The 69,243-nt window shown below is 53.9% G+C and overlaps 2 protein-coding genes across 4 annotated transcripts; both read right to left on the bottom strand.

Moving 5' to 3' along the window:
• Nucleotides 1–31,326: 31,326 nt before the first annotated feature.
• OPTC (opticin) lies at nucleotides 31,327–39,530 on the bottom strand. 2 transcript variants are annotated; one of them, XM_006942880.3, is made up of 8 exons: nucleotides 39,320–39,428; nucleotides 37,436–37,667; nucleotides 36,567–36,705; nucleotides 34,899–35,066; nucleotides 33,818–34,020; nucleotides 32,552–32,647; nucleotides 31,912–32,109; nucleotides 31,327–31,449 (listed from the first exon to the last, which is right to left on the bottom strand). In XM_006942880.3, exons 2-7 carry the CDS (start codon nucleotides 37,658–37,660, stop codon nucleotides 31,939–31,941), a joined length of 1,002 nt encoding a protein of 333 aa, XP_006942942.3. In that variant the 5' UTR covers nucleotides 37,661–37,667; nucleotides 39,320–39,428; the 3' UTR covers nucleotides 31,327–31,449; nucleotides 31,912–31,938. The 2 variants fall into 2 exon arrangements, with proteins under 2 accessions (XP_006942942.3, XP_011289232.3); XM_011290930.4 differs by having other exon boundaries at nucleotides 31,327–32,109; nucleotides 39,320–39,530.
• A 2,918-nt stretch (nucleotides 39,531–42,448) lies between these two features.
• PRELP (proline and arginine rich end leucine rich repeat protein) lies at nucleotides 42,449–56,062 on the bottom strand. Of its 2 annotated transcripts, none has more exons than XM_003999385.6 (3): nucleotides 55,877–56,062; nucleotides 47,527–48,506; nucleotides 42,449–44,991 (listed from the first exon to the last, which is right to left on the bottom strand). In XM_003999385.6, exons 2-3 carry the CDS (start codon nucleotides 48,488–48,490, stop codon nucleotides 44,816–44,818), a joined length of 1,140 nt encoding a protein of 379 aa, XP_003999434.1. In that variant the 5' UTR covers nucleotides 48,491–48,506; nucleotides 55,877–56,062; the 3' UTR covers nucleotides 42,449–44,815. The 2 variants fall into 2 exon arrangements, with proteins under 2 accessions (XP_003999434.1, XP_006942941.1); XM_006942879.5 differs by having other exon boundaries at nucleotides 55,887–56,054.
• Between the last annotated feature and the right edge of the window lie 13,181 nt (nucleotides 56,063–69,243).

Raw genomic sequence — 69,243 nt, 5'->3', positions numbered from 1 at the left:
AACATAATGAGTGATGAGCATGGAACATAAAATGCTCAAGGCCGGCCACTGTCTACAATGCTCTACACTTCTGCTTTATCAATAGAGCTGTGCTTACCAAATTGCTTTTGTTACTGGTGCTCGTAATTTTCTTATCATTGTAATTATGTCATTTAGCCACATATTACATAAATCAGAGTTTCTCAGTCTTGGCATTGACAAAAAAATCAGAATATGGTTGCAAAGATAGAAGGAGTTGTTTCTGTGATAGTGGATATGGCAGAGGTTGCCCAGCCCTTACAAACCTGTCTCCTCTGATTCCTGGGTAAAAGCTGGACTGCATTTCCCAGATGCCTTTGCTTTGGATGGGGCCATATTTCTACTTCTCACCAATGGAACGTGAGCCAGTGATACTCATCTCTTCTAGGCAGAGGTAGTTAAGGAGTAGGTGTGCCTTCATCACCCTTTCCCTGCTTCTCACTTGAGTCATCCCCAAAACAAGCCATGTGCTGAAGATTGCAGAGCCAAAAATGAAGGAGCTTGCATTCCTGAATCATGCTTGGAGGAGAGTCATTCACCAATTAGGAACAACTGGTCTTTATGTGAATAAGAAATAAACTTCTATTGTTCTTGAACCATTATACATTTCTGGGTTTGATTGTTAGAGCCAATAGTGTTTCCTTAACTAATACAACTGGGTTGAAGACTTTGGAAATTCTTGTAAAAGTGAGTCCCTCAAAACTTGCCATTAAATTAGGTGTGAGGGAGACAATGGTAAAATCTTAGAAATAAAGTCATAAGCATCTCAAAGAATTTTATAGTCATATTTCTTTCCAGGAGTCTTTGAGTTCTTGCCCCATTTTGAAGTAAACACTGATTATGCATTGCTAGCATGGTTCATGCAAGAAAATTATCTTGGAATCCAATCAGCAAACCCCAAAGGCCTGGTCTTACATCAAAAGATTGGCCTATACAGAGAAAGAGGAGGGGGGGGTGTGGTGTATGGGTTGCTTAGTCAGTTAAGTGGCTGACTCTTGATTTCAGCTCAGGTCATGATTTCACCATCTATGAGATCGAGCCCCACACTGGGCTCTGTGCTGGTGATGTGGAGCCTGCTTGAGATTCTCTCTTTCCCTCTCTCTCTGCCCCTCCCTGACTCTCTCTGTCTCTCTCTGTCAAAATAAATAAACTTAAAAAAAAAAAAAAAAGATTGACCTATACCGGTCCTTAAACATTTAAAGTAACTATGTATCGTTTTTTATGATTTCTTGCTTATGCTGACCACTTAAGGTAACTTAATTACCACTCGTCTCAATGCCATCTAATGAGAGGACTTCTAGTGTTCTACCGTTTTACAAATGAGGCAAGTAGGGTTCAAGAGTCCCAGATCATATGGCTAGCAAGTGGCAGAGTAAGAATCCACTTCCGGACTCCCAACCGTCCACTGTTAGACATGTGGTGGCTTGCTTTCCTCCTGAGAGCTCTGAGATTGCTGAGCCAGACACAGGCAGTGGTGACCTCTCGGTACAATGGAGAAGCCAGAGGAGCAAATGTTCCCATGGAGTTTGGTCATTTGACAAAAGCTTCAGCTATAGGGTATTTAACAGCATGGAAAATGGAGCCCAGAAACACAGGCCCTGGTTCCATGTCAGAGCCCTCAGCCTCGGCTCCCCACAATGTGACTGGTACCCCTGTCCTTCCAGTGCTATGGCTGTCAGTCCTCAGAAGATACTGAGTCTTGGGCTCCCTCTCACTGACACAAAGCTTTCTTTACAGTTTACATGTTACCTTGGTTAAGACTCTCAGCCTGGAAGGTAGGTGGGGGGCATATTTAACTTCATTTTACCGAAGATTGAGCCTGAGGAGGGTTTAATAATTTCCTGAAATCCCATGGCTACTGAATGGCAGCGATATAGCAGAGATACAAAGCCAGGCCTGCCCTTGCCAGTCCCATGATCGTTCTGCCATCACAACCCAATCCCATTGACCCAAACCCTGCGTCTCTTCAGTGGAGGCCACTTGGTGACAGTACACCTTGGGAGGCGGCCACGCCTGGATTGAGGCAGGGTTCTCTGACTCTTATCAGCCTGAGCGGCAGTTTTTCATCTTCTGCATGGGAATGGAGAATCTTATCAGCTCATACATGGGGTGGGGAGGGACGTGTGTACATTTGGTGAAGGCCACAGTTTTAGCACCTGGCTCTCATTAGGTGTTCCATCACTGCTCGCCCCTCACCCACATGCTCTCTACAGTTGTCCCGTGTTTGCCCATAACGGAGTGTTGGGGTCTGCACTCTGCGCCTGCTCCCAGCATCCCACCCTCACTACCGGCTACCCGTGAGGCCTTCCATACCTGTCTGGAAGTTTCCAAAGAGCAGGGACCATGCACCCTCCACGACAAATGCTGTGAAGTGGCTCATGTCGTTGACCAGGAGCCAGGAGATTTCGCTTCCAGTCTTGGGTCACTTCCCCTGAGCTTCAATTTTCCCATTTGTAAAATGAAGGGGTTCGACTAGATGATCTCTCAGATCCTTTAGAATGAAGGTATTCTATGATCTCTCATACAGAATGGGAGCTCCTGAAGATAGAAGAACTGTGGCTCCCCACTCCCCCCATACTCTCTATACCCAGACAATTGATAAATATTTGGGTGAGCTGAGCGTGGCGCTATAATCTCGAAAGAGACTTAAGGAAGACAGAACAGCTACGGCTCAGGAGTCTTCTCTCCCTCAGGAGTCCCATGCACCAGACACATTGAAGAGACCAAACAAGTAGACATGCTAACACTGGGGACCCTTTGTTCAGGCCCTGGGCCTCTCTCCCTTGGGGGAATACAAAACAAACGATCTTCTTCTAACAGATCTCCTTGCTTCTAGCGTCGCCCCTTGCTAACTCATCCCCCACGTGGCTGCTAGGTATACAAAAGCCAAATCTGGTCAACTCACTCACCTGCTTTGAATCCTTCAGTGCTTCCTTTCTTTCTAGAGAATTCTGAATTCATTACATGGTACCACACCCTTTGCCATCTGATCCCTGCCTGCCTGGCAGGACTCCAGTTGTCATCGCTCCTCATTGGCACCCTTCACACTGGTCATTTGGAACCCCCTGCTCCCATCACCTTCCCTGGCCCCTCCCCCAGCATGCTGGAAAATCTCTCAGCCACGGTGACTTGCTTGACCAGCTTGGGTACAATCCGATCACATTTCTTTCACTTATCTCAACATTTCAGCCTAAGATGCTCTTATCAACAGGAATTCCAGAATGTTCCTCTTAGGGCTTCTCCTCCCCCACTCCTCTGCACACAATTACCTAACAACCTGGCAGAGAGTCCAAAGAGATTAGTGCGTGAGAAAAAGCAAAGTATAGGAAAGATCAGAGCCATGCAACATGAACCAAGACAGGTTTCCTGGAGAGAGAGAACTTTCATCAGGATTTAGAAATGGACCAGAACTTGGGCAGGTAGATTGTGTTGGCCATGGTGATGGGAGGGCCCTTGAAGTATAGCAGCAAGAGTGAAGAGGTGGAAAAAAAACAGCATCCCTGGATCAGAATTCAGCAACTTGATAAATTCCAGTCTGGTAAGGCTTTCAGGAAACGGGTGCACTCATTCAATGCTGATATTGTTCCAAATTGGTGCAGTCCTTAAGAGCCATAAACATGTTCATGTCTTTGACAAGTAATCCTGCTCACGAAAATTTAATGCTTAAGGAAATAACTCAACAGAACACCAGAAGCTCTTTGAACAGTAGTGTTCCTAGAGGCATTCTTTACAGTAGAGAACATTTGAAAGCAATCAAAAGTTCAACAATGGGATCTGGTTAAATAAAACATGAACCGTCCGTATAATGAAGTGTAAGGAAGACATTAAAAACGATATTTCAAATTTGTATTATTCGAAAACAATTCAGCGAGTGTTGATGGTGGGGGTACATATTGGTCCGCTAAGGCTGCCGTAACAAAGTACCACAGACTGGATGGTTTAAACAGCAGAGAGTTCTGGAGTCTAGAAGTCTGAGGTCAAGGTGTTTGCAGGCCTGGTTTCTTTGGAGACCTCTCTCCTTGGCTTACAGGTGGCCGTCTTCTCCCTGTGTCCTCACATGGTCTCCTTCCTGTGTGTGTTTGTGTCCTGATTTCTTCTTCTTAGAATAACACCAGTCTTTAAAAAAAAAAATGAAACAAACAAAACAAGAACACCAGTTTTATTGGATTAGAACCCTCACTAATGGCTTCATTTTAACTTAATTACCTATTTAAAGATCCTATCTCCAAATACGGTTGCATTCTGAAACATGATAGATTAGGATTTCAACCTATGAATTTGGGGAGTGCATAATTCAGCTCATAAGAGGCTTATTCTGGGTCTGGGACTGTGCTATGGGTTTGGGGGACTGATGGGAAAAAGTCCTAGCCACCGGTTGCCAAACATCTGTGGAAAAGACTGGCTTTAATGGAAGGATAGAACTCCATCAAGGTAAGGGGGTGAGCTGGGCAGTTTTCACAGGGGACAATTAAGGCAAAGGTCCAGAAGTAGAGCTCAGATCACATTTGGCCTCTATGAAGTGGGACCTGGATGTAGTATACACAAGACCCAAGGGCTATAATCACAAAGTGACTTTATTTTGTCTCCCCTTTCACATTCATTCAGCTGGGAAATTTCCTGCTTTGCTCCTGCACAAAAACTCTTATGGCTTTCTGATCACTTTGAGGTAATAAGTCCTTTGGGTCATGTTATGTTATCGAACTCTGTCCCAATTTAGAAATTGATATAATAGTCAAAGCTTCTCCCTTAAGTTGCAGCTCCCCCCTCCCTAGCTGGGCCTGCTATCGGTGGGCTATCTGGGGTGGGGTGGGGGTGGTAATGTTAACCTTTTCCCTCTACTCGTCCTCCCTCTCTGCCTCTGTTTCTGGCCCCTGCTAGCCTGGAGTTGAGGAAGAGAAAAAGGATAGACCACTCCTGTGCACACATCATCTCCATGGATAGAGGAAGATTGGCAGGCTCTCATTTGGGGAGTGGTAACACTTACTGGGCTGTGGAGGATAGAGTGTCCTACAAGAGGGTCTCACCAGGTATGGACCAGTCTGCCAAGAGCAGGAAGCGTAGGGGGTCATCACGCAAGGTCTCTTGGCTCCTAAAGAGGTGACACAGCCTGGTCTGTGGTTTCTTAAATGGCCACCTTAAGTTCAATCTGCTCCAATCACTAATTATCTTACGACTGTAGCTAGCTCTCTGAGAACCTTTCAGGGCAAGAAGCAAAGTCACTCCAACAGAAACAGCGATGGAAATTGGTTGGGCTTCTGGGACTATATATGGTTTTCCATTCTCCATGGAAGTGGTAGGAGAGGTCAGAGGTGGTGACACTCGTGGAAGAGAAACAGGTTCAGACTTTGTTTGAGGTCTCACAGGGGATAGGAACCAGACCTACAGACCTCTGACCCCTAGAGTTGCATTAGTTGCTCAGATGAGACAGCATGGTGTTAAGAGCGTAGGCTTTGGGGCCAGGCACCTAAATTCTTACCCCATCTCTATGTTAATTAGCTCTGTGGCCTTGAACGAGTCACTTGGCCTCTCAATCTTATTTTATCTAGTAGATAATAAGTTCTCACTGACAGAATTGTCATGAGGATTGCAACATATGAAATATACAAAAGCATCTACCCTGTACCTGGTCCATGAAAAAGCCAGAATTAACATTATTTTCTTCTCCTTCTCTGATTAAGGCTGACATGCAACCTTCTCCCTGGTCTAAATGAAAGACCACTGAGACGGGGCTGGGTTGATTCCCCAGGATGCCAGATCATATTTGGAGTTCCCAGGACCTCAAGTCACCCAGGTAATACCAGGGAGAAGGATGGATTAGGAGTTGTGTAGGTAGTGATGATGCTCAAGGAATCCCTATCGAGACGTTCCTGATGTCTCATCCCAGCCCTCTCTTACCCTGAGGAGCAAGGGTGTGACCCACCTGAAGAAGGGGCCGCGCATGAGTGCTGAGCCCCTCCTGGGTTCTGTCTCGAGATCCACACTCCGCGTCGCTGTCTCCTCTGTGGTGAATTTAGCAGCGCGTGTTCTGGCTCGTGCTGCTTGGGGGTGGAAGTGGGTCAAAGTACACTTTTCAGAAAAGTGAAGACCATTACTTGCATGCAAATATAGAACGAATATGTGTCAAAGATCTGTTTAGCTCATTAAGGAGGAGACATTAAAGCTGGTTCTTAAGATGAAAAGATTTACATAGCTTGGAAAGGAAGACTGAACGTTTATTAAATTAGATGCACAGCTGGCTAGCATCCTACGGAGGAAAAAACTGTGGCCCCTGCAGTTATCTTTCCCTCCAAAGGAAACCATTTGCATCTCTGTTAGACAAGGATCTGCACACTGACATGTACTGTTAGTGACTGTGAATGAATCTGGGCCCTAAAACGTAGTCAACAGAAGTCAAGCAAAGACTCGTTTCTCCTAGAGAATTCAATAAATCTTGGTGGGGCTGTTAGACAGCTGCGCAGTCTCACATTGGGAGGACAAAGCAGTCATGTTTTGCATTATTTTCAAGTTTTGTATGAGCCAGGGTAATTTTTGACAAGGGATAACTTCCGTACTGGGGGCGGGGATAGTGACAAGCATGTGTGAATATTTTGTTAAAATAGTGTTTTGCGCTCCCCATCTTTGGGAAGCCTGGGTCCATCTCTCCTCAGGGGTGTTAATTTTCGGCCTCCCTGGTGGCGCAGACCTTGCTGTCCCACCCTCCCAGGCTAGGAGGCAACAAGGCTCATTCAACTTTCAGACTAGGAAAGCACATGAGGAAACAGACTTACTCATTTTCGGCTATAAATTTGCGGAGATGCCAGTTTAATAAACAAAATAAATATCTCTTCCCAGCATGTTCTCCCCTTGTAAATATGCATGAGCTCTTAGGACTTAGGGAAGAGGCAGCCTTCTAGGGACAGCTCCTGGATTTAAACGTCCCTAGACAGAGAGTGGCAGAGGGCTTGGCTGCTTAACCTTCAACTCTTCGCTCTTCCATTCACTTACTAGGCCTCTGAAGATGCCGAGGAGGACACAAGAGGAGGTGAATGGCCATATGATATAATCAATCGCTAAACACCCAGTGAACGCCTACTGTATGACGGTCACAGAGATAGGACCAAGATGCATAGGCCAAAATGACCAAGACGTATAGTGTCAGTACTTTGCAAGTTCATGGTCTCCCAGGAGGGAAACCCAGAGACCAGCAAATTGCAAGTGCAATGTGACAAATACGGCCACAGAAGCCTGTGCGTGGCAGAGGGGTTTGTTTATAAGGTAACTCACCGTAGAGAGAAAACCTAGACTGTGTAAGCAGGCACACCTATTTTCAAATTTCAGCTTCATCACTTAGTTAAATGTTTTGGACAGCTCATTTATAAAAGGGGGTCGGTGCCTTCCTGTGTTTGTGATTATTGAAAGTAATGTATTTAAAGCACTAAATATAGTAAGCAGCACCTTGTTGGCACTCAGTAAATTATAGCTATTAATAAGAAGCATCGATCTTTTTTCCCCCCATAGTTACAACAAACAGCTCACCAGAGAATTGCCCTTTGCAATGTATGAAACGCTTATCCATCACCTCAACACTGGGAAGGAGGTATTTGGGGCCCCATTTCACCAAGGAAGGATCTGGGGCTCAGAGAGGTGAGGTGTCTTGGTCAAGGCCCCAAAGCTAATGCAGAAATGCTAAGAAAGAATAATGTTTAGTGACAACAGAAACTAAGGGACCAGGTGTCACGCAGAGGGATAGGAACCGTTCTGCCTGAGCCGTCTTTTCAGGCCCAAGTGCCAAGAGGAGAGACTTACAGGGGACAGGGATCAGGGTGGTTTGGGCTAACGTAGGGATGGTCGGCTGGTGGTGGAGGTCACATAGCCCACCTGGGGAAGTACAGAGGACAGAAGCAAGTGGGGCCCCTTTCTTTTCTTACTATCTTAGAAAAGAGCCTCAGACAGGAGAGGCCAGACTACCTGAATGCCCACAGGTTTTGGGAAGCGTTGTCGCTTTCCCTTGCTTGATAATTTCAGCCCCATCCTATTCCCATAAGAGATGAGCAGTAAAATCCTAATAAGAGAAATCACTCTCTGCATAATTTGGGGTCAGCAAGGAAACAAGAAATAAGGAGACAGCATCCTACCCCGTGGGAAAAGGGGAACCCCGAGGGATGCGTGGGTGGTGGCAGCTTTTCAGCGGAAAAGGAGGCAGCCTCTGTTCCAGAGGCTGGGAACGGGAGGTGAGCAAAACACCAGAGGTGGGGCCAAAAGGAGTCCTGGGGCAACACAGTGGAACAGCTGCCTGGACGTCCCCGAGGTCTTCAGATTCCAGACTTGTCATCGCACCATCTGCCCCCATACAAATGCTCCATCTCAGCCATCACCACAGGAGGGAGGGGCTCAGAAGCAGAAGACCTCTGGGAGTTTCCAGAAAAGTTCTGGGAAGGGCGGCGTAGGGGCTGAAGAATGTTCCCTTCCTCCCTTCTAGGTTCTTGGGCTGGTCTAATAGTTAAATTGATATAAGACAGATTAACAGGAGAAAAAGAAATTTGATTTCATTCGTACGGGACCCCCAAAGTTATGAGAGTCCAGGAGAGTTGAGGCTCATATGCCGGGCTAAGCCAGGGAATGGGACAGGAGACTGGGACTTCCAAGGGGAGGAGGGTCATTCAAAGGATGATAAGAAGTGCAGGTGCTTGGTAATGAGATATTTGCCTTTACAGACAGGTCCTTCAGATAAAGTTATATCTGCTAATAGCTCTCTTTCTGGGCCAGGCCCCCTATCTGGATTCTTTCAAGCAGTCAAGGGAGAGGTCAAAGCTCTTCCAGGGTCTTTGGGGCCTTGATCGGCTTTAGATCAAGGTAATCCACGGGCCCAAGTGGCACATTTCAAGATGGCATAGTTTGCTCCCGTTCAGTGGAAAAGTGGGGTGTTGGCTGGATCTTCTGCTGGCCAAGAGAAGAGATGATAGCCCAGAGAAGATGACCCAGAGGTTTGCAGCTCAGAGACGTGGTGCCCAGTGGCAGGTGCCTATCTGGCTGCGAGACCTTTGGAAGAACAGTGGCGTCGGGAGCCTCCTGGGTCCTGGTGCCTCCACTGCCACTGACTAATCTATGCTGCTCATTTACACAGCTTCTCCAGCCTCAGTGTCTCCCTCTGTAGATTGGGGACAAATATTTCCAGCCCTAACCATTCCATAGTACTGCTGAACAAGAACTGACGGAGGGGATGGATATAAAAGAACACCGAAAATGGTCACCCAAGTGCCGAAGTGCCAGGGGAGAATTTTGTGTATCCAAGATTTTAATTAATTAGGTTTTTTTTTTGCTCACTGTCTAACCCACCAATGGGGTGTCTGCCATTTACTGCTGATTTGGATCTCACTGATCCTCGGTGCTCCAGGCGTGCGTCTCCATCCAGAATGCGCATGGGCAGAGAAGACCAAGTGTCATACTTCTCCATTTTTCTCCCATCCCTGTCCCACCCCTGCCCCTGCCCCAGCAGCGCAGCAGGACAGCTGTGCCACAGTGGCTGCTGAGTGGCCGACTGATAGTTTGTCAGGAGGGACGCCGAGGCATCCAGTCCCTGCCTCCTTGTGTGTTTCCAGGCCTTGGTGGGGTGGGGGGTGGCCGGTGAGCGGTCAGTTTCCATGCCAGCCATCGTCAAAACAGAATGGCACCTGCTTCCTCTGCAAGGGTATGGATTTAGGCTAGACTTTACACAGATTAAGGTAGCTAGAAGGTGTGATGACCGAAAAGGGAGAGACCATGGGTAGTTTTGAGGATTCTCATTGAAGACTTTTTTGGTCTTTTTGATTTTTTTCCCTTAAGCATCCTGGAGTAGAAGACAGATATTACGATTTTTCATTTCTAGATGTTTCAGTTTGCACGTGTAAAAAATTAGGGCATTTTTGATGACGGTAACGTCGGTGGCGGTGGCGGTGGCGGAGTGTTTGTAAACGCAGGCAGCTCTTTGGGGGAGGATTTGGATACCGCTCTACTCAGAGGCAGGAGAATGGACCGCATACGTTCTCTTTGCATCCTTCCTGGCTTTCGGAGGCTGCCATCTCATGCCTGGCCAGGGTGTCCCCACGCCCTCAAGGAGGTGGTGAGGGGAGCAAATGGGGGAGCCGACTCAAGGGAAAGGCCCCTGGTTCTGGGCCTCCCGGCCCAGCCTCTCCCTGAGGCCCTTCGTACCCACTGCCACCAACACCACTTTGTCTCTCACTGAGAACCCTGAACCAAATCAAGTGCCAGAGTGTGGGACCCAAATTGCAAATCAATGAAGTCTGAATTAGATATTGATTTTCCCCCCTTTTCTTTCACGGAAGCTTCTTTAGAGTAATTGCCTTGCTGGTTTTGTTTCTGACTATTTAATTTTTCATCCTGATCTTTAAACACTGTAGTGCTGAGAGACTAATAATCCTGCAAGGCAGAGCTCAGTCCTCCCCACTCCCACCCCACCCTCCTCCCGACCCTCCTCCCTTCTCCTCTTGGTAACTTTCCTCTGCGAAGATGGAATGCCGGGAAGTAAGAGATACGGCTCATAAAGTATAAGTGTGTGCCATCAGCCCACGAGGCTGTGCTGGGCAAAGGGCAGCTGCCCCCACCCCCAGCGGCCCTCGGTGTGGATGTCTCTTCCCAGAAGGGAGGGCAAGGCTCCAGCCCAGGCCAGGGAAGAGATGCAGACTAAGCCTCGCAGGTGCTTGACTTCGCTGGGATCCACTAGGCTGCTCGCTTTATCCCCCGCATCCCCGTGTCACAGAAAATGAAATATAAGATTAATGAAGAGCAGGGAACTCCCGAAGAGTTCTGATTTTCCCATAATGACGACGAGGACGTCAAGCAGGGAGTCACTTGGGTATGATTTGGGAGCGCTTGCTCTGCTGGGATTCCTTAAGCCTCCAGAGCACTGGGTGTGGCAGCAGGACAGGCCCACATCTGAGGGGAGGCTGGAATCCAGGCGCCTGTTGCCTGGTGGCCTTTGGTCCTGGGGGCTCCTCTGACCTCCCTGGAGAAACTGTCAGTCCCGGGCTCCAGGGGACATGGAGAGCTTCCCCCAGCCCAGACCCCGCCATCTTGCCTGCTGTGTTCCAGCAGCTCCTGGGGCCTCCAGCGCTTCCAGTCAGCGGCTGGCTCCGTCAACCTAGCAAGAAAACAGCCAGGTCCCTATTCCCGGAGGACCCGTCTGGAGGGGAGGCTGTTCCAGGACGAGCTTGTTAGCAGAGAAATCTAATTACCCGCCTGCCGCCAGGCTGAAGGCTCTGTTTCTGTAGCACCTCCCTCCCGAGCACCCCAAAGTTCTTTATGAGCTGGTCTGTGAGCCTCAAGGTGAAGGAGTGGAGGATGGAAAGATGGTGACTGGCCCAGGAGATTTCAGAGTCACCCCAGGGGGGAGAATCCAGCCGTGTGCTCCTCTGGCCCTGCCTCGTTCATTTTGCTAGAAATCCCTCGGCCTCAGGAATGGGCCAAGTCACAGTCTGAAAGGCAGACAAAGCCTTCATCCACGAAACACTTGTTGAGACCTACTGTGTGCAGCAGCGTTAACTAAGATGAAGGGATACGGAGATAGAAAACACAGCCTGTGATCTTAAAGACCCTGGTCGGGGAGACAGACACCTAAGCAATCCAATAATGTGTGCGGAGTGCTATGGAGGGTCCATCACGAAGGCGCATAAGAGGGACACCTAAACCCAGTGTGGGGTCAGGGGGTGGGTGCTGGGGGCCAGGGCCGATTTTGAGCTGTTATAAATGGGTGAGCCAAGCCAGGAGAGGCTGGGGGGATAAGGAAGGGAGTTCCATGAAGAGGAAATAGCATAGAGCAAAAAAGGGGGGCAGGATGCTGTCTGGATTGGGGTACCTGGGGCCGTGAGAGATGATGGAGGTGTGCAGGTAGGCCTGGGAGTCAGACTGCCCGAATATGCACCCACGTCCCGTGATCTTGAAAAGTCCATAAATCAGGGCCAAACGGGACCGGCTTTAGGACATTTGGGGAGGTAGTGAGTAAATGAAATGATCTCTATGAAGTGCTTAACACAGTGCCTAGCATGTAGCTGGCAGTCTATGGTGCTAGTACCGGTGAATTGTATGACCTTGCAAGTTATTGAACGGCTCTTATCCTCAGTTTTCTCATCTGTAAAACGGATTTTTTAAAGGAGTCTATCCGGTCGCGAGCAGATCGAGGGCCTGTCTTACAGACTTTGACCCCCTGGCTCCTGGAGCGGTATACGAGTGCCGGTCTCTCTTCCTTCCCTTGCTCTTTCATTCTTCCAGCCCCACTTGAGGCTGAAATACTTGAAAAACAGTAGCGGCTACTTGTTTTCCTTTCAGTTCAGGGTACATTATGCTTTATACTCACCTTCCAAAAATAGATCTGACTCCAAGTTCAGCCCTGATTCCACTAAACCCAAGTTGCCACAACATATTTTTAGTCTAACAGTGACGTATGGATTTTTGCCCAACAAATTAGCAATGCGTTTAAAGAAAAATCCAGTGGTAGTAAGAATACAGAGCAATGGGCACATTTACGCCTTGCTGGTGTCACGTGCTAGATGTAATATACAAACTGCTAAGCTCCTTTAGGTTAGATAACTGACAATATGTATCAAAACGCTAACTACGTCTGAGTTATGTTTTCCCCAGTAATTCTTGATTTTGACAATCAAACCCAAGGTAATAATCCTAACTACACATTAAAAAAAAAAAAAGCTTGTTGCACAAATATATTTGTTGCTGCATTACGGATGCTAAGAAGAAAATTGGAAATAACCTATTTGATCAATCCCGAGAGAACAATTAAGTGAAGTATGGTAGAACCATCTACCCAAACTTATGCAACTATGGGCTACCTAGAGTCACCAAATTCAGAGAGACCGGAAGTGGAGCGGTGGCTGCAGGGGCTGTGGGGGAGGAGGGAATGGGAAGCCGCTGGCTAATGGGGACAGACTTTCAGTTTGGGAGGATGAGAAGTTCCGGAGACGGATGGCAATGATGGCCGCACCTCACGGTGAATGTGCTCCAGGCCACTGAACAGTACACTTAAAAACGGTTATAACAGTAAATTTTATGTTATTTCTCACAATGAAAAAATGCATTGGGGGCACCGGGATGGCTCAGTCAGTTGAGTGCCCAGCTTTGGCTCCGGTCAGGATCTCACGATTCGTGAGTTCAAGCCCCACATCGAGCTCTCTGTCGTCAGCACGGAGTCCGCTTCGGATCCTCTGTCCCCCTCTCTCTCTGCCCCCTCCAGCTCTCTCTCGCGCTCTCTCAAAGGGAAAAATAAACGTTGAAAAAAAAGCCCTAAAAAAATGCATTGAAGAACACTAAAAAGACATCAAAAATTCTCTTTTCTAAGACCCAAATAGAACTTGTCTGGAGTCTGGAATAGGAGCCAATGAATGAGACCAAGGAGAACATTCGTTCATTCATTTGTATCGTGGAATAAATACATATGCACCGGGCACTGTGCTGGGTACGGGGCGCACAGTGAGGCACGACAGAGCTGGACCTGACCCCATGTGCTCCTCAATATTGATCTGAACTGGCAGAGTTGCAGTCCGAGGGAACCTAGAATTTAGTTAAGCTGAGATAGAATATCAACTCTGTCTTGCGTGCTTTGATTTTGCAGGTTGGGGCTGGGTTTCTCTGCCAGCTAGGCAGCTAGGTCTCAGGTAGGTAAGGTGGGCCAGGCCATTTCCAGTGAACCTCTCTGTGATGTCCCAGCCCCAAGAAAACTCCTCTTGTTGAAGATGGCAGCTTCCAGCTCACTTAGGTTTAGGCTTTTGAGAGTAGGTGAGACACATGGGTTGGCTAGGCACGTAAATCCAAAGAGAAACACTCTGGGGGACTTCTGGGTTAGTGTCACGGACCCAAAGCCATGAGGAGGGCGTGGCCAGCATTCATGACCTAGCCAGAATGCGGGAGGAGGGATGGGAGGGTGCTCTCCCACAGGCCAGGGCCTCCGGCTCACTGATGCTTGCTAGAAAAACATTTTAGAACATCCCCAGACTCTGGAGTCGGGGGCAAGATACGATAAAAGAGGGGGTGGGTAGTGCTAAAGGTCATAGTTAGGAGGGACGGGGAGAGCACGTGGAAATAGGATCCCGGGGACCTTACTGCTCCAGATAGCCAATGACACGTGCGAGGCACAGGGGGCGGCAGAAGCCACACAGGAAAGGAGTTTAAGTGCAGAGAGTACCGTGGGGTCCAGTTCGAGTCCTTGATCTGCCACTTAGCATTTGGTCAGCTCGGGCCAATTCCTTAACCAGCTGTGACTCAGTTTCCGCATCTGCAAGAGGGGGCTAAGAATAACATCTACCTTGTGGCTTATTAGGAGGATGAACTGAATTTATATTTGCCAAATGCTCAAAGCAATGCTCGGCAGGTGGCAAGCACTACGTGTGTTTCTATGAAATGAGGTTCAGTAAGTTACTGGCTCCACAGAGCTCACAGAGAAAGAAATTCTTAAAGCCCAAACACCAAGCCCCAGACTCAGACCTGTCCGTTGCCCCGCCCTTCTCCCTGTATCCTTTGTCTTTCCCTCTCCTTCTTCCCAACCCTCCTCCCTGCCACCATCCACCGCCCCCCCCCCAGCCTCCCCAGAGATTCCCTTGGCCTCCTCCCAGCCAGGCAGGAAACTTTCATCCAGATCAGTGGAAGAAGGGGGTGTTGGGGGCTGCGGAGCCTGCAGAGGCCGGGAGCGGAGTGAAGCCAGGCTGCCCGTTTTGGCTGGCAGTCCCTGCCCCTCGTGGCGGGCTCCAGGGGAGGGCATGCCAAGAGCAGACGGATGCGGATCGAGATTAATATAATCACTATATTACCAGCCCCGCTCACTCCCCCACTCTTTCCCTTAATGGTGATGATTATACTTATTAGAGGCTCAGCTGCCAATGGTTACTGATTCCCGCCGCTGCAGCATTTTAATCGGAGATGTGCAGCTATTGCTGACAACACAAGTCTCCGAGGACCCCAGGACAGGTGTGGAACTAGGCACCGGGACCTTTTCAGCCAAGGCAGGTGAGGTCCCTAGGGTTCCAGAGTCATGCAGAGCACTTAACTCAGAAACATCCAGCTTCAGCCTGGTGGCAGCGAAACGGGGGCTTGGAAAGGGCAGCGGCCCCACCCTGGGCTTCTCTCCGCAGAAGCCGATCGGCAGTGTTTTCCAGCTGGGGCGTGGCTGGCGCTGCCTCTGCGGGATGGACAGTCTCCTCCCCTGACGCATGGGCCTTCTCTTCCCTGCATCCCTTCTTGACCATCCAACTTGCTCATTCGCATCCCTCCCAGCTGGTGCAGAGGGGTGGGCTGAATGGAGCTCGGGCGACTGCAGAGCCAGTAAGGAGCAGTGATCGTGGTGAGGTGGGAGTGGTCATGACACCCTGGCCCGGTGTCTGGGGTTAGGGGTGAAGGTGAGAGAACGCACATCGGTTAAAGTCCTACTATGCGTTAGGCACGGTATTTGGAGCTTTGCCCCTGTTATTTTCTTTAATCTTCACATCACCCTTCCCAATGGCACGTTACTAAACCCATTGTACAGAGGAAACTGAAGCTCAGAGTATCAAAGTGACTTGCCCAAGGTCACTCTGCTAGAAGGGGCAAAGCTGGACTTGGCCTCAGGTCTTCAACTTTGTAGGTGAAAAAAAAAAAACATTCTTTCACAGATTGGTGGTGGTAGAATCTTCTAGATCTTGGTGGATGTCAGTTCTGCTCATCCCCACCCTGATCTGGGCAGGCACCGAAGATCTTTGATGAGCTTCAGACTCACCACACACTTGAGCCCAGGTGAACGGAACCTGTCCTGTGTGCAGGCCGCTGGCCTGGGCTCTGGGGTTGGGCAACAGCCCTGGGTTGCCGAAAAGAGCTCGTGGGCCCCCCCCACCCTGGGCTTCAGCTCTTGCTCCTGGTGTGCCCTCCAAGCCCCCTTCTGCACTGGTGTCCTGTGGCTGAAGCCCTTGTCCCTTACCGCCTGGGGGCCTCTCACGGTCCCAGGGTCCTGCTGCTGGCTGGCACCTATCGCTCCCCCACCGCTCAGGATGCCATCCTGTCTTCCGGCTGCCTCTGTGCAAACCACGGCCACGTGAAGCTCTTGAAGCAAATGCAGAAGGGGAGAGGGGCCAATAAATGTCAAGTGACAATTCGATAAGTCAAAAATATTAAACAATATGAAAACGGATTTCATACACCGACAAACAAATGAATGTATAATGTGACCATTTTTCAGTTCAAGTGAAAATGTTAAGTGAATTAGGTGTGAACGGTTAAAAATGATTGCAGGCCTTTGCGGTTGGCGCTGGCGAATTCTGGGTCCTTCTGGGGGCCTGCCCAACCGCCGGCTTGTGCCTGAGGGGCCAGGACTAGGCCATGTCCCAGGCACAGTGTTGCTGAATGCTGGAACTGGAAATGTCACAGAAACCCCGTAGCGGGGATTTGTCCTGGCACACGGCTCTGCTTTGGTGCTCTTTTGACACGGGGGCCTCCCTACTTTCTGAGAAGGCGGGATGGAGGAGGGAACATAAATGTCTCCAAGCCGAGCCCCTCCACCCCACCAGAGGGGACCCTCTCTGAGCTCCTGCTTTCTTCCTCGTCTCCCTGCCCCCGCCCCCCTCGTCTCCTCTGAGAGTTGCCTCAGAGCCTGGTGCACTGGCAGGCCCACGCTGCTAGCTGCTATCTCTGACCTCCCGCTGCAGGCGACTTCTGCGCCTCGGACAGGATGGCCCACGTCCAGGGCCCCTGCTTCCACTGGGGGCGGCTGCGGCCTTGCAGCCGCCGAGGCTGGGTCTCTTCGGCGCTGGGGCCCGCCCTGTTATTCTTGTTATTACTATTTTGATTGGTCTGTGCCTCTTTCTCTGCCCACCCCCCGCCCCATCTCTCAGAACACTGCACACGCACCCTAGACCCAGCTCCCCACTCGAGGGGCCTGGGGTGCTGGTTGGCCCCGACACCCTCCTTTCCCCGCAGGGCGCGCGGCTCCAGGGCTCTGCCGTGCAGGCCCAAACGCCACCAGCTGGACCGGCCCACCGAGCTTCGCCCTGCTCTTGTCCGGCGACCGCCATCGTTCCCCTGCCCGAACCCCCTCTATGCTCATGGTGACGGTGCATTCTTCCCGAGGAGGACGCAGCTGGGCGAGCAGAGGGGCAGGGCTGGAATCCCGCGGATCAGCTGTGGGTCATGCGGCAAAGCACATCAGCCTTCTGAGCCTTAGATCTGGTCAAGGGTATGGATCAAATAAGCCCCTCCTCGCCTGGCATCTGGTACACGGTGCCTGAGTCCGTCCTACCTCTCCAGTCCCCTTTCCTTTTCCGAGTTAATTTATGTCCTTCTGGCATCCGGGCGGGACGGGGACGTGCCAGGCCTGGGAGTCACTCAGCAGCCGGGGCGAGGGGTGGGGGGCTGATAGTGGCCGGAGTGCCGTCACCTCGGCCTCACCTGCATTACCTGAGCAGGCCTCAGTTCCTGCTCCTAAGAAACGACGTTTCTGGAGCCACCCGGCCCCGGTGGCTCTGATGCGCCCTGAGACTTGGCGCGTGAGTCGGAGCAAGCTGATACCACAGAAATGAAAGGAGGCAGCCCTGTGATCTTGCTGTGATAACGAGCATTTTATGAGCTTCTCCCGTGGAACTTGGAAACGCATCAGAGAGGCAGGCTGCTCTCGGTCCCTGCGCTGGATGCTTGGGATTCCAGCACAAAGGGCCTTTGTGAATTTTCCCTCCCCTTCCACACACCTGCTGCTCCTAGGCTATTCTAGTGGCACCAGGGGGGAGGTTGGGGAGTCCTGCGAAAGCAGCCTTTCAGGGGAGGGCGATCTGCCCCCCTCACCCCGTTCGAGAACTGTCCTGTGGTCTCGCAGAGGCCCCAGAGCAGCCCCTTGGGCACCACGACTGCTGGCTGGGTTCTAGAGGGGGGGGTGGGGGTCCCAGAGGGAGAGGTTAGAGCACGTCATATTTCTCCTACGGCACAATTAACAATGGCTTCTGTTCGTCGAGTCCCGCACGCCAGATAACAGCAAGCACGGTGTGTGCGTATATTAACTTAATCCTCGTTAAGAACCCTGAGAGGGAGCGGTGTCCCCATCTTACAGACGAAAGAAAGGAAACACGAGAAGGGTAGCTTACCTGGGGGCAGAGCGACGATTCGAGCCCAGGTTCCCCTCCACGAGTTACCCAGACGGGGCCTTGTCCCGGGGACTGTATGTGGTCTAGGGGTAACTTTTCTCCCTCTTTCCTCCTGCTGGTGAGGAGAGCGGGGCCTACTGTGTATGAGTTGGGGTGTGGTGGGAAGGAGCTGGTGTCTATAACCAGGCAGGGCGAAGGGAAACTGGCGAGGGGGTGTGTGGGTCAAAATCCCCTGAAGGGACGCGGAGAAGAGCCACGATAATCCTCGGGCCTGGCGGGGAGTGTGGAAGGCGGAGGGATAAGGACCCTCAGCCTTGTCCCCCCCCACAGCAGGTGTCCAGCAGCTGACCCCGCAGGGGGGCTGGAGGTCCAGGGAGCCTGGCTGGTGGTGCCTCAGCAGCCAGTCTTCCGGGCACAGGGCACAGAGCAGGGGGATGCGGCGGAGGGAGCGATGGAGACTGTTGGGCACGGGGAGCTTCTGGAACTTTCTGAGAAATGCACGCTGCTTGATGTTCCAGGACGCCAAGAAAGGGGTGGGCCGGGAAAGCAGATGGTGTTGGTTGGCCAGCAGGTTTCACCTGATGTCCTGGGTAGGAGAGTCCTCGGGGAGGGTCCCGGAGGGGAAGAACAGAGGCCTGACTGAATAGAGAGGGGAGCCCGCGGAGAGGGGAGGGGTCGGAGAGAAGATGAGGGGAGGGAGAAGGAAGGGAGAGAGGGAACAGCCAAGGCAAGCCCACCCAGGAGGAGGACTTCCTGCTTTGCACAACTTCAGAAACACTGTCAACAGACACTCTTTCTACAAATGTGCCCCGCACTCTGACGGCAAGGCTGTTCCTGCCATCTTCCTGGGCTGCCCTGCCCAGGAGAGCTGGCTTCCTGCGTGAGCCAGGAGGAGGCGCTGCCTCTTCCAGGGAGTCTTCCGCTGGCTGACCACAGCCCGAGCCCTCCTGAGCGTCTGTGCTCACGCAGTTAGCATTGCTAACATTACTAACGTTACTAGTTAACGTTACTAACTAGCCTCTTCAGGCTGCAAACTCTCTAGAAGGGGGTACGTGTTTGATTCGTCAACATAACCCTCACGCCTGGGAGTAAGGGAGCCACAGGGGGTGGAGCGCTCGGTTGAGAGATGTTCTGTGACCCTCCCCTTCACCTTGAGAAAAGAGAGCTCCACTACCCAGCCAGTAAGGTAGGCCTCTTCCGTCTGCTGGCCAGGCGATCCCAATAGGGCCAGCTGCCTCCAGCCCCAGGCCCTCCTCCCCCAGGGCCCCGCATCTACCTGCTGCCGGCAAGGGTGGCCCCCATGACTGTTTCTTTGTTCCCCCTCCCCCCCAGCACAGCTGATGCCGAGTGGTGGGGTTGGGGGGGGCAGTGGTAACCCGATGGCATCCTTGCTGGCCTGTGCGTGCATGGATGGGATACCTTGCAGCCCAGAGGCCTGAACAAATGGCATGCGAGGCCTGGGGGAAGAGTTGGGGAAGCCTTACCCATCACCCCTATGGACCACCCAGCCTGCCTGGCTGCTCAGCTTCCAGAGAGATCACTGCAGCTCTACTCTACCTGGGACCATAGAATGGAGTTCTGATCGGATCGACTTCCAGGAGATGCGTCTCTCCCTCTGCTAGCTGCTGGCCCCGGTGTCTTTTACGCCTAAAGGAGTGACGTGGAACGGAGCCTGAATCCGTGCCAAGAGAGCTGGGGGTTGGGCCCGTTTCTGGGGCACTGGCACAGGGAACAGGGCTCAGCCGCTGGGTAAGCCACTCCTCACAGCACCCCAAGGCTTTCCAAATCGAAGTCCTGGAAAAGAGGGAAGAGATGATCTTTTGGACCCTTGATGGCTCACCTTGCCCTCTCAGCTGTCCCCAATCTGTGTCACCTGTGTCACAGAACTTAGGACCTGGTTGGAGAGACAGGCCAGGGGAGATGGCTGAGAGAGGGAGCCAGTTCCCCACTGCCCCCATCCAGTCCCTGGGGGAACCTCTCTTGTGTCTGAGTTGCTCTGCTGTCATATTTCTCTCTGCTCGGCCCCACTGCCCTGGCTGCCCTGAGCGGCCCTTGCCTGCTCATCCCTCATCCTGGCTGCAGGGCCCCGAGTGCATCTCGCAGAGAAACCTTCCTGCCCTAGGCCTCCAAGGAGATGGAATTAGCTGTCAGAGAAGAGAGGGGTTTCCGAGGGGTCAGCGCGCCGGGCCCTGCAGGATTGATCCATTATGAATTATGGATGGCACATCCTACTCAGTCCCAGGGCTCCACAGCCAGAGAGGGGGTCCCTGCCTTCCTTCCCCAAGTCAGCCCCTTCTCTCTGGCGTCCCTTTAGCGTGAACTAATTTGACAAGTAGGTGCATTCCTTGTTCATATTACTTGGTTGCTTTTTTTAACGAATGGGGATTTTGTGCCCACCTCTCCCGTTAGAGAGCTCTCTGAGCAGGAGGGTCGTGCATTTTCCATCCACTGGAGCCTGCCTAGAGGCCTGGACTGCCAAGTGATGCTCAGCGTGCAGGCGGCACTGTGACTGCTGATGGGTGGCGGAAGGAGGACCCAGGGGATGAGGGGAGAGGCGGTGCGAGCTCAGACTGCTTGCAGTGCACTTGGGCTGTGCGGTGCCCACACTGGCTCCACGGGAGGCCTGACCCCTCTCCCTCCCTTCTGGGTGGTTCGCCTCTGCTGTTGCTGCCTCTCTGGTGTCTCTTCTGCTTGAGCGCCCACCGGGCCGTCCCCGGGCCGGTCCCTGGCCAGGGGTGATCGGGAGTCTGTCCCATAGCCACTCCTGGATCCAGTTCGCCCCTCTGCCCAGAGCCCCACACCCGCAATGTATCGCAGGGCTCTGAATTCACACCCTCAGGCCGGCTCCCTGCCCTAGACCCCAGGCTCATCTCCTTCAAAACCACCTCGCACAGGACTTCCCAAATACCGACCCCAGCCTTCCAGATCCCCGACCCTGCTCAGCCCTGCACGCCCCACCCCTCCCCGCTCCGGCCTTGCCCAGGACCACATGCCCTGCCCACCGGTTGTGCCGAGCTAGAGCCAGCCATGGGTCTGCAGGACGTGTCGCCTGCCCGCCCTTCATCCCACCCCCACTCAGCCACAGGTCTCGCCTCCAGCACCTTCCGGACCACCCTGCCTTCAGAGCGCCTTCCTTGCTCTCTGTCGCCCCGGGGCACCGTGAGTGGCTCCTGCCTTGGCTCTGTGCATCACCTCTGCAGCCATTACCACTCTGTATTTTGATGATTTGTTTGGGTACCCACGCACCCCTGCACCAGGCCTTCTCTTCCCCGCGCCTGAGGTCCCCCGGCACCTGAAAGAAATGACTCTGAATTACTGAAGGAGTAGTATGAGGACTGATTGGGCAATGATTGGGTGTGGGCGGGCCCCGAGGGCAAAGGCTCACAAGTGAGGGGCAAGAAGATGGAGCAGGGGAGGGGGTGGGTGGGGAGAGGGGCGGTGCAGGCAGGGCAGAGGAGCAGCGATGGAGGGAAATGAGAAAATAGGGCCCGATTCAGCCACGGAGGTAATAATGCTTTGAATATACAATGCACCCTTTCCCTAGCTGTCCCGTCGGCAGGCACCTTCTCAACAGTGAGGAAAATAAACCTGTTTTCCTTAGGCCAAAGCCTGATTTGATGATAGACCTTCTCAGCTTCCCAGGAGGCGGCAGTGGCTGTGCTGGGTGGGGAGGAGGCAGGCAAAGTAAAGGGTAAGGGAGAGAAACAGAGAAGGGAGGAGAGAGACAGGAGCGGGGGAGGAGAGGAAGAGAAAGCTCTTGTTCTGTGCACTGATTACTAATGTGGTGGAAATCTCAGCAGGTTCTGTGGGGAAGCATTTATTGTGCATGAGAAAGCAGGCAGTGTATTAAAGGAGCTGTCCCCGCAGGCTCCTGCAGCCAGCTAGAGGGAAGGGCCCAGGGAGGACAGGGCTGGCCAGGCTTTGGAGGCTGGCCCCGAAGCACCAAGGTGGAGAGCACAGAGGGCCTGAAATCTTGGCTCTGCCCTGGTCCCTGGTCACCCGAGGCCCTCTCACAAGGGGACAAGGCTCTTCTGCTCCCCAGGGGGCATGTCTCCCACTCAAGTCACAGACTCCTTCCTTGGGTGGGTGGTGGCGTTGACATGGTCACTGGGGCCCTTTCTCTGCCTTGCCGTGGAGGGAGGGGGCGGGGCGGCTGCATCCCACCCAGTCTTGGCATCAAAAGATGCCAAGAAGCTTCCGGGAGTTCCTGTGCCCGAGGGAGGGGCCATTCCTGGACGGTGGTGGGTCTGGGCAGTGTGCAGATGTCACGAGCGAGTGGGCCTGCCCCCGGAACTGTGCCCCGTCTGCACCAAGGGGAGCAGAGCAGCCCCCCCCCCCAGTGGGGGGCAGCTGTTCCCAGAGTGTCATGGGGGAGGCCCTGAGACTCAGTAGCTGGCCTCATCTTTAAGCCCTATCTTCTCATGTCTTTGTCAAGAAAACAGAAGGACACGAGGCATCTCAGAGTCCCAGACTGTACCTTGGGGATCATCTAAACCAACCCTGTCATGGCCCAGAGAAGAGGAACAGAGAAGCGCCTTGCCTGAGGCCACACAGCAGGGGAAGCTTCCTGCGGGGACCCTTCTCACCGGTGCTCCAGTCTCCTTGGTGCTCCCAGCAGGAGCGCTTAGGTGACCTGACCTTACCGCTGCCCTCTGGGAGCTGCTCAGTCCCTGCTCCTTAAGCCCCGGCCCTGAGGGCTTTCCTGCTGTCACTCCTCCCCCAGCTCCTGTCTCCCTTCTTCCTCCCCTTCACTTCCCCATTTCCACTCATCACCCTCTCCAAGCTACCGGGTTCTTCCCCCTTAAAAGGTTACACTGGCTCTGATCACTGTCACCTTCCAGCTGGTGAATCACACTTTGTTTCTTTCCTTCCCTGTGCTTTTAGCATCTCGAACAGGGACACAAGGGGGGTAGGGGGGTTTGAGCTCCTTGCAGAAGGACCCATGGCACCCCAGATATAATCCCGCAGGACTTTCATACTCAGAACGGCGCTAACTCCCACCCCTCCCACCACCCGGCACTGGCTGCTCCCCTCGGGCCTCCCCTGTGGATTCACTTGCCCTACTTGCTTCTTTCCGTGCAGAGCCCGGTGGTTCCCTCCCTTCTTATGTTGCAGCTGCCTGCTGGTCATGAAGGCCGGGGCTCAACCGTCACCACCTCTGAGAGGCCCTCCTTGACTACATTTTCTTTCTTTTTTAAATTTATCATTTGAGAGAGAGAGAGAGAGAAAGAGAGAGAGAGAGAGAGAGAGAGAGCAAGTGAGGGAGGGGCAGAGAGAGAGTTGGGGGAGAGAGAGAATCCTAAGCAGGCTCCCCACCGTCAGCGCAGAGCCCAATGTGGGGCTCGAACCCATGAACTGTGAGATCATGACCTGGGCCAAAGTCTGGTGCTTAACTGAGCCACCCAGGCGCCCCTTGACTACCTTTTCTAATGTCCCTGGTCTCTACCATTAGTCTCTGCCACATCACCTTCATTCTGTTGCCTTCTAGCATCTGTCTTTGTCTGAATTATATTGTTTATCTGTTACTGTATGTTTATTCCATTACGGCCTGTCTCCCCCACTGAGAACAGGGACCTTGTCTGTCTTTATCATAATGTCCCTGGTGCTTGGCATTTAATAAAGGGTTGTTGTTCCAAGAGTCAACGGAGGGCACGGGAGACGGCCAACACCGAGGCAGGGCCTGGATCTATGTAAATATCGCTGGTGGGCCTCCGGGGTTCCTCCGCCACCCTGCCCAGAAGACTGAGTCTCGGGCTCCACGTGAGACCGGATGGAGAGCTAGGGGATCCGCATCAGCCTGGGTGATGGAGGAGTCGCGGCTGCTGGCTTCCCCAGTGGGGCGTGTCCCCTTTCTCCAGCGTGGCGTCTCTGCCGTATTTATTACTGCTTCTTCGCAGGCTGTCCTAGACGGTCCTAGACGGTACTCAGGAAGCAACAGACACCCACCCACCAGACCTCGCCCTGGGAATGGAGTGGTGGGAATTGGCTTGACAGTGGCTCAAAACAAACAAACAAACAAACAAACAAACGCTTTCCCTCTTCGGGGATTCCAGGCACACGATGAATGAATGGTTCCTGAGCTCCAGAAAGGGCAGAAGCAGTCGCCCTAGTCTTCCAAAGCTGCGGTGTGCAAGAATGTGTGTGTGTGTGGGGGGGGGGGGGGGGGTTGGGCAGAGAGGAAGAGAGGGGCAGGCCGCCTCTCCCGGAACCCCGGGTTCCTATCTGCACTGGGATGAGACCAAAGCTCACGGGGAGCTCAGCGCCCCTCCTGGACACACCCCCCCCCGGGGCTAGTCCGGATTCTGTTTACCAATAAGGGAAGGAGCCTATTGTACTCAGGGTGGAAGGAGTGGAAAGAAATCAGTGAATAGGAGCTCTGGAGCCAAGAAGCTGGGCTCTGAGACAATAGATAGGAAGGGAGGGGGTGTGAGAAGATCTGCATCGGAAAGGCTCGGAGGAGAAATCCAGGTGTGCCTGGGCCCCCATCTGGGGGGGGGGTGGGCTAGGAGAGGGAAGGGGCAGAAAATGAGCCATTTACAGTCTTATTTCTATAGCAGGTCTGCCTCCGCCGCACCCCCGGAGCGCGCCCAGCATGTGTTTATTACGTGTGTTGTATGTGCAAGGCTCCCGGAGGAAGTGTGAGGTGATGGTGTTTTAGCAGCTGTGCTAGACCCCCAGCACCGATCCAGGAGGGCCGAGGGCTTTGCAGTCATTTCCATTCTGCCCTACTTGTGTGACCTTGAACAAGGAACTTAACGCCTCTGAGCTCTTCTATGAAATGGGCAGGGCCCACCTCATGGCCGCACTATGGGGACTGGATGTGGTAATCCCTGCAAGGCAGAGGGCTCACACAGTTTCCTGCTGACGGGGGCGGGCTAGCTTGCTTTTCCCGGACCTCTGGCTGTTCCTTAAAACCAGAGGAGATGGCCTTCTGCACTAGGTAAAGTCCTGCCTGGACACAGGGGCTTGGACCAAAGGATGCTGGGCAATCTCGGGGCCTGTGGAATATTGGATTTTTCTCACTTTCTCCTCTTTCTCTACCTTCCAGAATCTCTGCAGGGATGATGCTTGATACACTGACTTTAAGAAAGACCTGATTTTCAGACCACCTTGCTCGAAAGGAGCAGCATCTACGTCGGCAAGCTGATTTTAACCAAGTACATGGATGCTCTGAAAGACTTGAATCCCAGAAGACTGTATTGTTTTTTTCTTCCTCTGCAGGGTGCCTTAGCTTGAAACATCTGAGTAACTGCTTAATACCTTCCTACTCTGCAGAATATTCCCAGCTTGGGGGCTGTTTGCGTCTTTCTGGCCTGGTATTTTTCAGGACTACCCAGAGCCACTGCCAGGAGTCCCACCTCTCCTCTGCCCACCCCACTCCTCACTGCCCCCACCCCACCCTATAGCACTCCTCCAAAGGCCAAAGAGTCACCTGCCATTGCTTGTTTCTAAGGTTCAAACGTACCTTCCCACCTGTCTCCCAGGACACAGTCTCCTGGGGACTCCTTAGATTCCCCCAAAGAGGTGCCGGGCCCCAGGAGCCTGTCCTGGGATGCAGGGGCCCTTCTGGGGGAGACAGTGCCCCTCCTGAGCAGGCATGTTGGCGATCCTTTGGTGGGGGTATGCTGATTACATACAACGTGTGGCTCAAGGCCTGTAGCATCTTGTGTCAAGATGGGTCAGGACAGGTGTCCCTGTCAAAGGTTCCTGGGCCCGAGCGGGAGAGTCTGGATTGTTCCCTCGTCTGCAGGGATCAGAGGAGGGGCTCAGGAGGGCTTGCAGCTAAGTCAGCTTTTAGGGTCAGAGTGCAATTGACTTCGGATCAGAACTTGGGAGACGGGACGTGTCCTGTGCCGCCTGTTTTCTGTCCTTGCTTCCCTTTCTTCTCATTCACCATTGGTATCTCCTCGTCGGTGCTGGTCGGTGCTGCAGCCAACAGCAGGGAAGGGTCTGGTCTTTGTTCTTGGACTAGGAATGGGATGGGGCTGCGGGTACATACGAAACCCCTCGGGCTTGGCTGTGCTTTGAGCAAGGGAGCTGGGGCCCAGGGAGTTCCCAGGGAGCACCCATGGACAGAGTGGGGTGCTGGTGTGACCCACCACACGTCACACAGCTAGTCAGGGCCTGGGGCTGTGGACTCTCATTCTAGTGCTCACTCCCTTGTACCACGGTCCCTTTGCAGGTGGCTGCAGCGGGAAACACTGCCCTTCCTCCTGTGTATGAACCGTGTGTTAGACATACAGCAAAGGCAAGGATTCTGGAAAGCAGGGCTGGGACCACCAGGCCGGGAGAGCACTAGAAGCTATTTGTTCTGGTGCCTGGGGCACAGAAGGGGACAAAGGGAAAGGAGACAGAGGGCTTGCAGGAGGAGGAGAGGAGGGGGAGAGTGTTCTGGGTGCATGCTTAGGGGGGTGTTTGCGGGGGGGGGGGCGGGAGGTGTTCATGGGTGACCAGGGCCGCAGGGTTGGCCAAGTCGGGGAGGGGTGCACAGGGTGGTCTAAAGACAAGGAGGCCTGAGTTTGGAGAGTTTATTTTAGTGCAGCAGGAAGAAGGTGGTCCCTTGGCGGCTGTGTCACCCCTGGAGGAGGAGGGAGACACGGGAGGGGTGGGGGGAAAAGCCACGTCCTCCCTCCATAGGGAGACCCTGGTTCAGGCTGGCAGCAACGGGGGGAGGGAGAGAGACGGTGGCTGCTGGAGAAGGTGCATCTGGGCCAGCTGGAGAGACAACCTTGAGAGGGAGGAGGGGCAAACCTGAGCTGGCGTGGAGCGTGGGGAGAGGGGAGGGGCGGAGGGAGGAAGGCGAGGATGAGAGAGCTCCAGACGGCAGAGGGGGCGGGGCACAGCCCGGTCCACCTCCCGTCTGTCTGCCTCCCTCCTTCTGGCCAGAAGCAACAAGGGCGCAGACACGCAGACACGGGCATGTGGGTGCTGGGCCGCCCACGCGCCTGCGGGGTGGGGGCAGAGATGGGGGGCAGTGTGTCCTTGAGCCTTAGGGCTTCCCTGAGCTCAGATCCTCAGAAGCCACCGCCACCCCCTTGCCTCGTGTGCTGCATCAGGGTTCCGGCCCGACTGCCTTGAGGCGGGCTCAGGACTCGGGCTCTGTGAGCGACTCCCATGTTTTCAGCCTGGGCGACGCTCTCCCGGTTCCTGCTTTTCAAGGAGCCCTTGGGGGCTGCTGAGCCAGGGGACCAATCCTTTGCCCCTGCAGCTCAGCAGGGATGAGATTTCGCGTTTCTCCTACCGGGATTCCCAAGAAATGGTGGCGATCCTTCCTCCTCACCCTCGGTCTTGCTTTTCCTTTTCCTTCTCTTTTTTCAAGTTTTATTTAGTTAAGTAATCTCTGCACCCTCCGTGGCGCTCGAACTCGCGACCCCGAGATTAACAGTCGCGTGCTCTTTGGTCTGAGCCAGCCAGGCGCCCCTGGTCTTGTTTTTTCTATATGTTGAGTCATCTTTCTCTTAAATCACTCAGCCTCCCATATTCTATCTGGAAACCAGGGATAATAATACCTTCCTCACAGAGTTGGTGGGACTGTAAATGAGATCCCATATATGAAAGAGCTCCGTAGAGTGCAAATTCACAGCGGAAGCATAAGAGATTATGATTCCCAGAGGGGACTAAAGGAAAAGGCAGGAGGAAGCAAGTCCAGGCGGGGTCAGGGGAGGAAGCCCTTCCTGGCGCCCTCTGGTCCCCACCAGTCCCCTCTGGCCCTGACCTTGCCGTGGATCTGAGGGCGGGCAAGTGGAGGGGCGGTCACTGCAAACTCCCACTGCTGGGGTTCCCTGCCTGCCCCCCCACCCCCGCCTCCTCACAGGACAGGGCAGGACAGAAGTCTGAAGACTGTGGGGTGGGGGGGCGGGGCTTCTTCCTACAGCGCTGGCTGGATGGCCACCGAGGAGCCACCCGAGAGCAAGGGCCCTCACCAAGGTGGCCAAGGTTGAGCACCGGTGCCGATGGCCACTAACGACCCGGATGAGTGAGGCTTGGAAAGTCCTGCTCTTGGAAGACGTGGATTGGAAGCCAACCTCGGACTGCTCATCAGCAGTCGGTCCGGCAGTCAACGTGCCTCCGTGTCACTCTGCATAAAGAGGTGCTCTCTGCTCCCCTGCCGGGAGCCTGACCCTAACGCCTGTGGGTCCCTGAGAAGCCAGAGCCCCAGCTCCTTCTTGTTAAGATGTAACAGCTGCTGGGAGCCGGCTTGGATTTCTCTCCCTGCCCATCCCCTCTCCGGATTCCAGAGAGGCCTGGGGACAGATGCACCGTTTAGAATTTCTTCAGGGGGGCGGCCAACAAGGGCATTCTTCCTATTCCTTGGGCTTCCCTTGCCCAAAATGGGAGATGAGCTGGGGGACAGCCGCATAGGCAGCAGGTCCCTGGGGAGATCCTTCCTGCCCAGGGTAGTAACACAGCCTCAGGAAAGAAACCCTCGGGAGTCGCCGCCTCCTTTGGCCTGGAGAGAGGTGCCTGCGCCCAAGGGAGGTACAAGAGCGGGACTTGGGACCCCGTGTCGGGAGGGACGCGGTTTTGAATCCCGGCCCTGCCACGTGCTGCTCTGTTCATTTGGGCCACCGCCTGTTGCCCTGTCCCCAGTGTGGAGATAAACCTCCCTACTCTCTAGGGTTGTTGCTGGGGTTCAGTGATGTGCCTAATAGCTTCTATTACAGCATCTGGCCAATTCCGGAGTGCGGGGACTACTGGGCCCCTTCTCTGCCACAGAGCGGGGGTCAGATGACTTTCTGTACTCAGCACAGATTAACCTTGGGCATGTGGGTATGATGTGGCTTCTAGCACAGAGGGGCCCCAGTTCTGGAAAGTTCTCTTTGGTTTTTTTATTTATTTATTTTTTTGGTGTTTTTTTTTTTTTTTTTTCCCACACAGGGTTTCTTGCAGTTGGGGTCTTGAAGCTTTCAGGTGTGGTATGCCTAGGCCTTGTTGTAACCAAACAGAGAAGGACATGGAAGAGGATAGAACTGATGGATGAGAGAGGGAGAGCCCTCCCACTGTAACAAGCTCCTGAGAAGACGGAAGAGGAAGAGCCAGACTTCACTGTTCTGAAATTCCGCTGTTCTCTGCCGTTTTGAAAGGCAGGGAGCGATTGGCTGTTTTCCCAGCCTCAGTTGTGCCGGAATCCCTGGATCTCTAGGAGAGTGGGAGCCGGCAGCACAGGAAGCACGAGGGCACCCTCTCGCCTTTAAGAGTTCCCACTCCAAGGGGCACCTGGGTGGCTCTGTCCGTAAAGCCTCCGACTTCGGCGCTGGCCGTGATCTCGTGGTTCACGAGTTCGAGCCCCGCGTCGGGCTCTGGGCTGACAGCTCCAAGCCTGGAGCCTGCTTCGGACTCTGTGTCTCCCTCTCTCTCTTTCTGCCCCTTCCCCCACTCGTGCTCTCTCTCTCTCTGTCAAAAATACAATAAAAAATATACGTTAAAAAAAAAAAAACAACTTCCCGCTCCATCTGCAGCCCGTGAAATGTATCGAGTCTCGGTTCAGGCCTCAGCTAGCCACGTGAGCTCCAGTAAGCACTTTATCTTCATCTGAAGAATGTGACTAATAACCCCTGACTTGTCTGTGTACGGGACTGTCCTGAGGACCCAAAGAACTTGGAGAACTTTGAGCGGGTTCCCTTCCACGTGGGCCACAGACACATACCTGCCCAGCCGGACTCGGGGACCATCACCCCCACCGCCACCTCGAGTGATTGCCGTGGCAACTGAGTGCCCGGCTAACCCCCGCCCCTTGGTCTAGTTTCAGCTTAGATGTTGTTTCTTAAAGGTCTTTGGGCCTCAGACTGGGTCTCCCTCCTGTAAGCTCTCATAGCATTCTGCAGAATCCTCTTATCACGTGTGTCAGGAGTTGCATAGTGTGGCTGTGTGACCGTTTAGCATGTATCTTCGGTGCCAGGCTCTAAGCTCCAGGAGGCAAAGGAGTACGTGTGTTGCACATCATCAGATCACCAGCATGTAACACAGTGCCTGGCACCGGGCAGGTAGGTGCTCGATAAAATCCTTGCTGGATGAAGGAGTCAATTGCCTGCCTCGACCCCCTTTTATCCTTCAGTCAACCCCTGCTGCCAAGCGCCCATCTATTACGTCCCTCTTGCCCAACATCTCCTTATAAGGAGAAGGGCGACATCTCTCCTGTCTTCATAATTCAAGGAACAAGTCAGCTAGATCATAGTTGGCCTTCTTCCCATCTCCCATCACAGCAGACCTCGCCCAGAACCCAAGGCTGCAGGTGAGTAATTGCTAGTTATTTATTTATTTATCCTTGCGCAAGGCTGCCCTCTGGTGGTTAAACACGGAAGCGAGCACGGGAAGGATTGAACCGCCCCGGCTGAGCCGGGCTCAGAGGGTCCCCAGTGTGCCAGGAACAGGTAAGCGTTACAAGGAGGGCCTCCGGGTGAAGATTCTTGTCAGTCTCCGTCCTTATTTTTTTTTTTATTAAAACATTTTTTAATGTTTTATTTATTTTTGAGACAGAGGGAGACAGAGCATGAGGAGGGGAGGGGCAGAGAGAGAGGGAGACACAGAATCCAAAGAGGCTCCAGGTTCTGAGCCGTCAGCACAGAGCCCGACGCGGGGCTCGAACTCACGAACCGCGAGATCATGACCTGAGCCGATGTCGGACACTCCACCGACTGAGCCACCCAGGCGCCCCTAGTCTCCATCCTTATGAATGTCTCCCTCCAAATCTAACAGGAAGCCCTTGGCCTAGGAAGAGCAAGAAAATAAAGCCTCATAGAAATCCCACCCTACCCTGGTGGGCGAAATAGCTATTCTGTCCTCAGTGGTGAGCTGGCAAATGTTTAACAACTCCTCTCTCTCTCTCTCTCTCTCTCTCTCAGAATCCCGATGTGTAGCATTGACTGATTTCCATGGTAGAACTTCTCTCACCATGGCCGATTTCAAACTACCAATGTGATGTCACTTGAAAGTGTTGTCGGGAAAAACAAGCACTCAGGGGCCCGTCACTGTATACTACATCACGGATGCGAGTAAGTTCAAGAACTTACTGGTTACTAGTAAAATAATTGGGAAGTCATGAGTTTGAGTATTTATTACATGTGCTTTCAATATCATATATCTAAATGCGAGCTTGTAATGTAATTCTGAATAAAAGCCCTGTTCAGCCACTGGCTTACAAAAGTCTGGGAAGTGTAATAATTGGTTCTGTAAGCCTCGTAGTAAGAGCTGGCTCCCGCATGCCATTGCTTCTCCCACTTCCCCCTTCTTTTTCTCCTCCTCCTCTTCCTCGTACATGACTTCCCGGCATTCTGTGTGGGTAGGATGGATGGCGAATATGGGAGTGAGCTTTGCTCCAGACGCTGCTATTTTCTGAGTCAGGAGCCATAAGGTGCTAAGGAAAGAGAATGAGAAAATGCAAATTTGGCTACTGCGGGACGCTTTCGCGTGTGTGTCTGTGTGCGTGTCTGTGTGCGTGTGCCCGCGTGTGTGCACGTGTATCTGTGTGTATGTCTGTGTTTCCGCGTGCACGTCTATATGTCTGTGTGTATGTGTGTGTGTGTCTGTGTGCATGCACGTGTGTGTGTGCATGTCTGTGTGCGTGTGCCTGCGTGTGTCCGTGTGTATGTCTATGTTTCCGCATGCACGTCTATATGTCTGTGTATGTGTGTGTTGTGTGTGTGTGTCTGTGTATCTGTTGTATGTGTGTCTGTGTATCTATGTGTGCGTGCATGTGTGTGTGTGCGTGTGCGTGTGCAGCCCGTGGGGGCAGGGGGTGAGGGTGAGTTTTGCAACTGGATCAGGGGGCCGATTCCGGCCTGGATGACAGACCACCGCGTGGAGGCGAGGCCCGCACCCTTCCGGCCGCACGGGGAGCGGTGAGTTAGCAGCAGCGGCCGGTGGGGAGGCGAGGCAGGCAGAAGTAGGCGCTGGGGAAGAAGCCCAGGTTGATGGGATTGCCGTCTAGGCGGATGTCTTCCAGCCGCCTCCGGCTGTGTTTGTGCTCCTCAGTGTCACAGAAGGCGTCTTTCTGCATGGTCTCTATCATGTTATTCTGGAAAGAACACATTGACAGCTGCCAAACCTCCCCCTGGAGAGTCTGCCCCCAGGCAGCGCCGAAGGCACGGATCAATCCGCTCTCCCCACCAGCTCCCCTCTTGGGAGTGGAGAAACCGAGGCACATGAGGCCGAGGCCACGCAGCAAGGGGTGAGGAGAGAAGGCCTGTGGAGGATGGATGTGGAGAGCAGAGAGGGAGGAGGAGGAGGAGGAGACAGAGGAAGGAACCAGCCGCCGGTGAGGTGGGGTGAAGGATGCTGAGGGACAGGAAGCATCTTCGGAAGGAAAGGAAGGCCGTCGCGCCGAGGCTGTGGGCGATGGCCTGGGCAAGACCCCGGCTCCAAGCCTCCAGTAAGCTCCCTGGGAAGGAGACCCCACCGCATTCTCAGGATGCCCCTGGGCTCTCTGCAATGCTCTTGGTCTTGGGGAGGCTGCTTACCTGCAGGTGCAGTGAGCGCAGGCTGGGGGGCAGGGGCCCGGGGATGGAGTCCAGCAAGTTGTCAGCCAGGTAGAGGAACTGCAGCCTCTCTAGCCCCTGGGGAGGAGGCAGAGGGCATGGGAGGCTGGCAGGGGCCGTGGGACCTGGCAGTGACAGGTGCCCAGCGGGGCCCCAGTGTTCACTGAGGGCCTCCTGAGCCTCAGCCACGTGTCAGGCTCGGGCCTGGGTGCTGCCCGGGATGCCCAGTCTCTCGGGGGCTCACAGGCACTAACTCTCACCAGGGGCAGCAGGAGAGCTGCTGTCATTGAGGTCTGGCAGCTGGGGGAGCCTGCCGGAGCTGGTAATGAGGAGCAGCGAGGGGTAGGCGGGGGAGAGGGGGCGCGGACGGGGTGGGAGGGAGGACAAGGGGCCATCCCAGTTCAGCCTCAACTTTTCCCAAATGAGAAGTCTCCAAATCTGGTCCTGGAGTGGCTGTGAAGAGAATGTTCTGGAAACGTCTGGAGCGGCAGAGTGAGAGCCGCAAGCACACGTGAGGCAGGCTGAGCGGGTGCGTGTGGCAGAGCTGGGCGTGAGCCCCTCCTCGCGGCCTCCCTGGCACCACTCCTGGAGCTCTCAGAGCCCTGTTGAGGGGGCAGTCGCACGGGCCACGTGTGTGCCTCGGGTTTAGCCCTTTCCAGCACGAGTGGCCAGCCAGAGATCCATCAGATGGATGGATGCTCTCGCGAGCGCTTGGTCAGAGAAAATCAGTTAGTAGTGGGCTTTTTTCCAAAGCCCACTTTTTTCCAAATTTTAGGTAGGGTTAGGGTTGGAGCCAGCACGATCGCAAGTCACAGCACAGCCTAGGTTTTAGGGGCGTAGGTGCTGCGGGGGCCGAGAGGTGAATGGGACAGACGTGCCGAGAGGCCACGTGCCGGAAGAGGCGGAGGGAGAGCTGCTGACTCTCACTTCTGGTGCCAACCCCCCTCCCCCATTTCCAGTAACAAGCCCATGAGGCCTGCATTTCCTTTTCCTGGAAGTTCTTGGGATGGCGTGTCGTAAGACACCCTCTTCTGGAGTCAGAATCAGTTTCTTGAAACAAACAAACAAACAAACAAAGTTGAATAAATGGGAACAGATGAAGAAAATGGGGTTTGATTTTCATACCCAGGATAGTGTTGGAGCAGGGACATCCCATGAGGGCAAGGTTGTGTGTGTGTGTGTGTGTGTGTGTGTGGTTGTGGGCATGCGTGGCAAGTGCTAAATGGAGGACTTTAGGCCCTGGCTCACCCTGAAGGCTTCGGGCTGTATTCCGGAGCTCTGGAGCCGGTTCAGGCGGACGTCCAGGACCTCGATGCCAGCGGGCAGCACGGGCAGAGCCGCCAGCTGGTTCTCTGGGAGGATCAGGTCCCGCAGGGCAGGCAGCAAGCGGAGGGCATCATCATCAATGGAGGAGATGGAATTGCTGGAAAGGTCGATCTTCTTCAGTTTTGCTATGGGGTATGGGGGAGAATACAGAAAGTCACGAGACGCGCTATCCTTCCTGGCCCTTGCTGGACCTACCTGTACCCCTGCCCCGTCCTTTTAAAGATAGGCAATGCCAGCCAGTTCTCCACCCGTGTGAGGTCCAAGCCAGAAGAAATGACGTGATAAACCAGGGCCCCCTGGGAAAGCCCTCAGATTCGGCCATACTTTCTCATGGAGTTCTGTCCTGTGTGGTGGCGGCCCATGGATATGGGTTCGGTAGAAACCTTTGTAGGGCAAGACCCAATAGGCCCACCAATCCTTAGACCCATCCCACCCCCACTCTTCACCATTAGTTGACGCAAAAGGACGCCATGGCCCGGAAGGCTAAGGGATTTAGTGGTAGCATCTGGATTTGAGCCCAGGTTTCCTATCTGAGGCAGGGTATAAGGCATAGGAATAACATGCCTTAGGAATGTTAGGAATAGGAATAGGTATAAGGCATAAGGAAAACACGACAAACGAAAAATGGATAAATGGCGTCAGTGCTGTGGAGGGTCGACGTAGCCTGGTCTTGTCCAGAGGCCAGGAGGGCACAGAGCTGTAGTGGCTGGGAATCCTGAAAATGGAGGCCTGATCCTATCTTCCCCTTCCCCGCTTTCCAGAGCTTTGGGGAGAACAAAGGTGGGCGGGTCACTTCTGTTATCCAACATCTTCAAGGAAAGGAATCAGGGAGACTTGGGGCTATTTCCATTTGGTAGCTGGGGAGACTGAAAACCAACAGGGAAAGGCTAACACAGGTGGGACGCTGTGTGACAGCTCGTGTGGCTGGTGCCCAGGCGGAGGGCCCGTGGGCTTCCCTCCACCAGTCAGTCCTGCCCTCCTCCTGTGCCAGAGCATTACATACTCAGCCCTTTGAAGTCTCCAGCTCGGATCCGGCTGATGCGGTTGAAGCGGGCGTACAGGTAAGTGGTTGTCTTGGGGAGAGGCGGGATGCTCTCCAGGTCAGCATCGTCACAGTACACGGAGGAACCAAGGCACACGCATACCAGACATGTAGGCAGGCCTGGCTCAGCTGCAAGGCAGAACACAGGGAGACCCTTCTCAGACTGCCTTCAGCCTCCGGAACCAGTGGCCCTTGCCCCAGGGAGTGTCTGAGCCACGGCTAGAACTCAATGTCGCAATGCGCTGAGGCAGTGCCGTGGGCTGCCCCGGCCCGGCCCTCAGCCCCTAACCCAAGAGGAGCAGATCCTCACCCAGTTGTCACCCAGTCTCGGCCCACTGGTCCTCTTATCAGGCCCCAATCCGATGCAGGTTTTCCCGGGCCTGTGTGGGTGTTTCTAGGACATCCATTGGTCTTTTTTCCATAGGGGCTCCTCTCTGGTCCCCAAAGGCACAAGGAAGATAAACTAAAGGCAGAACTAGGCGAAATGGCTAATGGTTGCTGGTCCTGCCATCTGCCTTGTGGGCGAGGAGTTAGACACGTTCCGTCTGGCTCCGAGAGGCAGAACGAAGCCACGACGGAGTGGACAGTGCTTGCCTAGGATTCATTTCCCGTTCTTATGGTGTCAGCATCCCAGGAAATAGCTCTCTCCTGTTCTCATGCCGTGACCGGTGGTCATTAGACATAAGTCAGGCCTTCAAGCCCAAACTGGCTTTGAAAAGTTGGGACGGCTTTGCTGGCTCATACGACTGACTGGTGCAGGTAGTTTCTGTTACTTGCCACTACAAGAGATTACGGGAGACCACCGCTCATCCGACTCAAGGGCGAAATCTGTTAGCAGGGACACAGCCCCAAGATTAAGAGGCAGCTTTTCTTTGCAGGCAGTGACCACTATGGGTGGAGCAGAGAGGACCTCAGGGCCCTCCTTAGCCCAAAGCCTTGAATGGCAGATCAAGCCGAGGCCTTTTATGGTCTTTTTAAGCCCGGGGTTCTACAGCTCCGAGAGGTCATGGGTTCCTACAGATGCCCGGATACGCTAGATCCATCCAAGGCAAATATCTCAGGAGAACAGGAACCAGGGACAAGCAAGTCAGGAATTAACTGCATCCCTCCTCTGCGTCAGTTTGATCCCCAAAGAGTGCCAACCCCTTATTGTCAGATGTGCCGGTGTCCCAGTCTCCAGGAGGGCATCAGGGAGGGGAAGAGAGCTGCTAAGGGGGAATTTAGAGCCGAAAAGCAGTATGACTGCTTCATCTGCCCCCATGCCAAGTGACAGCCACAAAGTTATTTATTCTCCTCTACAGCTTTTAATTGTCTCTAATCTAATTACCACTCAACCCGCTCCCCTAGTGATGCTGTTAATTAAGGTAGGGTGGCTTTGCTAGGAAGAGTGGAGTTCTTGCTTTTCTTTTTTCTTTTTCTTTTTCTTTTTCTTTTTCTTTTTTTTTTTTTTTTGGCCTCCTATCCAGCAAAAAGCAGTAGGGACAGCTTACAGTAAAGGTTACAGTAAAGGTTAGCTCCCAACCCTTCCCTCCCTACCCCAACTGCACTTTACTGTAGTAGCCCCAGGGCTGGGTCATGGCTACATGGCCCATGACCTATGCGTACTGAGACCTGTGACCGTGAACTCACCGTGGCTGCTTGGGGAGCCTGGGAGGCCCAGCATAGTAGGCTTGGTCATGGTGGGCTTTGACGAGAGTGTCCTTGGATTCACCGTGCTCTGAGTGGAACCGATCCTGGTTGGAGGACCCAGGCTGGATCCTGCTTTGACCTGGAGACATAGCACGTAGCACACAGTAGGCCAGTTATTGGCTTTGGACTCTGGGGACCTCAGTGACCAATTTCAAACTTACAAAGAGTCACTGTGGAGAAAAGGGGGAGGGAGGAAGGGAACTTCTTAAAGAGCATCTGGTCCAGTATCTTCCTTACATGGAGGAGGAAATGGGCCCAGAGAGGAGAGCACCAGGGATCAAGGAGGCGGCTGGTGGCCAAGCTGTCCAGAGCTGGAATCCATATCTCTGGATCGCCCAGGCCACCATGCTTCCTCTTGCTCAGCACTGACTGAGCTCACGCAGCCAACGGGTGCGGGCTTCAGATCAGCCCCTGCAAAGGCCAGGAAGTGCTGAAAAAGAACTTCAGACTAGAAGACAGAGCAGATGGGGTTTGGAGCTTCTTTTTCTAGCGAGAATATGAAGACATCGCTGACTCCCACCCAGTGAGACGTGGCTTATGGTCTTATGTGACGGCAGGCTACAGATGTATGACTTCTATGGGGGAATCCCGTCAAGTTTACTAGAAGCCGACAAAGAAACTGAACTTTTGCTGTCCTCTTTCTCAGCATTATCTACGTGATAAGTTCCTATGGAGGGACAAGAATTTCCACCTCCTGGAGAAAGACGTGGAGGCTTGAGATGCCTGCACTGTGGGCAGCTGGAGAGGGGCCAGGCCCCTGACACCCAGTTCCTACAGGGAACACAGTTGGTCTGCTGTGTGCTCCTTACCTCAGGGAGCTGGTCCCCATAGTCCATGAGCCCTTCATAGTCGCTCAGGTCAATGACCTCATCGTAGTTGTCCAGGTCAGGGACGTAGTTCCCCAGATTCAGGACCTCGTAAGAATCTCCTTCCTCGTTCGTCGGGTCTCTCCTCTTCCTCCCCTTTGGGGGAGAAGCTGTCCCTGCTTCTAGCAGCACCAGGGCCAGCAGGATCTGGAAAGCCAGGATCTTCATGGGGACCCTGGGGGGAAGTGGCAGCAGAAATGAGGAGGAGGTTAAATCACGTCGGAGCCCAGTCCTGGGGCACGGGCAGGAGGAGGGGCAGCCGTCTAAGAGGCAGGGTTCTCTCGGGCTTTGTGGGAACGACTCACTTCCCACCCCCACACTTGCCGATTCCATGTCGTTATACACTCAGTGCATCTATTGCGTGTGCAAGCCCCCCAACGGCTGGGGCTCTGTCTAGGGGGCTTCTCCTGCCAGCCCCTCCCACCGCCACCCAACTTCAGTGCCTGTGGGCTCTCACACACGCTGAGTTTCGCTCACACAGGCACGTGTAGACACCTGGCAAAGGCTCGTTTACTCATCTCATGCAAGGCTCCCTGTCTGCACACCTCCCTACTAATTAGGCATACACTCGTGCATTTATACAAATGTCCTAACGACCACACGCGCAGAGTACCATCACTAGTCACCAAGCTAGGTTTAGAGAGATATCATCAAGGAGCCTTGTGGCTTTTTAAAAGATTATGCATCCATCACACATTTGCTCAACAAACATTTATGGGGTGTCTGTTATGTTCCGGGCACTGGACTCCTCTCTGGAGGCGCAGAAATAACTAAGGCACACCTAGCACGCTCAGAGTTCATGCTTTTCAAAACTGACATATAACGTAAAAAGAACGTTAGTTATAAAATATACTTCCTAAATGCAGCTTTTTTTTTTTTTTAATGCAGCTTAAAAAAAAAAAAAACGTTTGGGGCGCCTGGGTGGCGCAGTCGGTTAAGCGTCCGACTTCAGCCAGGTCACGATCTCGCGGTCCGTGAGTTCGAGCCCCGTGTCGGGCTCTGGGCTGATGGCTCAGAGCCTGGAGCCTGTTTCCGATTCTGTGTCTCCCTCTCTCTCTGCCCCTCCCCCGTTCATGCTCTATCTCTCTCTGTCCCAAAAATAAATAAACGTTGAAAAAAAAAATTAAAAAAAAAAAAACGTTTACTTGTTTGGAGAGAAAGAGAGAGAACATAAGTGGTGGCGGAGCAGAGAGAAAGGGGGCCAGGGGACCCGAAGCAGGCTCCCCGCTGACAGCAGTGAGCTCGACCTCAAGAACTGTGAGATCATGACCTGAGCCGAAGTCGAAGTCGGAAGCTCAACCGACTGAGCCTCCCCGGGGGCACCCCTCAATACAGCTTTTTAGAAACAAATGATCACAGGAGCAGAAAGTGTTCTTTGCATGTAGCTGGGGGGGCATGTACACATCTAGAGAGTTCCCTAGATGTCTGCGTGTGTGCACCAGGGATTACGTGCGTGCGTGATGAGCACGTAAGCAGAAATGTCTGCGCGAGTTCCTGCACAGAGGCACAGAGGGGTCAAGGAATGTGTGTGGTGCGGGTGTGAGGGAGCCGGCGTGTTTCTGATAGTGCAGCTGCAGAAATGTCTAGCACGTTCGTCTCCTTTGTGCATTTCAGCTGGGCCCAGGGTAAGCCCTCTGCAGTGGCAAGAGTGATTTTTTCATCAGAGCTTTTGCCCCCCGAACCCCAGCGCCCAGCAGCCCCTTCCAACTTCTCTTGCCCAGAGGCTGCGACTCCCTCCATCCCCCTGCCCCCCCCACCCAGTCCCTCCCAGCCTGCACCACAGCCCCTCATTTGCATACCAATCTCACCTCAAACCTTGAACCTTACCCCACACAATGCTGTTTCCCAAGGAACAGAGCCTCACAGCCTCCGGAGAAGTAGGGACTCTGCTGGAAGGGTCGTCTGCAGTGGGCCAGGGTAGACAGCGGGGTGCTGGCTGAGGCCAGCGTGTGGCCAATCAGACTTCTCCTCTTGCTGGTGTCCAGCTGTTCCCCCTTCTCTTTGCTCAGCGGGTCCCCCATCCTATTCCTTTGCTCGGCGGCTGGGAATTTCTCTCTCTCCCTCTACCTCCTCCACTGCCACCCCCACATGTACCGCCCCCCCCCACCTCCCACTCTCTTCTCTCCTCTTTCTCTGCTGCCTTTCTCCTTTCCAGGCCGCTCTGAGGGGGCTGGCAGTTCCGACTCCCTAAGGGAACAGACAGCAGGTGGGGGGAGCATTCAGAGGGATGGGGCTTGACTTTCTTGCTTTTTTCCAGAGGGAACCCGAAGATTCAAAGAGGCTGAGTTAAGGCACTCTGACCACACCACCACCCACCACCTGGAGCCCCAACACGGGGCCATAACTGCCCAAAAGTCACCAGAGGGAGGCAGTTCAAAGAGAAGGTGAACGGGGTTGGGGCAGGATTTGAAGACGCGGCTTCAAGTTCTCCAGTGATGATGACGATGATAATGGCAAGGAGGACACAAGGAATTCTCTCAGTCCACTGAGGGTGGACCCTAGAAAGGAATTCCTGATCACGAACACCAGGAGGCATTGTGTGGGGTCCTCAGGGGGCCGAGAAGAATCCTCTCCCCCCACCCCCCACCCCCCACCCAAGATGTATGTATCAGGAGAGATGTTTTTTTCCTTGGTGCCTCAGGCTAAGGGGTTCCCCCGTATTCTGCCAGCCTGCGTGCTTGCCTGGGGGTGGGGGGTTCTTCCTTGCTGCCCCTTGTTCCCTCCTCCCTCCCACCGACCACATACTGACTCCTGGCTGTGAAGCTCCCCGACGATCATCTAGTCCAAACCACCTACCCAACAGATAAGAAACCGAGGTCCAGCTGGGTGCAGTGACTTACCCAAGGTCACACCGAGCCAGGACCAGGGCTTAGATTTCTGACTCTCGGGCCAGAGAGTTGTCGTTTGTTCATATGACCCTGCCTCTTTTCACCTCATCCCCCATCCCCCACCCCAGCTCTGAGATCATGTGCCTCGATGCCCTCAGAACAGATGGCCTTGGCAGGACGCATCTCTGCCCTGGCATACCAGGTGAAGGGGCAGATCGAAGAGCCTGGCCCAGGGGCCAGTGCTTGGCCTGCAATGTTCCCAGGCACCAGCTGGTGTGGAGGAGGCATCCTCCAGCCCGAGGACCCGGTCACCGAAGATACGCATGTTCCTGTGGCCCTGGTAGCCCACCATCTGGAGAGACTCACCAACGGGGGCTCTGCTGGTGGAGGGAGAGATAGCCCTGGAGCCAGCAGGGTGCCCAGGAAGCAGATGGCACATTTGGCATGCTGTCCTCCCCCACTTTCTCTCCACAGCTTTGCAGGCGGAGACTAACCCTCCCCCACCCCAGACCCCAGTCAGGCTGGGCTCTGCCCCCCCCACCACCATCCCACGCCATTAATTCCCTGCAAGCAAGGCAAATGCGAATGTTCATTCATTCCCCTTGCCGCCTGCTCCCACTCTCCCTCCCCACTTTCTCCGTGACGGCTCTGGCCCGCGACTGTTCCTCCCACACGCTCTGCCAACTCGGAGGAGGAGGCGGCGAGGCCCGCAGCCTGAGCCAGTCTCCTAGGGCGCATGCGCAGGCTCCCCCACATCCCGGCAAAGAGCCCCCTTCGGACTCAGGAGTCCCATCCTAGACCCGTCCCAGCTTCTCCTCCCGCCTTTACAAGCTCTCCCTCCACACGCTCTAGTTTCCGTGCATGTGTGTGATCTGTGGGAGCCCGCTCACCATCATGCGGTTGTGGCACACGGGGAGGGCGGTGCAGAGGCCCTTCTAATCCCCATGTCTCATTAGGAGAAGCACAAGGCATGCTGATGGAAAGGAGGTGGCAGGCAGTGGGGACAGGAGTCTGGCCAGTTGACCCCGTTGCTGCCCCTTGCATGGGCGGGGGTGGAAATTTCAGGAACCCTCCTGCTTTTTTGGACAACGTGTATATATTCCCTGCTGAGGCAGGCCACTCTGTGACCCTAAACACATTCCTCTTCCTTTCTCGGGCGTGCACACACACACACACACACACACACACACACTGCAGGTTTTATATACTCCATGCCTTCCTACCTTTTGGCTTTTCTCTCCTGGTTATGTGATTCCCCCCCGCCCTGTCCCCCACCACGCAAAATCTGATTCATCCCTTAAGATCCAGCTCAAAAGATAGGAGTCCTTCTGGCGTCCCTCCACGGGGGTAGAGGCCCTCCCCACCATGCTCTTTGTACTCTGCCTTGCTACGAACACTTAGGACATGGAATTACTCCAAGGATTTCCCCCTTTACCAGGCTAAGAATTCCTCAAGGGCATGGACAAGGATATGGCCTACCCTTAATTCTGAGCTGGGAACCTTGTACATTGTCGATGTCCACTGAACTAAAGCAGGTATTAGAGGGTGAGGCAGTATCTGGCAGTTTTCGGCCTAAAGAAAATGGTGTAGGCCGGGAGGATCCCGAACCCACTTCTGAAATCGACCTTCTATCTGAAGGCAGATTTCTGGGCACCTGGTTCTTGCCCTTCTGCGTGGCCTGTAGAATCTCTCTTCTCGGCCCTTGATATAGCTTTGCCACTCTTCCGTGTTTGTTAACTACGTCTCCGCAACTAAACCGTAAGTTTTCCTTGGTCAGGAACGGTGACTGTTTTGTGTCTTTCGGTATCTGGCTCAGTAATGAGCCTGTGGGAGACCCCCAACAATTTGATATCTGCGGGTTGAAAGAATCCAAGCCTTTGGGCTTCAAATGTAACTCTCAGACTGCCGATCTGACTTTAGGAATAGTTTTTTATGACCGTTGTGAGTTTGGGAGAAATTTGCCAAGAAAAGGCGTTGGAATGGTTTTCTTAGAGTTTCTTAGGAATCAGATCCTTTCTCCACCCATCATCTCCTTAGAGCAGGTAAGAGGTGGGCGGTGGGAGGAGAAGGGTGGCAAGATAGCTCCAAGGCGCTCTTGACGTGTTCACACTGTCAAGTTCAAGCAGGATATTTTTCATATCACTTTATTTCCTCTGCTGTGAAGCGTGTTGGGATGTAGAAGTTGTTTCACAAAGTTAACATGGTTTTGGAGAAAGAACAGATCTATGTAGAGTGACCTACACACCTACTTACACACCTGGACGCGTAGATGTCAATGGCACTGAAGAATGAACTTGTGTGTGGAGGAGGGGCTTCCTCAAATCCTAGGGAAATCCCTTCTGGCTTACAGCTGCAGGGAGCAAGGGAGGAAGCAGACAATCTAGACCGGCCGATGGGATGATGCCGATTGTGTTGCATCACAGAAAGGACCAGAAAGGACCCCTGCCCTCAGGGGAACCACGGGACCTGTGCTCCCCCTGAGGGCCCCATGTGAGGGGCTGAGGTTTGCAAGGTGTGAAGGTGTAGAAGGGGGGCTTATCCAGGCTTAGCACGAGCTTGCTTATAGCCACAGTGATAGACTGACTTTAAGCAGGAGCCTTGGAGAAACCAGCCGCAGCTAGGAAGAATGAGGCAGTTACACGGGAGCACAGCAGGGGTGGGGGGCACGGCGGGGGGAGGCTATGATGAAATGGGCCCCGTTTTCCGTAAATGAGCAAGAGAGAAAGACGAGATCAAGTACAATGGGAATTTCTTGAAGTTAAGGACCCGGCTTGATCCAATTTCTGAAACACCTCTGGAACTTTTCTCCACCTAACGAGGGTGGGCACGGTGTCTTATTTATTTCTAGAACATTCACCTCCACCAACATATACACTAGGGAGCTGTAGAGGGGCCGCGTCCCCTGGAGGGCGGAAGGGACAGGGGATGGGAGCAGGTCCTGTGGGGCCCAGGCTCTGCTTGGAGGCCGGTCAAGCCCCTCACGTGGCCCAGGCAGGGAGGGTGGGGAACTGTGAGGGGAGAGACAGTCCAGGTAGGGAATAAATTACTACAAGGGAAAGGGATAATATTAGATAATTAGAGCATGGTTTAAAGAGCGGAGCTGCAGACTAGAGCATGAATGCTGGAGAGGCCTCGGCGCACAGATGTGGGGACTGAGGGCAGAAGGGGCCGGCAAGGTCAGACAGCAAACAGGAACGAGCCATAGCCTCACCTGCATTCCTGAAGGTTCCCACTTGTGCTCACCCACGATAGGAATCAGCCCCTGGCCTCAAGGCCTCTGTACCTTCGCGCCCTTTGCATCCCAGAGGAGAGGGAGACTGTGCACTTCCCCCCTGGCTCTTCAAGTTGGAACCTGAGGCCGGCTCCTTGACTTCGTGAAACCACCCCAGGGAGAGGCGAGGGGGAAGACGGGAGCCAGCTGTGACCTGTACCAGCCACCAGGTGTCACTGATGCGTCTGCCTTAGAGGGGGAAGCCAATTTGGACTTGTGGAGGAGGCTTCTGGGAGATTTCCAGGTGCTCCGCCTCTCCCAGAACACTTTCTCGTGAACTGCTTCCGAGCTTTGGAGAGGCTTGGGCCGTCCACACTGATCGAGAACAGATGGCGGGGCAGGGCTAGTGGCTCTGCACCGTTCCCTGTGGGCACTGTGTTGCCTGAGGCCTAGCCTCATGTCTAGATGGGCAAGGGGCTGTGGGACCATCTGCACCCACAAGGGCCCAACCCCAGGGCTCTTGACTCCCTCCCCTCACCCGCTGGCCGATACCTAGTTCTTAAAGCTACTTTCCTGGGCTGTTCCTCCCTGTCCTTCCTCTGGAAAGAGCGAGGCCCGGCCAGAAGGGTGTGTGCTGAGGAGAGCCCCAGCTATCCCTGTGAAGAGACTGCCAGAGGTGGGTCCTTGCAGGAACCCCGACCCTCTGCCCTCCTTCGGCCATTCCCTTGCATTTCCTTGCTGGAGAACACAGGCGGTAAAGAGCCAGCACGATGTGTGTGGTGCCGGCGGGCAGGGAGGTGGGGTGGCAGTGTTAGAAGGCGGGATCCTTGGCTAAGGGGCCTTCTGGGGCCGGAGCTGTCCATCATGGCGGCGTCTCCAGCAGGACTTGCCGAACCTCACCTCTGGGCTCCTCCCGACCGTCTTCGGCTTGCTTTGGCCAGGACCAAGTTCCGCCGTCAGTCCATGGCCCGGACTTACCCAGCAGTGACAGGGAGGAGGAGGAGGACAGAAGAGGATGTGAAGTCTTTAGCTCCTGGGGCTAGAGGTTTGGGTGTGCTGTGGGTGTCTGTGAGCGGGGTGAACCCCATCTAGCCCTTAGACGTCTTGCTCTAGAAGCCGCGGGTGCAGCGGCGTGTGTTGGCTAGGCCCTGCCTCAGGAAGGTGGGACGAGAAAGGCAAAGCTGGGAGCAAGAAACAAAGATAGAGAACACGAGTGGTGGGCACCGGCACGTGGGCCACTAGCATTCAAGTGCGCTCAGAGGAGACCCAGGGGCAGCGTAAGGCCTAAATGACCACGGATTGCAGCAGGCGGAAGCACATCATGAGGTCCAGTGGGATGGGCGGCTTCAGGTGGTTCCCGTCCAGCCTCAGGTAGCGCAGGTGTGGCACGTTCTCCAGATCCGAGGAGAAGTCATGGAAGGCGACTAGATTGTTGGGGCAAATCTGGGTCCCATTGATCTCTGTGGAGGAAGAAGGGAGAGAAGTCAGCCAGCGAGGTGGGTGGGGGGTCGGGACACACGGGGCTGGAGGCAAACACGAGCAAGGAAGAGGGGAAGGACAGCTGAGGATAAGAACCCGGGCTGGCCGCTGTCAGCGTGGGGAGTCTGCTTCAGATCTGTCCATCTCTCCCCGCCCCTCCCTCTCCACCCCCTCCCCCCACTCTCAAAAATAAACAGAATAAAATAAAATACATAAAAAAGAAATTGAGTTCTCTTCTCTGGGATTGGCTGACCTTGGGGAGCCGTGACCTTGGGTGCATGGGTTTACTCTATTCATTTGCAGAACGAACTAAGTCAGAATCGATCAACCACTGTTAGCGGAAATTCACTCTGCAGAGTCCTGGAGGAAGTAAACTGCGAGCTGGACCTTCACACGTGGGTGGGACCACAGCAGGTGGAGACCTGGGGGATGGTGTTCTGATAGAGTGACCTATTCTGATAGAGTTGCAGAGGCCGCAAAGCTCACGGCGACATCCGACATCGGACATCCGGGAGTAGTAAATAGCGCGATGAGATGCGCCAGGGCGGTAACCTGGGCAGGTAAGCAGTGGCCACGCTGTGGTCGGCTTTCCAGTGGAAAACGAGATTCCACCTCTGCTCAGATGACATCGGATACGTCACCTTCCAAATGAATTTCTTAATCTCCCTAAACCTTGCCTCTTTCGTCATCATCTGTGGGGTCAGCATCATTGTTGCTGATGTTGGTTTCCTTCTTCCTCTCAATTCCTCATCAGAGTAGCAGAAAGAGCCCCGACAGAGGTGGGTTTTCTTCCTATGACCGCTGTGACTTTGGCCTGTCACCTTACCACCCTGACATTTCGTTCAAATCCGCGAAATGGGGACAGTGGTACCTGCCCCTCACCTCCGATGAGAGAATGTCGGTGAAGGCATTTTGCAAACTGGAAAGGACGGGGCAGGTGGCAGCATTAAGATCATTGCTGAGAACGTGGTTATCACACTGACCCAGGGCTCACCCCGCCCATTCTGTCTGTCAGCGACACGGGAGACAGGCTGGGGGTAAGGGGTACCTGTGGAAGGGGTGTGATTTTTCGGACTTCAGCCTCAAAAGGCTGGTTATCTGCTAGCCGCCTGCTCTTCCATAACCCGATAGAAACCTGTGAGCCCTTTATTGAAGTATTCTTTCTGCCTGTTTTCCCAACCCATCTGGCTTTCTGGGGGTAATGCATGCCATCAGCTTACTACCTGCAGGATAAAATTAGAGTTTCCCCCTTTCCTGAATTTGTTCTTTTGCAACCTTTGAAAAAGCCCTCCCCTAGCGGTACCTGGGTGGCTCAGTTGGGTGAGCGGCAGACCTCGGCTCAGGCCGTGACCTCATGGTTCATGAGCCTGCCTGGGATTCTCTCTCTCCCCCTCGCTCTGCCTCTCCCCCACTTGTGTTCACTCTCTTTCTCTCTCAAAATAAATAAACTTAAAAAAGAAAGCCCTCCCCCACTTTCTGTAATTATTCCAGATGAGTGAATGAGACTGGTCTCCCATTCATTTGTTTCAAGATTGTCGAAATTCAACGATCTCCCTCTCATTCTTGGGCTCGGAAACTAAGGATTGCTGATATGATTTCGGGGCTACGTCCCTTTTCCCTCGGTCCCCTTCATCCTATGGCTGCTGCGTTCCTGGTATGGATGTAGCCTGGTTTTATTCAAGGACCAGATGGGATTCTCCCTTGTTCTTAAAGCTTTCTGTTGATGGCTCTACTCAGACCTGACATTTTTGATCGAAGCAAAACTGGGACTTCCAGCCTCTTCTTCTGGGCTGTGATTTTTATCCAAAGCCCAGGATCCTAGAAGTGCAGCTGAGGCAAATTCTGCCTGAAATGTACTATCTTATATGACTAAATAGTCCAGCCTTCCAGATAGATTCAGAAAGAGCCTTCACACTGACATGTTTCTCTGGCTGCCACTTTTTTTTTTTTTTTTGCCAGCTGCCTATCTTGAGTATGCGGCTGCCAGTCTGTGTACATCTTCAAGAGATTCTTCTAAACCTCGTTTCAGTCTTGCTATCACAGCTTCCGCGGCAGACAGGCCCAGGACATTTCAGGGCAGGCATTTAAATGTCACCGTTCCGCTTTCATGAGAATGTCCATGACTCTATTCCGTGTCAACCCTACCACCTGTAGATCCGGAGGGCAGAGGAGCTGGGGCTAACGAGAAGGGACAGAGGAAGACAAGCCGTTACCCTCCAAGCGTGGTAGTCTAGGCACGTGATGTTAACCTACCAAATCCTCATATCGACTTTGTGACAGAAGGTGCTATGCCCATTCTCACTTTACCGATGAGAAAACTTCTGTAGAGCTGACCTCTCTCTTCAAGGTCATACAGATAGTAAGGGACACGGTCAAGATTTGAAGTCCAGTGCCAAGTCGGGTGCTTTTTGGCTCCCCCTCCTCCCCCCAGTGCTCCCAAGAAAGGGTTGAGGCAATAAGAACCTCCCCTTCCCTGGCTGTGGCCGTGGCCGTGACCCTGCCCCACCCCCACTCACTCTCTATGCTGTTGTTGTTGAGGTACAGGTGCTCCAGATTGTTGCTGATGGCGGGCACGCTGCTGATCTTGTTGTGGGACAGGTGGAGCACGAGCAGATTGGAGATGTTGAAGGAGTTCTTGGGCAGCCCTCTGTCTGACAGCCTGTTGTAGTTAAGGCGAATGAAGGCGAGGTTGGGGAAGCCCTTGAAGTATCCATTAGGGATGGTCTCGATCCTGTTGCTGTCCAGGTAGAGCTGGTGGATGGCCGCGGGGACCTTGGGTGGCATCTTTCTCAGGATGTTGTGGGCCAGGTTGAGTTGCATGAGGTTCTTGAGGCCCTGGAAGGTGTCGGGCTTGAAGACGCCATCACTCAGCTTGTTGTGTTGGAGATCCAGGAGCAGCAAGCTCTCTAGCTTGCTGAAGACGCCGGGTGGGATTCTGGAGATCTGGTTCTGGCTCAGCCTCAGCTGCTCCAGGTTCCGGGGCAGGGCTGACGGCACCTCTTCGAGCTGGTTCTTCTCCATGTAGAGGAAAACCAGACTGGGTAGTTTCTCCAGGACCTTCTGGTCTATCTTGCGAATTCGGTTGTTATCCAGGTTGATCCACCTCAGGCCCGTGGCGTTCTGGAAGGACTCCACTGGGAGCTCAGTTATGAAGTTGTTCTGGAGATAGAGGTAATGGATGCGGGGTGGGATGACGGGGACCTTTCGAAGGTTGCGGCTGTCACAGTAGAGGGCAGAAGGGAAGTCAGAGGGGCAGTAGCACTCCCGGGGGCAGTCAGGGAAGATGGATGGAGGGCCTGGTGGGAGGGGAGGGGGCAGGTCTGTAGGCTCTGATGGCTCATGGGGCTGAACAAAGCCGGGTGTGGGCCTGGGTCTGGGCCTGGGCCTGGGCCTAGGTCTTGGGCGTCTTGTCAGCTGGCCTTGGGCCACTGAGGCCAAGATGAGGAGAAGTGGGAGGATCCAGCAGAGGGATGACCTCATGATCCAGGTGATGTACCTGCAGGGAGGAGACACACGAGATCATTCGCCATTTGGGCCTCCATAGTCAGGGGCCCTGTGTTGGTGGCTAGAGTTGGCCAGGATGGGTGCCAGGGGGGCTGTGGGAGGGGCCTGTAGAAGCACTCTTCATTTGCCCGTATCCAGCAGATGGGAAAATAACAAGGGCTTGAGGGTCCCAACCCCTGGCCCAGAGGCCTAGCTGCTCAGTATGTTAAGCCTGCTCTGACAAGGGTGAGCCATCCTTACAGAAAGCACGTTGGCCGTGAATCGGGAGCTCTGGGGCTTGCTGGAGAAGACCTTAACCCTAACCTACCCCTAACCCCTAACCTTAACCCTAACCCTAACCTCTCCAGCACTCGGTCTCCCTATCTGCGGCAGGAGAAAATCATCCTTGTTCCTGTCAGAGGGATGTTAGGAAACATAGAGTCCTAAGTGTTCCATCTGTAAGGGTCCTTAGAGATCCCGTAACCCAGTGGTGTTCAAACTGTGCCTCTATTTCTGTGGAGCACCCCCAAGGGAGGGAGACCGAGTGGGCGGATCTGAGGCACCCCACCTCACCCCCCCGTGCCAACCCGAGCAGTCCCTTTGTTTTCAAATCTGTTATGTATAGAGGACTGGCCAAAGCGCGTATTTGAAAGAAGAGTTGCGTTGCTAAAAATGGCTTGAAATCCACCAATCAAGCCCAGACTCCACTGTTTACAAAAATTAAGCACTGGAGGGAAGAAGCGGCTTGCCAAGCAAGGGCAGGAAGCTGTTTAACAGCAAGCCCAGGACAAAGACCCAGGTCTCCTGCCTTCCAGAGCAGGGCTCGCGGAGGTCCTGGAAAGGAAGGAAGGTGCTGTAGACACGCTTGTATCTTGTGTCTGCCCCTGCTCACTCCTTACCCCTGTGCTCAGCGCTGGTCTTTGCCAGCAGGAGGCATACCAAGAATTTCTCCCCAGATGCGGAGGCTCCTATGAAAATAAACAGGGAAGGGATCAAAAGCTGCGGGGAAATCACTTTCATTTCTTCGGACATGATACTGCTGCCCCCATATCCACTGGAGCTGGTGGTTTTGAGACAGGATATGAAGAAGAACTTCCCGCTAGCCTCTGTGACATAGCGGAGTAGGTCACTGAAGGATATTTGGGGGTTGTGCTCCCAGTGGCTCTGATGACCCTTCAGAGGGAGTCACGTGGTTTGCGTTGAATTAAGCTGGAGAAAAAGCAATAGACCCGGGCTGCAGACAGAAAGTGGCAGCTCCCACGGGCTTCCTCCCCTCCCCTGGCTGGGAAGGGGGGCAGGGAGGGGTTTCCTGTTCCCTCCCCTCCACAGGGCCATCAGCCGTAGGACACTCCCCTCTGGTCTGCAGCCAGGGTCCCGGTTCCCACACTGCTTCCCCAGGCCCTCCTTGCTGATTCCTCACAACGCGGTGGTCTGTCCCTCCCCTCCTGGGGTCTGGGGCACGGGGGACAGGCTTGCTGGGGTCCTCTGAGCTAGAGCGGGCCGCAGAGTGTCCCCAGCTGCATCTGGACCCTGGGATCCCTGCCTCTGTTCCAGGCCTCTGGCTGTCTTTCCTCTGAGCCCACATCAGCTTAGACTCCTCCTCTGCATGCTTCTTGCTGGCTTTGCTCAAAGGAAGATGATAGAAGCCTGGCACCAGCTGCTTCGTCCTGGGCCAGGTGCTCAGGAGGCACCGAGGGTGACAAGAAATAGGAGAGAGGGAGAGAGGGCAGAGCTCAACCCTGAGGGGCGGAGGGTGTCTCCCTTCACCTTTCACACACACACACACACACACACACAGGACACCTAGTCTGCTCTCTCTCTCATGCACACACGCACACGCACACACACACGTTCCCCTCTCTGCACCATACACCTATGTGTATGGTTCACATGCCATGTGTGTGCGTGCGTGTCCTTACATAGTACACTAAGAATGGGAGGGGGGTAAAGGGAGGGGGAAGGAAGGAGGACAGGAAGGGAATGAGGGAGGGAGGGAAGACAGATGAGCAGGAAGGAGGCAAGAGATTGCCCTGCAGCCTCTGTTGCCCTCCACCTCCATCCAGAGGGGTCTCTCCCCAGGCAGGCTCCTCCAAGGGGGTCCACGGGGAACATTTCCCCGGGCCTCCTACCACAAAGAACCCCACAGTTAGATTCTTGACGTTAGCTCCAGCTGAGGATCCAACAGTCCCCCAAGGACTGGAAAGAGAAGACATTCATTGTAAACTGAACTTGAGTCTTGCTGCCGGGGCCCGTACCCCTTAATGACTGATGATTTATGAATTAACAGTTTACTAGCCCTGTGCTTTTCTTGAAAATAGCACAGTCATATGCATTTCAAGGGGGTGGTTCAAGGGTCCGTATGCTAAAAACAAACATTTTTTAAAGCTCCCAATTTCGTGACCCTTTTTGTTTTGACACGTCTTTATTTTCCAATTACCTGGAAGCTGGAAATGAGCAAAAGGCTTCCCAGCACTGGCTGCGTGGGGCTCCCTATTTCCCCTCCTTGCCCTTGTCACCCAAAGCGTCTACCAGGTACTGGGCCCCGAGTCATGCAAATAAAGCTGGTCCAGAGCTTCCAGCAAAGATCGCTCTTCTCAGAGCCATTAGGAGGTTTTAGAGGAAAAGTTCTCTGTGCCTGTTCCGTGGAGAAACACTGGATGGATCTGTTCAGCAACCCTTCTCTTAGCCCCACGGCTCAACCACTCTGTGTGTGTGTGTGTGTGTGTGTGTGCGCGCGCGCGTGCCCATGCTTCTTTCTTGAGAAAACAGAGCTCATTTCTAAGGCTTTTCTCTTTAGGCAACGCCTCTTCCTGCTGGAGCCTAACTGTCCAGAGGGGGAGGTCCCGACAGCTCAGCCATTGCCCCGGCAATACACAGCGATGTCTTACGTCCCCCAAAGCAGAATCTGTGTGACAGGGTGGAGGTCCCTAGACTCCAAGGGAGTCATAACCCGCCCCCCCCAACCCCCAACAAAGCCCGAAGTCACACTTTCTTATGTTCCTGCCTTCCAGAGCCTTCTGTCCAATCAAAAACTCCCTTAGGGTGGGTCATAAGTGTGCGTGATTTTTAAATTTCGTATGCTTTTGCAAGCACACCGCCCCAGCATTCTGGGCGTTTCGCAGCGTTCTGCTGGGCTGCGTTCACTGCTTAGTCAATGGGCGCCTGTTAACCAGCTACAAGCACTAACCTCCCGCTGTTCTGGGCACGGGCTCTCAGAGACCTGCTGCTTCACGGGGGCAAAGCCCAGCCCAACATTCACTCTCTCCAGTTGAGAACATTTCCTACGAGAGTTCTCATTTGGAATTTCAGTTCCAAGTATTGGAGATCTGGGCTTGACTCCTGGCTCGGACCCTCCTCCCCAGGCCCCAAGGCCCCTCATGTGTGTGGGGATGAAATGAAATCACACACACGCAGGCATGTCGTAGAACACTAAAATCTCTACAAGTGGCAGGGGTTTCACGTATTCATCTGTTTGTTTATAAAAGAGCAGGTTCTCTAGGGAAACTCTGATTTTTAAAGTGAGATAGCCCGCATCCCTACCTAGCTCCTGAATTCATTCATTTAAGGCTTGAAACCCAGGACTAATGTTGAGACGCAGGGCAGGGCTGGGTTGAGGTTCGCGTGGGTTTGCCAAGTCAGTAAGAGCAAGTTTAAGGGTAGTTGGCTTTGCGTGGAGAGTGTGGGATTGGGGTCGGCCTGGAAGTCAGGTTGGCCTGACAGAAGAAGGTTTACTCCACGCTACGGTCGACCCTTGAGCAACACGGGTTTGGATTGCGCGGGTCTGCTGATGAGCAGATGTTTTTCAATATATATATGTACAGCCCTGTAAATGTATTTTCTCTTCCTTCTGATGTTTTAAAATAACATGGTCTTTTCTCTAGCTTACTTCATCGTCGGAATGCAGCATATAATACATACAGCATACAAAGCATGTGTTTAGCCACTGTTGGTTGATGTTATCGGTGAAGCTCTTGGTCAACAGTAGGCTATCAGTAGTTAAGTTTTGGGGGAATCAAAAGTTATATGCCGATTTTCAACTGTGCAGTGGCGGGGGAGAGACTGGCACCCCTAACCTTGAGTTTTTCTAAGGGTCAACTGTACTCATTGGTAGTTTTTTTTCTGGTCAGATTTCCTGCCTAGCTGGTCACCCCTAAGCCTCCGTGGCTTAACCCAGCCAGCATCCCTGCCGTGGAGAATGGGGGTGCCCCCTGCCCCAGGGCCGTGCCCATTGAGATGACCCTCTTTCTTCGCTTCCTTCTTTCCGTTCTAAACTCAGACATTTGAAAGCTATCCTGCTCCCCTTTTCTCTTTCCGAAGCCCAGAAGGACGAAGTCAAGAGAACAGGTGGTCATTTGTGAACAGACGAGTGAGACAGCCTCAGGCTGCCTGTACCCCTTTTAAGGCCTCCAAGTAGGGCTGTGTGGACTTGTGTCGTCGTCAGGTAAGGAAAGGGCTGTGGAGGCATGATGAATTCAACACACTATTGATGCAGCTGGGGGTGAATCAGAATACAGGGGAGCCTGACTGGGGCACTGGGGAGAGAGCTTTGTGAATTCTCAGCGCATCTTCTGCTACTTAGTTACGCGGCCCTGTCCTCAGCCTCAGTTTCCTTATCTGTAAACTGGGGATAACAAGTCTTCCCTATCCCTCTATTCCTCACTCAGCTGTTGTCAGAAACAAGTGTGATAAGCGACTTTAAAATGAACCACAGATCAACAAATACTAAAAATAAATATAACACTATTATGGAGAGACCATCTGTCTCCCCAGCGTCTACCACAAGGCAAAGTGTAAACAGAATGAAGTTTTTTTGGTCTGAGGCCACTAGTCCAGAAGAGCAAGTTTTCCATTCCAAGGGACTAAGGACAAAATGGGACGGGATGGCAGTCCTCCTCTGACAGCCTGTCGCCTCTCCGTATCCTTCGTTCTCCCTCTCTCTCCCGGTATCTCCACCCCCCGAAGAAAGCCTAGAAGAATCTGTCTGATGCCTTCAGCACTTCTATCTAGATCTGGGTCTCAACCCTGCAACTCTTTGGTTGCTCAGCTGGATACCGTGGGCAAACCTCCCACCTCTGCCAACCCCCAGTGTCCTCATCTATAACGTGGGCACATTAACCCCTTCTTAGCAGATTGCTTTGAGGGTTAAATAAGTAAATGTGTTTAAAGTGAGTGCTCAGTGAATGTTAAGCTGTTGTTGACATTTTTTCGAAGCAATGGGGTCTCTTTAACTTGGCCAGAGGGCAACCCTGCCCTCTACCCAAAGGTAGGGATTCTCCCAGGTGGGTACTGGCTGGCGGCTTTCCCCCAGCTCTTATACACCCAGCAACCTCCTCCCTTGGGGTCCTTGAGACCACACTTGGGCCTTAGAATCAACTATTTGGAGACCATAGAAGCTCCCCAGCCGCCCGGGGGAAGGTTCACTTTGTGTTTCCAATTCACTAACCCCACCTGAAGTCTTTCCAGAGCAGGTGAAGGGATGCTGGCCAGGTAAGGCACAGGCTCACTTCTTCAGCAGGCCCTGGAGCCCCCTGTGATCCATGACTTCCCCTCCCAACCTCTTGCACCTGGCTTTTTTTGGCCTCTTCCAGCCTTGATGTGCTTCCTTCACCTGCCCCATAAGTGGGGCTGCCCACCGGGGAGGTGAAGGGGGAGTGCAGAGCTTGGTGTTCAGCCCATCCTCTGAGCACATCGGAACAGACAGCTGTTGGGCAGGAGAGGGGATCTAGAAGGGATGGGGAAGGGCCCAGTGCAGTGCTCAAGCAGATTAGCAAGTGAGAGGACACATAAGCTCTTTGGAGCTATTTTGGGGGGAACTCTCTTTCTGGAAGGTTCCCTATGATATGGTTGCCGCTGCTTGCAAGGAAGAGGCCCACAGCAGATCTTCCCTGTCCCTTCAGGTGCATGTTCCCACTCCTCGGAAGAGGGTGGCCCATTCAGGACACCCTGGAGGTCCTCCACCGGCGGTCCTTGTCCAGGAAACCGCACAGCCCTTCTGCCCAGCTAACACTGCCCAGGCATGGGTCTCTCTCAGGCCCCTCATTCAGGTGCTCAAACCCTGGCTGACCATCAGGATCCCCTCGAGTATTAAACAACAGTAGATTCCTGGGTTCCATCCCATAGGTCTATATTTTTAGTAGGCTCCCCCTCCCCCACAGGTAATTTTGAAGATCGACCACATTTGGCAACCCTGATCTGCCCACCGCTACCTGTCCTGGGACAGCACTCTCTCTGCTTTTGTGGAGGCATAAGGTGGGGGGGGGGTTGTGGAGGAGGGGGTCCAGCCTACTAGGAAATGAGACCCATTCAATTATCCACTTCAGCCTCCCCCCTCCCTGACTGATGGAGGAATTATCGTCTTTTTTGCCCTCTGCCACAAGGACCCCTCGCCAAGCTGGGATGATTTTGAAATTGCTTTAAAGAGAAATCTTCTCTGGCTGCCCACAGGGGGAAAAAAAAAATCAATGAACTGTCCCCAGAGCTGGGAAGTAGGACCTCCAAGGCTTAGAAGCTGGGTCGCTCTCTTCCCTTTCTTTCCAAAAGCCAAGTGGTTTGGACCAGAGAGGGAAATTCAGAGCTACTGGGAAGACACTGTGCAAGTTGGAAAGGCACTTTTTTTTTCTCCCTCCTACCCAATTAATTTCTAAAGAACGAAGCAACCCTTCCAGCGCCTGCCCTGGTTCATCTCCTCCCTGCTCGGCCTCACTCAGGACACATGATTTTCTTTTGGCTCTGCTATCTCAGTGGGAGACCCACTTTCTCTTTGCTCTTACAGCTGGGGAGGCATGTGAGAGGGTGAGAGACAAGACGGAGAGACCGAGAGAGACAGAGGCTGAGTGTGTGTGTGTGTGTGTGTGTGTGTGTGTGTGTGCTGGCACCCAGTCACTATGTGGTTTAGCTCTGCACGTCGGATGCAGTCTGAGAGGGGACGGACAGGACACCTTCATATTGTGTGTGTATCGACGTGAGTGTGCAGGGAAAGTGCGGTCTCCCTGGGACGTGTGCGCGCCCGCGATGGCCCGTGACAGTATGCGAAAGGTGCAAAGAAATGGGTTCTAGAGTCGGGTTTCCATAGAAACACCTGAGGTGTAGGAACACTGTGTGCAGCCTAACTCCCCGTGCGACGGCAAACATCGGCGCCCAGAAGGTGTGACTTTTGCATCAGGCAAATACGTAGGCACGGAATGAGGGAGAGAAGGTAGTGGAGGAGGGCGCAGAAGAAATGGGGAAGGCTAACTGGAGCTCATTTGAAAGGCAAAAAGGTGGGAGGAAGGAAGGAGGCAAGGAGGACGTAGAGACCAGATCAGTAACATCAGCTGGACAGAGCAGGAGGATACCTGCTGGAGGAAGGGGTCTTTCCCCCCCGCATCTCCCCACTGGGCTTACCTGCACACACCTGCCTCTCCTCTGAGCTGTGGGTTTATTCCCCAGGCAAGGCTCCCCCTCTTCCTCCCCCACCCTTCGGTGGAGCTGTGGCAGCAGAGAGCCAGCTAGAAGTTCTGATCTCCCGGTGGTGCCTGCCCGCTTGTGTTTGCCTGACTTTGCTTCTACCAGATCCTAGTGGGGTGGGGAGGTTAGGTTAGGGGGAGGGATGGGCAGATTGCAGGGAGGGAGGAGAAGGAGGAGGGAGGGGAGGGAGGGGAGGGAGGGAGGAGGAAGGAGGGAGGGAGGGAGGGAGCTTGGGAAAGGAGGAATGACAACAATAAAGTCTTTATTTGGCAGCCAAAACTCCCAAAGACTTCATCCACACACCATGCCCACTAACGGACTCGTTTTTAATAACATTTCCTTCTGTTGCTGCTGCTTCTGGGGGGGAGATTGTTTGACCCATGTTTGGAAAACAAGCCAAATGAACAGAGGAAACAGGCATGAAAAGCAACCTCTGTAGAGGCCACAGCTGCATAGCTGGGTCCAGCCCCAGCCTGTTTCATGCCTCCTCCGAACAATCGCCCTGCCTCTGCTGCCCGTTGCTCCCCCGGTGTTAAATTCCCAAACCAGTGAGGGGCGTGGGGTGTTTCCCGAGCAGCGGTCATCCTGCCCTTTCCCACCTTCTCTAGGAGGGTTGCGAAGGGACTGGGGTCTTGCCGTACAGTGAGCTGGCAGGAAGATGGCCTCGGTTTGGCTGCTGGAGGGATGCTCTGAGGACCAGAGACGGCAAAGTCCAGCCTGGGGTCACACAGCAAAGGCGGACAGAACTAAGATTTGACGTAAGACCTAAAGTCACGGTCCCTTGCTCCTGGTTCACTTTTTCTATCACAGTAGAGAGAGCCGTGGCGCCTCGTGACAAGGAACTCCCTCCACCCACCTCCCATCGGGGGGGGGGGGGTAGAGGGAGGAACGCTGACATTAGGATCAGCAGCCCTGGGCTCTGCCACTCGCGAGCGGTGCTATGGCGGGCAAGTCCCTCAGTTTCACGTGGAGCCTCAGTTTCCTCATCTGTGCAGTGGGGATAATACCTGCCTCATGGGGTTGGGAGGATTAAATGAAATCACGGATGTGAGGGCACTTGATAAACTGGGAAGATGTTCGCGTTTAGGAGCGAGATTACGGTGCCTGGTGGTCAGCCTAAGCCGTGGAGGAGGGAAACGAAACCCATTCCTTCTTTCCCCACCCCCTTTCCACCCTAAAGCTTGTGCCTTCCACGCCCTGCTGGGGAGGTGTTGCTGGAAGCCAGCACAACTCAAGGTTCACCTTAACCCTGGACGTGCCAGGCCACGTGTGCCTTTTTATTTTTCACCCAGGTGGCGTATGTCCCCTCCTGCAGGCTGAGCGCAGCCGACCCTAGACTTGCTCATTTCCCTGGCTTGTGGCGGGTGGTACGTCGAGTCCCAGAAAGACGAGCAAGACACATGAGGCACAGGAAGGATGGGCGGGGGGTGGGAGGAGGGCTTAGACAGGATATGGGGCAGGGTTGTGACTTGTATCCATTTTTCACGGGGGTCCATCCAATCCCAGAGTCTTTGCTCCCTGATGGTGAGCAACCCCAAGCCGTGACAAGCCCGTGCGTCTCCCCCGCTCCCTCCTTCGTCTGGCTTATCCTGGGCTCAGCAGAGAGAATTGGGGTGAAGCATACAGACGGCCAGGAGGATATTCAGGAGTGCCTAGAGTTCGCTCACGGGTGGCCCGTGGATCTAACGTGGCTTGAGGACCCAACGTGTTTTTTGCGTTTCTCTTGGCAAAAACCAGTTTCTCGTGGCAAAGTTAAAAGCTATACACATTTACGCAGAATAGTATTAATAACCCGACAGGCCCAGCACCCAGCTTCAACACTCACCAACTCGCGGCCCACCTTGTTCCCTCCGTGTCCCCCCCTCCCCCAAACCCCACTGGAATATGATTTTTTAAATTTTTTAAAAAAGTTTATTTTTGCGAGACAGACAGACAGAGTGTGAGCAGGGGAGGGGCAGAGAGAGAAAGAGAGACACAGAATCGGAAGCAGGCTCCAGGCTCTGAGCTGTCAGCACAGAGCCCGACGCGGGGCCCGAACCCATAAACTGAGAGATCGTGACCTGAGCTGCAGTCCGATACTGAGCTGACTGAACCACCCACGTGCCCCCCTCACTGGAAGGCTTTTAAGCAGTAATATTTTTTTAAAACTGGATTTGAAGCTTTTAGGGAGAGAAAGCACTTCCCGTGCAACATAATCAGCACGCTTTGTGCTGTCTCGTCTTAGACTGGACGGGCTCGATGGCCCCGTTCAGTTGCTTACCTGCCTGCTCTCCAAGACCTTTGCGTCCACAAGCAGTGGTCTAGGGGCAGCGACTGAGAAATGAGGTGAGTTGGGACAAATCAGGGATGCTATAAGGGAGAAGGGTCACCTCAACCAACCTGCCTTTCTCATCCCCTTGACGGAGGACATATCCGCCTCCACAGCGGCAGACAGGGGACTAGGTTCTCGAGAACAGGCTTTGCCTCTCATTCGCTGTGTGACCTTAGAGATGTCTCTCTCCCTCTCTGGCCTCAGTTCATCCTTTGGAAATGTGAGGTTGTACTAAGGTTGTACTAAGCGTTCTCCTCCAGCGAGTGCGAAGAGAGCCTGAGATCTGGGGTCAGGACCCTGGCCTAAAACATCTCAGTTCCGCTACTCTAGCTCCTTGGAGAGCAGGTCTTGAACATATCTTCGTCTAAGGCAATAACCCACGTCCTGCCCAGGCCACACCCGGGATAACTCGGGGCTCATTGGAAACATCAGCTGGGAGAGCATGTTGTGGTTCACTGGCTTTGTACGGCCAGACCTTGAGACTCCTCTAGAAAGATGTGGCTCTTCCATTGGGGCGCCTGGGTGGCGCAGTCGGTTAAGCGTCCGACTTCAGCCAGGTCACGATCTCGCGGTCCGTGAGTTCGAGCCCCGCGTCGGGCTCTGGGCTGATGGCTCGGAGCCTGGAGCCTGTTTCCGATTCTGTGTCTCCCTCTCTCTCTGCCCCTCCCCCGTTCATGCTCTGTCTCTCTCTGTCCCAAAAATAAATAAATGTTGAAAAAAAAAAAAAAGAAAGATGTGGCTCCTCCAGAAAGAGCTTCCTGTCCCGGAGTCCTGGGGGACCCCGGTTGGTGCAGCTTCCCCCCAGTGTGTTAAGGACAACGTGAGGTCAATGCTGGGGAGAGCGGTGGAAAGTCCGGAGATGCTGGCTCCCGCTTGCTTCCTCCTAGGATGGGGCTGGGGGATGATGTGGGGCAGAAAATGCAGGGGGAGAGGCAGGGGAGGGAGGCAGCTCTCCGATGTGGTGGACTACACCAGGTCCCTCTCGCTCTTCCCACCCGGGTTGAAACTCTATCTCGGAGGCTCACTGCTTATTTGACCCGCCCAGGGAACGTTTGCAGCCCAGGGAGAAAGGGCATGACTGTGTATGATCCTTTCCATAGAAATACAGAAGGGAGGCCGCTCAGGCTCCCCACCTCCCCACTGCCCTGCCCCAACCCCTGCCAGGAAGGAGCAGTGTGGCCTGGAGGAGCTTTGGCTCAGACCGCCCCGTGGTCACCGGGCGCACAGAGGCTGGCCCTGGGACGGACCCTCACGCCTCGCCAACCGCGGCTCACGGCGTAGGGTGGGCTGGGGGTCTGGGCAAGTGAGCCACAGGGAGAAGCTGTGGGCGTCCTGTGGCCACTTACCCCCCCCCCCCCCCACCCAGCCTGGGGGGCCGGGGTTGCCTGGGGTAAGTGGGCTCCTGGCGGTTGGAGGCAGCATCCCGTGTATCACGGCATAAACCCACAGCCCCCACCAGGGGCTTGGCCCACGCCGGGTGCTCAGTAGGAGTCTGTCTCATCACATTTAAGAGGGTTGAACAAGGAGATTCTCTGTCACTCGCTTTAAAAAAAAAAAAATGTTCGTTTTTGAACATGAATGGGTAATACAGTCTCTTGATCCGAAATCCAAATACACGAGGGTGAACAAGGACCAGGCTTCTTCCCCTGCCTGTCTCCCCGTCGTCCAGTCTCCTCCAAGAGACAATCAGCGTACCAGTTTCTTGGGTCTTGCTGGGTTTATTTAACGCGCACACAGGCAGAAAGTACAAGCAAGCGTGCATTTTATTTTTCCTTAGTGGTGTATTTTGATGATCACTCCATAGTGGGACACACGGCTCTCTCTCTCTTTCTCCCTGGCCCGTATCTTTCTGACCAGTCCTTCCTGATAGCTGTTGGGTCCTCCTGCCCCATGTGTGTGGGTCCCCTCCTGGCTCTGCCTCCTCTCCATGTGGCCTGGGTGGCCTGGAGCTACTCGTTGGTCCTCTCCGAGCCTCCGTGTTCTCGGCTTCTCTGGGACAGGTATCCATGGCAGTACGTCGACTCAGCAGCGAAACGATCCTGTAATTTAACTTCCTTCTACACTTGGACTTTACTTCTGAATCTGGGCGCTCATTTCAGTGGCCCGGTGGAAAACTCTCGGTCCTTTGTCGTAGCCCTCCCCCTGGGAATATACAGCAGCTGGGGTGAGTTTGTGGGGCGCCAGGGCCTGGGTGGGAGGGTGTCCGGGGGGGGCGTGCCCACGGTTCCCTGCCGACGTTCCACCTGGGATGCACGTTCTTCATCGCCGAGGTCCCCGGGCGGGCAGCCCTCTGCCACCTTCTGAGGCTGTGTACGGAGAGGACGCAAAGCTTCTCCGGGACTGCCATTTCCTCCTGGAGACGTGCTGGCTGCCTGGCTCTCTACCAGGGCCTTACACTCCACAGAGCCCCACATTCTCCCCCCCACCTGGCCCCAACTGGGGGCCATTTCTTCTCTGGGGGAGGAAGCTTCCTTGTCCCCCTTACTTCTAGGCAAGACACTATATTTATGCTCAGAAGACCCCAAGGGTGCAGGCTTGTGGAAAATGAAGCCAGTGACCCTTGTAGGCTGCTTCCGTCTCCTGGGTGCCCTGAGGCAGGGAGTACAGAGCTGGTCTCCTTGTTTTAACCAGAGGGAAGGGGGGGTGGGGTGCAAAGACAGCGGAAGAAACGGATTGTCTGTCGGCCACGTGGTGAGCGTACTGAGACAGGTGGACCCTGAAATCCCTTTCCACTCGATGTCCACGATCCTGTCCATGGTTGTCGGCTTGTGGGACAGCTGAGCAGTCCCGGTACACAGTCAGCTGGTGTGACAGCACACGCTGACCTGGGGACGCTCGGTCAGCGTTGCTACTGGAGCTCCTCGGGTGCTGGAGGAGCCAGGCTCAAGGGAGTGGTGACCGCGTTCTGCCTTCCAAGGTGACGTCGCCCAGATTCCGGGATGCCTCTTTTGTCCTGCGATCGCCCCATCCTGGAACTCTGGTCTAACTTATTTTTATGTTGTAAACATTGCTTTTCACAAGTCGCAGCACCTGGATCTGACTTTCAGCTTCCGGGTATAATCTGAGAAGTCGCTAGTGCAACCCTGCTCCATGTCACAGACTGTTAATGACACTGCCTCACGTGGGCACGGCCGTGCTGCAGCCATGTGACAATGACCAGCCTACGGACCTGCATGGTCAGTTATGCCTCGTGTCACGAGATCTAGGAGGGCAGGAGCAAGGCGGCCACCATATATGGCCTCGGGGGTCCTCACATCCACGTGGGCACCAAGCATCATCTTTAAACTGAATAACAGCGGGGCACCTGGGTGGCTCAGTTGGTTAAGCGACCAGCTTGATCTTGTGGTTTGTGGGTTCTAGCCCCACATCGGGCTCTCTGAAATGGCACGGAGCCTGCTTTGGATCCCCTCTCTCCCTCTCTTTCTGCCCCTCCCCTGCTGGCGCTCTCTCTCTCAAAAATAAATAAGCATTAAAAAATAAACTGAATAATAGTGAAAGTAATATCTAAAGCTTGTGGAGGCTCACAGGTGCCGGGCGTTCTTCTATATGTACAACTCTGGTCCTCATTTGGCTCCATGAGTCAGGTACTGCTGTCATGCCCATATTACAGGTGAGAGACTGAGGTGCTACAGTGCCCAAGGTCACACGTCTAGTAACGGCAGAGGAAGGATTTGAACCCAGGTTGCTCTGCCTCCAACGTCCTTGTTTGTGTACATTTGTGCACAAGATAAAAATGCAAATCCTTTCAAATCATCCCCAGATCCGGGGCACCTGGGTGGCTCAATCGGTTAAATGTCTGACTTTGGCTCAGGTCATGATCTCACGGTTCATGAGTTCGAGCCCCGCGTCAGGCTCTGTGCTGACAGCCCAGAGCCTGGAGCCTGCTTTGGATTCTGTGTCTCCCTCTCTCTCTGACCCTCCCCCACTTGTGCTCTGTCTCTCAAAAAGAGATAAATATTAAACAAATCATCTCCAGATCTATGCAGCTTGGTGTCATTAAGTGTTTTCTATTCATAGAAGTTTAACTATCCTCAGATATTTTTGTTTTTGTTTTTGATGTCGAAAAGAAATCCTCACACTTGAAACTGTTGAGAGCCACTGATCTAGGACTCGGTTTCTCCTTTCTAAAACAGTCTCAATTCCTGTCTTTCTTACCCTCCATATGGGCTCCCTAAGATCAAGTCTATTTCCTTAATGGCTTTTGTTTTTAAAGTTTATTTATTTTGAGACGGAGAGAGTGTGTGCGAGCAGGGGAGAGGCAGAGAAAGAGAGAGGGAGAGAGAGAAAGAGAGAGAGAGAATCCCATGCAGGCTCCACGTTCTCAGAGCAGAGCCCGACGGGGGGCTCAATCCCACCAACCGTGAGACCTCTTGAAATCAAGAGTCAAATGCTTAACCGACTGAGCCCCCCAGGTGCCCCTCTTTAATAGCTTTTACGCCCACCCCCCACTTTTCCTGCCATGTGCCTGGACCACTACTGGAGTTTCCTTCCGGGTCTCCCTGCCTTGCCCCTCCCTCCTGGCTCCTGCTAAGCACAGGTCTCACCAGCTCACCCTTCAGTGGCTCCCTGTCTCCACAGCCACGGTTCGGACCCCCATAGTGCATGTCAGAGTCACCTGAGGGCTCTTAAAAATGCCTAAAGGCCCCAGCCTCTGATTCAGGCCGATCTGTATTTTTAAAGGCTGTCACCATGAGTGATCGAGGCCCACGCCCTTGGCCGACAGTTACAGGCACACAGGATGCAGCCCCGTCTCCGTGCTCTGACCTCTGCTTCCTTCCCCAGCCCCATTTCTCAAACTCTGAGGCTGTGTCACAGCGCCCGGAATACGCCAAGCTATTTCATATCTACACCTCCTTGCTCACCTCTCCTTCTGTCTAGAAACCACCCCTTTCCCCAGGTGTTCCACCTTCTAGAATCCTCTCCTGACAGTGCTTTCCTCTCCCACCGTGTGTAGGGATGACCACTCTGTCCATGTGCTGCAGCTGTCCCCTCGTATGTGTCCTTCCCAGGACCTGCACCACTTCCCCGCCCTCCTCTCTTCTCCTCTCTGCCTGGTTTACCAGCTCCCCAGGCACCTGTGCCTGACCGGATCCCTTCTTGGAGTCCCAGGACCTGGTAGCGTTCTGACACGCGGCTGGTCTCCAGTGTCCTGTGCCCTGGCCCCAGTGTGATCCGGCAGTGCGCCTGGAAGCACTAAGAATACTTTCTCCTCCTCTGTGTTTGCTGAGTCATTGCAAACCCCTCCTGCGTGTTTCTGCAGCCTTCTGACTTCCTAATCTATTTTCCGGGACCCACGAGGCGTGTTATTTCCCAAAACACAGACCTGATCATGCAATTCCCTTGCTTAGGCGTCTGCAGTGTCTGTCGCCTGTTTACAGGATGGAATTCGAACGTTTTAGCAGGACACTTGGGCCCCCCCCCCCGTCATCTGATCCCCCTTTCTTGCCATTTTCATTTCCTTCCATAGTTCTTCTAGCACCTGAGAACCAGATTGGTGAGATCAGTTTTCCTGGTTTTTGCATCTCTAGGCCTTTGCTCAGCCTGGCTTCAGATGTCCTTCTTCCCTTATTCTCCATTTGGGGAACTCCTATTCACCCTGCAAGGTCCAAATCATATCATATACTGCCTTCTATATGACACTCTCCCTGATCCCTACAGGCAGAGTGCTCCCACCAGTGCTCCCCCAGGCCACAGCTCTGGTACTGTGTGTACTCTGTTCCTGCAGTTACCGCTCACTTCCCTGTCTGCCCCCTCTGTGGGACTGAGGGTCTCCAAGGCAGAAAACTAGATCCTGATGGGGCGCCTGGGTGGCTCAGTCGGTTGAGCATCCGACTTCGGCTCAGGTCGTGATCTCACAGCTCGTGAGTTCGAGCCCCGCGTCGGGCTCTGTGCTGACGGCTCGGAGCCTGGAGCCCGCTTAGGAGTCTGTGTCTCCCTCTCTCTCTGCCTCTAACCCACCTGCATTCTGTCTCTGTCAAAAATAAACATTAAAAAAAAAATTAAAAAAAAACAAAAAAGAAAAGAAAGCCAGATCCTGGCAAAGGACCTGACAGATATATAAGGATCAGAACAGCTAACGTTTACCAAGAACTTACTATGCACCAGGCATGCACTTTGCATTGGCTTGTGAAATCCACATAACCACCCCAGGAATGGGTACTATCATCCCTTTACAGAATATTATACAGTCACTAAATGTTGAAGCCAGGATTTGAACCCAGGCAGCCTGGCTCCAAGGTCCTTGCTGTCTACACTATACTGACAGTACTCACAGAATGAATGGTAATCCACAGTGTGTGTGTGTGTGGGGGGGTATTAGTTAATAAAACATGATATGACTCAGTTTCTGCCCACGCCATTCCTGGTGTCAAGCTAGGTTGGAACCCTGGTCTCTGGAGGCCTGGTCTGTGGTTTTTACTGAAATAACAGAACTCCCATCTCTTGTCTAGCAGGTGACACGGACGCTCGCCCACCTCTTCCATTGCCGCACAAGCCTCAGCCTTCTTTCTTCTTATGTCTCCTTTATTCTGTTTTGCAAAGTCTGAGAAAAATGACTGGTTGGCCTGCGGCTCGAGGAGCATGTCCCATCTCCCTCCTGGCCCCCTGGGCCCCCTCCTTCCGCCTTTGATGCACAGCCCTGGCCTTATTCAGAGGCAAATCACAGCCTTATTCAGGGGCTGAGCCACAAGGCTGCCCAACCCCGGCTCCCTTCTGAGTCCCTGAGCCTCCTGACTCCGGGCCCTGTGAAGGGAAAGGACCCGGCCAGAGGCAAAGATGGAGGCCAGAATGTTCTCCGGCCCCCAGCTTCCTGCTTTCTCAGCCTGCTGGGTCAGAAATGCTCCCGGAGGATGTCTCAAGCCATGTGCAAATGAAATCCCACCCACTGCCCCGGGCTTCTGTAGCCTCCCGGGGCTGGTGACACACAGCAGTAGGCTGAAGCAGAAAGGAGGGGGAGCCCTGCCCCTGTGTAGCTGTCTTGCCTATGCCCTGGCTTGATTCTCCAGAGAGCGAAGCCGCCACCCAGCTTGTGTGCAAGTAAGCATCCCTTCGCCAAGGAAAGGGGCCCCCTGAGCAGGCCCTCCGCTCCTACACTCACCCTGCCTTCCACCCACATTCATCTGCCTGTGGTTTGTTCTTGGGTCTCCTATGTCCACTCTTCCTGTGGCATTGCTCGGCTCTTAGGCTATCAGCTTGACTGTGTCCCCAGACAGAGGCCGCGTCTCCCCCATCAGACTGGCACTTCCCGAAAGCAGTGTGAGAAGGGATTTTCTCGGGTGATGGCGTGGGAAAGAGCTAAGAGCAGCCATGTTTGGCTACCTCCTTGTTCTCCCTCCCCGCAGTCGGTACCCTGCGAGGGTGGCAGGGGGCCTTGGGGTCCATTCAAAGGGCTCCATGGGGCAAGCGAGGAGACTTGCTCTCTTCTACTCTGAGAGCTGACTCACAGTCTAAAACGGGCAATACACACATAGACAGGATACCAAGGTACATCAAGACCCATAACGGCTGTCTGACCCCAAAGATACACAGTAAAGGATACTTTTTTATGGCCGTGGCTCAGAAAACAGTATTATGGAAGGATCCAGAGCATTGTTATGAAGTGTCTTCGCCAAGAGACACTGTGTTTCCTTCGTGTGTTTACGCTGGCCTTGGCATCCATCAACAGAGGATTTAGCCAAGGGAGCTCCAGCCTGAAGGCTGGGAGCTGGGAAGTCATTTACTGGGCACAGCTGTTGCCCCATCGATCCAGTCACCTCTGCAGTGAGCTCATGTGGCCACCCCAGCCAGGTCTTAGACAACCGTCCTGGATGCCCTTTTTTGGGAGGCATTCTGGGAATGGGACAAGGGATTGTGCAGCAAGGACCCTCACCCCCACCACCCCAGGCTCTGAGTTGTGGCCTCCTGTGATGCCCCCCCCCCCCGCCTCGTCCCCTGCCACGCGGCCCTGGAAGTTGCTCTTTGCTAATCTGAGGGCCTCAGACCCGCTGTCCCATCCCATAAGGCGGTTCTGAGGACAGAGCAGGGCTTTCGGGCTGGAAACAGTGATGTTAGCCACGGAGCGGCCCATCTTGGCCCACCTCAGGTGTGGGGAATTTTCGGGCCCAGCCGAGCCAAGCCACAGAACGAAGGCAAAAAGGCAAAACATGTTTTGGAAGGTGGTTGGCAGCCCCATCTGTCTGCTCCGCGGGCCAGGGCTCAACGAGAGGCTGTGGGCTTGGCAAAGTGCTGTGGGGGCTGGGGAAGACAGGAGGACAGTGGTGGCTCCGCTTTCCCCAGAGACCCCCAGGAAGGAAGGCCGTTCGCCCCCACCGCGCTTCCTTCCCCCAGTCTTCGGTGGCCTGGCACTTTAGCCTGAAATGTTCTTGTCGGGAAATTCTTCCTTTCGCCGACCTTGCCTGATTTCAGGCTCCTTTCTTGCATGTAGAACCTTATTGGGAAACAGGGAGGCCCCCTCCTGCCTAAAGCGGAACTTGGATTTGCGGAGCTTTGGGCTCCTTGGAGACAGGTGCCGGGTAACCGGCGGCGTTGTCATTGGCCCTGCTCTAGCATTAGCGTTACTCGTCCTTAGGCCCTTCTGAACTCAGTAGCTCTCCGGCAGGCGGCCACTGCTCCCTCCTGTCTGTTCTGGAGACGGGGGTGCGGGAGACCAGGCAGAGGGGAGCCGGCCACCTCCAGGATCTCGCTCGTGGCAGGGCTGAGGCGGGGCGGGTGTGATGTGGGCGAGCTGGCCCATGAGGCTGTCACACTCTGACTCCGGGCCTGGAGACCCTTTTCCTCCCGACCGTCTCCTGCCTTCTCTGCCCCCTTGGCCCCCTTCACCTGTGCTTCCGGCCTCCTCTCCTCCTCCGCTGCTGCTGCTGCTTTGCTCCTGGCCTCCTCCTCTCTCTTCCCACTCGGGGAGAGCTCGGGAGGGGTATGAAATTCATTAGCGGCCACATTGCCGCGGGATTAAGTCATGGGCCGCGGCTCTCCAGCAGTGCTCTCCTCCCCTCCCATCGGGCCCAACAGCCTCCGCACCCTGCAGGCCCGCCAGGACTGCCCGGCTTCAGCTCAGCTCCGGTGCCCACTGCCCCCCAGGCCCTGGGCCGCGCCAGAGCCAGGTCCCTTCCCCCACCCCCAGCAATGAGGGCCAGGGGGCTCCAGTGAAGTCCAGGGGGCTCCAAGCTTAGCTGCTCACTTCTCAGCCTCCCTCCTGGGGTCTTCCCCCACCCTTCGGGTGCCACGCTGTCTTCTAAGCCCAGCGCTGGGCCCTTTCTCTGGCCACCTAGCCCACCATTGCCGTGAGTCCCAAGCCCATCATCTGGTCTCCCTGCTGCCTCCCTGTCAGGGCTCCGGTGCCAGCCCTGTCATCTCACCGCCTGAGGCCTCTCGCCTGATACCTTCCGCTCTCAGAAAGATCTTGACGCTGCCTTCAGAGGGATTATTTAAGTGAAATCAGTCAGGCTTCCCCTTTCGACTCACAGCTGTGTGAGGCTCACAGTGTGTCCCAGCGCCCTGCCCGGGCCTGGCATCCGTTCACGGAGGCTTACTGGGCACCTACTGGGTGCCTGGCACCATGTTAGGCTCTGAAGATGCCAAAGCAGACTTGTCCCCTGCCCTCCTGCAGGGCTAGTCTAGTGGGAGAAACAGAAAATAAAACACCTTTAAAACGATCACAGCATAGGGGTGCCTGGCTGGCATGGCCTACGGAGCATGCCAGTCTTGACCTCTGGGCCACGAGTTCAAGCCCCATGTTGGGCGTGGAGCCTACTTAAAAAAAAAAAAAAAAAAAGGATCACAGTGTAAAACCTAAATCTGTACAATTATTTTCAGTCCTATGTCGACAGAACCAAAAAATAAACGCAAAAATATCTCAAATCACCATGTCATAGGTAGTGCTTTGGAGAGAAAGGATACATAGGAGCTGCCCAATACATAGGCATGAATGATGAATTAACTACAATTTCTTTAAACCTATTTCTTGCCCCTACTTGCTTCCAAGCCTGAAGGCTGTCTGGTCTATACCACTTAAAAATATCCTTAATTATATCGCATCCTAAATTAGTCTCTCATTTGTTTGCCTTGTGTTAGTCTTGTCTCATTAATCATAATCATCGTAACTTTCATGTGTTAAACGGCTACTCTGTGCCAGGCGAATGTTGAGAACCTTGATATATTGCCTCATTTAAATTTTTATCCCCATTTCAAACATAGGCAAACCGAGGCTCGGATTAAATAACTTGTCAAAAGCCACACAGCTAGCACCGGTGGATCTGTGTCTTATATTTCTTCATCACCCCATGGGCAGGGGCCCCCAGGATTCCCCAAAACTTGCTGGGAAACCAAGCAGATGGACACAGACAGACCTGGAAGGATAGCTCTGTCCCAGGCTCCTGCTGGATCTACTACTTGGAGGTCTCCTGCCTCGGTGCCTTCACACACCTCTCTGCACCTGAGGAAGCACTGTCAGAAGCACAGGAAGGCCCACCGTGTTCTCTAGGCCTTGACACTCATGTCCCAGAACACTCCACCATCTTCGCTTCTGTGTCTCTCTACCTACCCTCCCTTCCGCGAAGGTCTGCCCATAAGGGAGGTAGGGATAAGGCGTTCTGGGCCCTTCTCTTCTTGTAAGACAAGGCTGCTGTCTCCAAGAGGCATCTCTGGGTTCATCCCGCCCATCTCAAGCTCCTCAGTTCCTCCAGACCCATTCCCACTCAGCTCTGGATTTATTTTGGTAAATAACCCAACCCCATGTGCTACCTACTGACCCATCTTAACAGCCATACACGCTCATTAGCACTGCATTTATAAATGGGGGAATTTCACTCTCCACCTATAATCAGACTCTAGACTCACAGACGGCTGGGATGGTGAGCGGTGCCTAGACTTTCTCTTAAGGGTCCTGTACAGGGCCTCTTGCTACTCTATAATCCATTCTTCATCAAGAACAAGAGGTATTTTTTCTTACTTTTAAACCAACTTTCTTTTTTAAGTTACAGTTTGCATAGAGCAAAAT

This window comes from Felis catus, chromosome F1 (genome assembly GCF_018350175.1).
Source record: "Felis catus isolate Fca126 chromosome F1, F.catus_Fca126_mat1.0, whole genome shotgun sequence".
Taxonomy (NCBI): Eukaryota; Metazoa; Chordata; class Mammalia; order Carnivora; family Felidae; genus Felis; species Felis catus.
This window is presented reverse-complemented; position numbering and strand designations above follow the sequence as displayed.

Bases quoted from the DNA above. Each gene is read 5' to 3' on its own strand.
- OPTC (XM_011290930.4), bottom strand. From the start codon at position 39,513: ATGGGGGACCCGCTGAGCAAAGAGAAGGGGGAACAGCTGGACACCAGC. The intron at 35,067-36,566 runs GTGAGTTCACGG...TCTGCCTTGCAG, and splicing joins AGGCTCCCCAAGCAGCCACG to CTGAGCCAGGCCTGCCTACA. The intron at 32,648-33,817 runs GTGAGCCAGGGC...CCTCCTCCCCAG, and splicing joins TACAGCCCGAAGCCTTCAGG to GGGCTAGAGAGGCTGCAGTT.
- PRELP (XM_003999385.6), bottom strand. From the start codon at position 48,490: ATGAGGTCATCCCTCTGCTGGATCCTCCCACTTCTCCTCATCTTGGCC. The intron at 44,992-47,526 runs GTGAGTGGGGGT...CTTCCTCCACAG, and splicing joins CAACAACAACAGCATAGAGA to AGATCAATGGGACCCAGATT.